Source organism: Falco peregrinus, chromosome 7 (genome assembly GCF_023634155.1).
Source record: "Falco peregrinus isolate bFalPer1 chromosome 7, bFalPer1.pri, whole genome shotgun sequence".
Classification (NCBI taxonomy): domain Eukaryota; kingdom Metazoa; phylum Chordata; class Aves; order Falconiformes; family Falconidae; genus Falco; species Falco peregrinus.
This window is the reverse complement of record NC_073727.1, coordinates 10,154,573-10,226,661: the sequence shown is the minus strand read 5'-3', so window position 1 is coordinate 10,226,661 and position 72,089 is coordinate 10,154,573. Positions and strand designations below refer to the sequence as shown.

General features: G+C 41.9%; 1 protein-coding gene and 1 long non-coding RNA gene across 3 annotated transcripts; one reads left to right on the top strand and one right to left on the bottom strand.

The window, feature by feature from the left end:
* Nucleotides 1–945: 945 nt before the first annotated feature.
* LOC129784903 (uncharacterized) lies at nt 946–15,740 on the bottom strand. Of its 2 annotated transcripts, XR_008748129.1 has the most exons (3): nt 6,544–15,737; nt 5,235–5,814; nt 946–2,567 (listed from the first exon to the last, which is right to left on the bottom strand). It is a non-coding gene; the product is annotated as an uncharacterized LOC129784903 (long non-coding RNA). The 2 variants fall into 2 exon arrangements; XR_008748128.1 differs by having other exon boundaries at nt 5,235–15,740.
* Nucleotides 15,741–25,372: 9,632 nt separating this feature from the next.
* Nucleotides 25,373–60,882, top strand: KCNK1 (potassium two pore domain channel subfamily K member 1). The gene is made up of 4 exons (XM_005239154.3): nt 25,373–25,511; nt 25,554–26,151; nt 54,974–55,369; nt 58,246–60,882. Exons 2-4 carry the CDS (start codon nt 25,797–25,799, stop codon nt 58,503–58,505), a joined length of 1,011 nt encoding a protein of 336 aa, XP_005239211.1. The 5' UTR covers nt 25,373–25,511; nt 25,554–25,796; the 3' UTR covers nt 58,506–60,882.
* Nucleotides 60,883–72,089: the final 11,207 nt, after the last annotated feature.

The window sequence follows — 72,089 nt, the reverse complement described above, 5'->3', positions numbered from 1 at the left end:
CACCAGTTCTCCATGAGGCCAATCACTTGAGTAACGTACAGCTGAACACAACAGCTACCTCTTGCAGGTAGCTTAAAATAACAATCCTGACGTTTCTGAAGTGTGATGACACATGAAGGCAGACATAAATTGGTCTTGAGCTTTCATCTGCTTGTTCCTTATGAGTGCAGAATGCATTTGCAAGTGTGGCTCAGGACAAACAAGTTTTACATGCACGGAACATGGGTGAAGCGATGACTCGGGCTGGGCGTTTGCAGGAAACAAATACTGACGTGGCAGCAATTTCTTAACTCCTCCCTTCCTTTCTGCTCACTTGGATACCCAAGGATATACCCCAAGGAAAAAAATGGGATATATCTCTGGCTCACCCCAAGCCCCATGGAGACATCTTCCATCTTGTACATGTGATGCTGCATTATGGAGCTGGTGACCTGTCCTCTCAACCTCTTTTTTTTTTTTCTTTTTCTTCCCCCTCCCATGTTTGTAGCATTAAAGATGTGTTGCATGGTATAATTACTGAAAAAAAAACAAGAAGGGAGGAAAGAATCAAAGCCAACATGTAGAATTAGGAAATGCATCTGTTGGGAAGTACGGTCTTAATCTCCAGCAGGTTGTGCCTGCATTGATGTTTGTTACCACAAAGTGTATGTTCTTCCATGCACCTGCGTGATTTCTGGTTGTTTTTATGTTATGTGTCTGTACAAAGACTGTTTTCCCTTCAGCAGTGTGCCCTGGGTAGGTCTGATCCTCTGACAAGGAGCAGAATTAGAGACAGTGGGGCTGCGTCAATACGGCAGCGGACGTGCTGAGGTGTAGGATTGTTATCAGCAGCTGCTCGTAATGCAGCAGGGCAGCTCATGGAAACACCTGCCGAGTGTCAGGCCCTGAGAAAACTGCTTCTAATATAACCTGAAGCAAGCAACAACATTTATTTTGGTCAGCCTGTGATTCTTGTAATGATAATGTAACAGATGATTCTCTAATTTTGGAAATCAGACATCCTCTTTATTAAAAAAAAACAACACCCACAACTGTTCACCAAATACACATAAAGGTGTAGAAACAGTGATGTGGAACAAAGTGTTGGAACATACAGCATCTCTATAGCCACCATTCCATCTGTTAACGATCACAAACTTCCATGTACTGAGAGGCAGGATTTCCTTGCTGTGCTTATTGCAGATCCAGCAGAAGGAGAAAAATAACATCTAGTGATTCACTGATCTGGTAAAAGTAGTACATTTTTTAGAAGAGAAAAAGAAGAAAAGAATGCCATTTATTGCATGCTAGAGCTGCAATGCAGAGACAGTAGATCCAGCACACATTATTTTATGTCTCTGTTTCTCATTTCCAACAGCTACACACGTATTAATAGTTTAACATTTGAGCTTTAATGAATTGCATCTGCAGTATCTCACCTTTAACAATTACCCACTAATTAGACCTTCCATTAAAATATGATCAAAACCTCAAGAACTCATATAAATTTAAAAAAAAACCCACAAAAAAACCCAACAAAAAACAAAACAGTAAAACAGATTTCACTTTCTGTTTATATTATTTCAAGCAAGTGTCAAAGGATAACTCAGTCACTGGATAGAGTCAGTTGCATCTCAATACAAAACGCCAAAAACCTGCTGTGATTTACCTACAGATGTGAGAGGGTAAACTGGGAAATCAGCCTCCCGTCTATTTTAAAGGCCCTGTGTAAAGATCCCCCCCGTCTGGTCCACGTCACAGTCACTGCACACTGGCATTCCTCTACAGAGCTGCTCCCACAGCACGGGCTTTTCTGACTTGTGTAGATTACACTAGTGAGTGGGTCAGTCCTATAAGCCATCGCTTAAGTGAACTAAGGCATCCCTTCCACTGCAGCTGAACCTCATGGTATGCTGGGAGGCTAAAGATCCTCCGTGAGTAGGTGGGACACCTCTATAGGCAGAGAGCATCTATACATCAGCCCTAAACCAGGCAGGGCAGAAGCTTTGAGGACTGCAGCCTTTCTTGCTGCCAGTTTTTGCAGCAGCGGCCACGGCACAGCACGCTGCAGGGGGGCACCGTGCAACTGCCTGGCCTCTCCCTCCCTGCCTTCCCACCCCAGTTCACCTCTCCCTATGTCCAGCTCAGCAAAGACCCCTCTTCTGGGGAGGTCACTGGGGCTGGTCCACTCAAGTAAGTGAAAGCAGAATCGAATCACCGGTTTTTCTAGGGGCTTCCCTACAAAAATGGCTTTCTTTATATCCAGCTGCTGCTTATGCTGAAAATGTATGCGCTGAAGAAGAGCCTTTCTCTGCAGCAAGCTCTGGCTGAGAATTTACTTTCTTCCTTTGCAGATCCCCCTGGATCTACTCCATTTCCTCCTGCTCATTGTGCAATTAAGAACTGAAATGGGAATGTGATCGTTCACCCCAACACCGAGGCCTCTGTGGACTGGCACTTCATTTCTCTCATATCTTTGTAATGGCAAGTCCCCACATCCATTCCCCCAGTGCTCCGCCGTACCGCACTGGTGAGACAGTCATTACCCTGCTCTGGGAATAGCTCGGTGGCATGCAGCTGTCAAAGGCCTGAAAAGACAAAGAGCTGTTACTTTTGAAACAAGAAAAAAAGAAATGGGAAAGCAATTTTTGGAAGCTGCAGCCGTTTTCTCAAGGACGGCTGTAAATGGCACTTACTGCATACAAATAGAAGCTGGCGATGATGACAAGAAAGCAACAAATAAACAAGTCAACAACAATGCCAACGAAAAAGTATTCTGCTGCCAAGAAAATACTTTATTTCTCATTAGCATAATTATTGCTTAGAGTTTCAACTCCAAATGCCACAAACAATTAAAAAGTTATGCTATGCTTAAATATTTTGTCATTTTTTGGCAAGAAGGCAGGTTTAGGCAGAGCAGAGCACAAATGCCATGGCTGCCTTGTTGTATCGTTATCTCCCTCATTTGAGGAATTACCCTCTTGCATAGACAGGCTGATGGCAGCTCCAGCCCTGACGGAAACCAACATGACCCCCCTGAAGCAGGAGCTGTGCCAAGTTGCAGAAGCAGCAGAAGCTTTTAGATTTTTAAGGTGCTGAAAATAGAACCAAGGATTTTCATCAAAGAGAATTTCATACTAAACTTTTCACTCCCAGGGAAATGCTGAGAGAGGCACAGAGCTAAGATCTGTCAAGGAAAATTCCTTAGACTGTTTTTCATGGATATTGCCTCATTTACTTCTTTCCTCCTTTCCACCTGACAGTGTACATACACACAACCTCGGGACTCGGATGGGTTGTGAGCTGAAGTTTGGTGTCGGCTTGGAAGGCAGCAAAAGGGCAAGGAGTTGGGACTCCCTCAAGCCAGAGAAAAGAGAAAGGATGGCATTTCCCAGACTTCCCAGTCCTCCTCGAGGCACTGCTTAGAAGTGTTAAAAATATCACATATCCCTTGAGATGTAACCTCAGATTTAGGCAGTGAAAAATCTACATGAAGGCACTAATTTTTACCGAGTCTGATCCATTCCCCTTAGCTAAGAAGATAGGCACTGGTGTTTTGAGAATCAACGACGTTCTTGAGACTCTTACTGAATAGCATGTTTCTGCCTAAATACTGCACTTGCTGCTCTTAAGGAAGGTCTACATCATTTCTAACATAAATTTCATGGAGCTTTGCTGGTAGCTTCCCTGGGATTAAAGCCCTGAAGTTGAGCAGGTCATGTATAATGGATCCACCTTCTGAGAAGTCCCATCAATTAAAAACAAGGTACGCTGGGAGGAAAGTGCTCTGGCAGCGACTCATCATCTGAAGGGCCTTTCGGAGTCAAGTCCACCCTTGTTTTACTGCAGGGGGCTGCTGGGGCATTACCTTTGAAAATCAATTCTTAGGCATGACAAATGCTTTCAGCTCGAAGAGCTGTGGAGTATGGCAGGCACTGAATTGCTGCAATGCTGCTGTGGCTTTTGTTGAGTCTGTTGATCGCTGGTGGCTATAATTAGCAGAGCCCTTTTTGCAGCTACCATGTCCCGGAGAGAAATCAATGCTGCAGCATTGTTTTAGTTTCCTTCCCTTCCCTAGTCTTCTGTAAATTGAAATGCAAACGCAGCCACTAACAGCAGGCTTTGAATCATATTTTATAGAGCTTCACTAATGTATTACAGTGTTTCAGCTGTTGTACAAGATGGTGGAGAATAAAGATGTACGCTCATATAATTGCCTGGGGAGACTTCAGGATTGGAAATCTTTAACGTATTAGACAGATGCTTATCAGGTATGAGACTGTATCATTTATCCAGTTGCTTGGTCTAGGAGCCCTCCAGAGGTCCCTGTTTTCCTTATTTTGCAATGATTCTGACCATGTGGGATGATCACGTTACCTATGAATAGTTTGGTAAACGGGAGCACCAATAAAGCTTAATTGGGCTCTTGAGTGGATTCCCTTACATCTAATAAAGGGGATGGTGCTTACAATTCTTTCAGAAGAAACATGTACAGAAAATTCTCCCTCCACATAGTTTTCTGTTGTCGTAAATCTTATAGGACCGGAATACTTCTGAGACCTCCAAAGATTTGATTGAAATTGGCTGTTTAGTACAATAGTTAGTTTAGTACAATAGAGCTGACCCACCTACATGCAGGCAAGCACAGGGAGTGCTTGTGCGAGCCTTATTACACTATGAAATTAGGTTGAAATGCAAAGCTGATGCAGCAACCTTATCTGGCAATTTAACAAATGACCACTCTGCAGGGGAAACAGGAAGATGTACATAAGGTTTTAATTATACTAATTATGGAGTGGATTTTTTAGTGCATTGCAGCCATGATTTTGTGATAATCAGGCAATGCAAAGCCATCAGAAGCTCTTCTTAACATTTTCTCATTTATTTTATGTCACAGGATTAGGGTAAAGGAACCTGAGGGTACCAGTGTATCTGGTTCCTTTATAGTAGGCATCACTGGTAAAACAACTAAGGATTGTAATATGCACTAAGCAGGATTAAAATAAAGCGTGGATTAGTAGCATGAATTTTATGTGAATTTTATTTTCATATGCATTAACACCACCTACACCTTAAGGCAGGATGAGCACTGCAGGTGATAAACTCACGCATGAGTTCAGTGTTGATGATTTCTACTTATAGACGGTAAAAGCCTTGGGCTTGTATTTGCCCTTCTGTGTAACAGTGCAAGAGTGTATCGACACTAATCTCCTGTCAGAAGATCACAGGAGAATGTACCAAGTAATGTTAGTTACCTGTGGCTTTTCATAAGATTCTTCTCAGTAGCAACAAGTAAATGGGGGAATTTGAGTGGGGAGGTTCTCTGAATCTCAGAGGTTGTTGCAGATGGTCATTATAAAGTGGGTCTGATCCCTGAGAATGCGGAAGAGGGACCACATCAGGGAGTAGCATCCTCGCTAGGGCAGAGCGCGATGCATTCCATGTCCTGGGGAGGAAGAAGCTGTGCCTCTTTTCCTGTATCTTCTGCTGAAACAAGAGGAAAAGCCAGTAAAGTCACAGGAATTACACTGAGACCAAGTTAGAGGAGTTAACGGAACACTGTGTGTACCTAAGTACAAGGTATTAAACCAAAACTGACCGAGAGGTTCCAGTTTGTCTTTCTGCTGTGGTCCTTGCTTTTCCCAGCTGGTGCACTGCTTGCTTTCTCAGTGCACATTTGTACAGTTTGTGCAAATTTATCCCAAGGTTTCTGAACAAGAAACATGTAGATGAGCAGCCGGTGTTCATGGCAGAATTAGATGGAAATATTTTGTTCCACTATCTTTCATTTGCCTGCAGTAGGTCTTCCCTTCTGACCAAATACCAAAATACTGCCTGTAAAATAACAAGTGGGATGTACACAGGAGTTCAAGGCTGCAAACAGGCTAAGGAAAAAATGTGCTACTGATGGCTGCCACGGATTTTTTTAGAGGGGCTAAAGCTGTTAAAACTGCCACTCAAGCTTCTCCTGCCTTCCTCTGCATGCATGCATTAGGAGGAACCCACCAGGGGAAGCCACTGGGATTTGATGTTCCTAGCCTGATTCCAGCTGATTTAATGGGTGGGGTGGAGGCCAGTGGGAGCAGGCCTCAGAAGCAGACATTTATAAAGATCATTTTCCCATTCAGTGGCCTGGGGTCTTCTGTTGTCCCATCTTGCCCACTGACAGCTTTTGCTGATCTCTGAGAAGGAAGGTGATGAGGCTCTACGCCTGTTGCTAGACCGAACTGGGAACTTGAGATCTCTACCCTTATTCCAGTTCTAAATGGTGAAGGGAACGTGCTGCCAGCATGCTGCCCACTCCTCTGCCCTCCTCTGGGACGTTTCTGGGAAGCTGGAAGGGTGGACACTGGGTGCCGCTGGGAACAGCAGCACACAGCCAGCTCAGTCCCAGCTAGCCTGCTTAGGAGGGGCAGGGCAGCGAAGAAAAGACTTTCTCCTGTGGTTTTGGTATGCTTGTTTTCAACTAGCAGTCTGTAGGAAAAAAACTGTATGCAAAATACTTTCCCCCTTGCTTTCTTAAACTCCCTGGTGCCACCCGTTGATAGTGCATGATGTACTTACGCTGGATACGAGCCCACAGTAGCCAGGGTGGGCAGTGTTTTAATATTTCATACTCAGTCTGCTTGTCAGAGCTGTTTCCTCTCTTTTCACACCAGTACATGAGGGCTTTCCTTATGCGACGACTGGAACGCTGGAACGCTCCCTCCATGCTACCCTGTGTACAGTCACTCTGCGCTGCTTTCAGAGCCCAGGCAGCAGATGCAGATGATGAAGGATGCATAAATCTTCAGCACTGAGTGAAGAAGGCAAGGCTCGTACGCAATGGAAGGGTGAACCACTGGTCTCTCGACATATTATTGTCTCGTCCTCCCACAGGCTGCTTCAGCAGATTAATTCTGTCTCAGGGGCTCTTTGAAGTACACCAACTCTACAGTTCTCTGCTCGTTCCTGTTAACAGAACAGATTCTTGCCAGGGATCATTTCTGATTAAAAGATTAAGGCACAAGAATGAAACTGAGAGGGAATCACTTTTGATTTCCTAGTCTTTAGATGTATGACAGATGTTTTCTGAGCTCCGGAGTCAGGAAAACCGTATCTGTGCTGATATGTGTTATGTTTGCTTCATCCAGCTGCTGAAGAAAAGAGGCTTCACTCTCTTTGAAGTTTACTCTTCTGAGCTTAGTGCTGGTACAAGCAACTGAAGTGGCAGCTTTGCCCTTTGAAGATGCCTCATTTCTGTCTCAGAGTTTCCTTCATTTTTTCCTTTGGAAGCTGATGGAGTCAAGGGAATACAGAGCCAGTGTGAACTCAGCATCAGTAAGGCTCTAATGTCCTGGTAATAACAACGCTGTAATAACCTGAGTCAAGCAGTAGCAGCAGCAGCAGCAGGTTTCATCACATCCATCTCTGATGGAAAACACTTTATTTCCCCTGGTGTCTCCACAGAGTGTTGCAGTGTGAAACTAAGGGGGGAATTTCACATCACCTGAATTGAGGCACCAGTTCAGATGCCCAGGTGAATGGGTTGGCTCCCCTCAGAGACTCCTGGATCTTCATTTATACTGTTGTCTTTTGAGGGTGACTTCCTCACTGTGACTACAGAGGGCTGAGTCTTGTAACTTAGCACTGCCATTAAGCACATAAAGCCAGATGTTGCAAACACCCTATAGCACCCCGTCACATCCATTCAGACTCCACAACTCTTCTAGATCCTTTGAGATATGTATTGCTGGAGCCATTACATCATATATTTCACATTTTCCAATTACTCTTTCTGTGTTCCTAATCAGCAATTAATTTTACAGCATCATTCTGACTTCCTGATTATTCAAAGTTCTTTTCTTTATTTAATACATTATAAAAAGATGTAAAAAAAAATAATTAAAAAATCAACCTCTCCCAGCCACTTTGACTCATCATTAATTTTATCCATTTCATATTTTTAATTGCCCTGTTATCTCTCTAGCTCCATTCTAACTCCAATATATTAAGGCGAAAAAGAAACAAACCAACATTCTGGTTTCTCCTAGCCCCTTTGGCTAACAGTAACTCATGCTGGGGTTTTAATTGCACTTTTAATTAAGGCTGCTACAACCCTATTGGCTCCGAGCCTTTCATCATGCACAGTATTTTTTAGCACGCGACGCAGTGCACACTGGTCGGCAGGGAGAGCCTCTCACAGAGGCTGTAGGGACGGAGCGGAGCACGTAACACCATCTGCTTTAAGAACCTGGGCAGGGAATAAGGAGATGTTAGTTAATTTCTCAGCTGTCTCACACGTTTAGGTTTAATTTAGTCACTTCATCGCGGTCTCAGTTCTCTGCCTGTAAAACAGCCTCTCTTTCTTCTCAGCTAGTTGCCTGTTTTACCAAAAATACTCAGCCTCCTCATGCCCCGGTTTGACCAGCCTACCATTTATCAGCGGGTTCGCTGGCATGTGCCCTCACACCGGCACCAAACCACCCTCCCCTGCCCCAGCATTAGAACCGGCATTTGCTGGATGCCAGCATGGCTCGCTTCTCTGGCAACATGCCACCAACCCACGCCAGCCTCTACCTGAGCCCTTATCTGCTGCACGGAGCCTGAGAGCGGGTGCAGTGATGCAGCTGCCTGGCTGCACCCAAACCTTCCCCTTCCTCTACACATGTTTGCACATCCTTCGTGTGGCCCAGGACAGGAGTGCATGCTCTGTGCTGTGAACAGAGAGAAACCCCATCCTGTCTTCACGGAGCACTGCACTTGTACCAGCTTAAGCAGAGCAGTCGTACCCCATTAATGTCTAGCAAGTCTAGAGGCCCCCTATTATGGGTAGGTTCGGTGATTCACTATTACTTCACTGTATATAACTCACCTCTCTGACCCTGTGTTAACATGAAGTCCAGATATATGTTAACAGGAGTTGTGCTTAAACAGTTGTAAGCGAACACCCTTGACACTGCAGTCATTAAAAATGGCATAATTTAATTTCCAAGAGAGCGCAGGTTTTAGCTTTCATATCCTAGCCAAATTCTAACTTCAGTATTTATTTTTTGCATCTCAGAATGGTTTCTGTCATTTTCACTGGCAGCTACAGTTTCACTTCCTACCCTAAAGCCTACTGGGTTGCTGTATATAGTGCCACATCGAATGGAGCTTGCAGTGTATTTGTATATTTGGAAAACATTTTGAGAAGAAAAGACAGTGTATAATGTTCAAATGTAAGAATAGGTCTTATTAGTAATTTATACACTCATCCAACTCTTCTGAGAGGTACCGGTGTTTATAAAATGCTCTTTCTCTGATGAAATGTGAGCTGTAAAAGCAGTCCCTGCTTTTAAACACAAATGAACCTGAGGTGTCATAATTACCCTGGTTCCCAATTCGACAGATTTCACAATGCATTAGAAAAGCATAACCAGCTATATGACTGCAGGGTAATTAGTTCAGTGAAAGCAAGATGGACTTCTTGTAAAACAAGCTAATATACTTCATTTATTTCAGCTGGTTCAGGAAAGTCTCTTCAGGAGGAAATTCATTACTTAAGTTTCTCGCTGGCAGCCAGGAGCTTCTGACAACCACTGAGCCAGGAGCTGGCAAGCGCAGCGCTCAGGGCACTGGTACTGGATCAGCCCTTCCCAAAGGGAACCCCCTGGCCGGGCTCTCAGGAAGAGCTGGTCAATAGCTGGAGCCCATAGGTTCCCAATGGGGACAAACCCCTTGACAAGAAACAGAGCAGCTGCACAGAATGACTCTAGGAATAATTCATAAAATAGCTTTCAAAAATTATTAGCATTTCAAAGTTGTTTTCTAGAGAAGACCTACCCACTCTGATATGGCACCCAGCAAGGTTTATTCCCGTGAGTCTAGCTCTCAGAAGATGTTTACCCAACGAAAGTGTCAGGAATTCGACAAGCCCAAATACCAACTTTTTAGTGGCTGTTATTATCCCCTGGAGCCATTCATTTTCACAGGTGTTCCCATGAATAAAGGGACATTTTTCTCCAAGAAAAAAATAATTGCAGGCTAATGTACAAATAACTGTAGTATCAGTTCTTTTTCCCTTAAGTGTATACAGGATCATATAGACAGAGTTTCAAAGCCCAAACAGACTTACTTCCAGGCAGCAAAATACCAGCACACAAAATGTGAGGCTTATCCATTCATCACAGCTAGTTTTTCTCAGATTGTGTAGACAGCAAGCATTTTATCATACCTTAAACAATCATGCTTTGTAAGAACTTACTGAAGCTACCACCAAGCTGCCCAGGTTCCTCACTGGGAATCACTACCGAAGTACAACGCTTAAACTTTCCTTACCAAGAAGAAAACCAAAAAGATGCTCTGGGAAAGGATAAAGAATACATAATTATAGGCAAGCTGCCATCTTACCAGAAAGTAAGTTTAGTTCTACGCTGAACCATGAGTAAAGCTCAGTGATTATAAAGCAACAGATGTTCACAGTGTTTTGGCTCATCAGACTTGGTGCTGCAGAGCAGAAACACACACGTTGAGCTGGTTTCACAGGGAGACTTAATATCTAACAGTGCACTTGCAGGTCTTACCAGCTCCGGCACAAAGCCATCTCAAAGTTACGACGTGGCTTCTACACGCAAGCTTAACATTTGCATACATGCTGTTCAGCAGGAATCACAAATCAGCAGGAATCACAAAACAATCCTTGTGATATTGTCCAAGATGGAAAATCCAGAAGACATACAAAGAGCTTTAGTTCTGGTTGTAAAGAATATTTCTGCCTTCTGAGCTGCTGGGACAGATAGAAAACAGCAGTATTTGTAAATACAGGTTTTGGTTTCCGTAGTTTTGGGAGGTAATTGAGACAGCAAGGTTTAGCGATATCTCTTAGAACTTCACCAAGCCACTTTTAAAAGCTTTTAATGTGTAGTTATTTGTAGACCTCTGTTGGCAATTCATTAATGTTATTTATTTGTTTCTTTGTCAATTCTTGAGTTTCACAATATTCACACTTATGGATACATGCATACTAAATTTTTTCTTCTGTCTCCTTTCTACTTTTTCTTGATAGTGAAAACTTTGCTTTCCAAATTTTTTTTCTTTTTTTTCTTTTCACTATTTTTTTTCTTTTAAAGAGCATTTTAAAAGAACCGCTCAATACAACAATATTTGTTAGAAAATGATAACCCTTGCAGGCTTTCAAAGCACACTGTGGAATTTAAAGGAGAGTTGCATCTTCTCCTTTAGAATGTTACAGGAAGTCCCACAACTCTCACCACAGGATATCCGTAACAGTTCAGAGGTTTCAGTCGTGATTTTCTGTAGAACCTTTTGCATGTGTCTCTAATTCTATCATAGATTTATTAAGGCCTCTTGGGAAAATCTTAGCTCACCCTATTTGTTGACAGATCTGTTGTGCTCCATTTCCTTCAGAGTTTGTGGTCTGAAGGCTAGATTGCTACATGTCCCAGTCCCTTCCCTTTACCTTCTTTGGGCAATATTAATGGGTCTTGGCATGAGCACATAGGTAAAAAGGGAAATTAGATACTGTCTGTGTTTGCAAAGACACACAGAAGAGATACAAAGTCAAGGGAAGGAACCACTTCTTTGGTTTCAGTGAGTATTAAGCCAGGCTGTTTCTGGAAGGAGAAGTATGTTTTCAGTTTTTCCACCTTTGAGCCATCTCTGTAAACCTCTCCTGGCTGCTTCCTGTCCTTTGCGTTTTCTGTGTTATCTATTTTTAAATAACCAGACAGACACACTATTATAGTTCAATTTGTTCTTCAATATTGATTTTTTAGGCTGACACATGATTTGTTCCCATGGCTCTTTGCAGTGACAGATCTTTGGAGCCAGGAGTTCTCAATAAAAGGAATTGCATTGTTTCATCCAGCCACATTGTCTGGAAGCCAGGAGGGCCAGGCAGGCCGGGTCACCTGAGCTGCTCACACTGGAAACGATGGCTTTACTCATGTGAAAATTTAGTGAAGGTCCACTCTATATGTCCTAATTAGATTTGAAATATCTGAACCCACCATTGCATGGTACAAAATGTGCTACAATGGGAGATGCTGCCTTGCCTATCTAATGTAAAACATGTTCTTTTTTCCTTGCTATGCCACAGTTTGAAGTTAACAGTTTAATTAGGTGAAAGTTTCACGGACAGTCAGAACTCATTTGAGCTAAGGTATGATTTTTAGAGTTTATTCCTGGATAACAAAGACAACTGTTTCTTCTGGAAATTGGAGGTTCTGAAGGGAAAATATTTCTGCTGCATTACATTTTGATTGGTTTAAACACAAATCCAGCAGTGGCTGAACAGCTGAGAATGAGCAGTACGTGGTGTTGGGGTGGGGTGGGTGTGCAGCTCTGCTCTCAGATATGCAGGCACCCACATCTAACCTGCAGGTGGGATAAGCCACCTATGCCGGTGTTGTTTACTCTGATCAATGCTGGCTCATGATCTGATCTTACACGTCTGTACTCCCCATTCACTCCACTCCCTGTCACCGCTCACAGGCTGATTTGGGGGCCATACCTGAGCTGATCAAGTGTTAGAAGCGGACTGGAAGATGAGGAGGAAAGGATCACGGAGGCTTCCCAGCACTGCAGCTGCTGCTACAGGAGTGCACATCACCAGGACACATGGCAGAGAGCCGAGGTGGTCGGGGATACAACAGTTCCCCCCGGTCCCTCCCCAGCTATCCACCCTGTTCACAGACTATGCACTGTAGGTGTACCCAGAAGGCATTAAAGCACAGCAATGTCTTGATAACTAGATGAAATCCCAATATCACGTCAACCGTTTCTTTATAAGTCAGCTTTTACTCTTCAGTTTCTTTTCCAAAAAACAAGCCTTAATTTGGAAAAAGCCATCACAAGTGGACAAGTAAAACCCTAACTTTGTAAGTGATGGCATTATTGTGGTATTACAGACAATGAAAAAACCCAACAACACCTGGTCTGCTAGCATCTTTTCTACAAAAGCACAGCCATATAAATCTCTCTCATACTAATAACCTTTTTTCATTTATTTATGCAGTAAGACCACAGAATAAAAGAAAATATTAAACCTGCTGAAATTCCACTATTGTTTGTATTGAGTAAATAGCACTTCATATATGCAAACATCACTTGTAAAATATGAAATAGAGACATTTATAGTAAAATTATGTACTATCCTTAGCTACAGGTGAAATATTTTCCTCCCTAACATACAGCACTCAACAATACATAGAGAAAAGAAAATGATAACACATTATGCTACAGGAATGAGAGGAAACTAGTCAACAACTGCATCAACTATTAGATTATCTTTTATAGCTAGTATAAAGACATACTCTCCTGAAAGCATGCCACAGGGTCATAATTTTCATAAAAGGAAGGCTATACTCTGAAACTATATACTTCATAAGGACTACAGTCTGCAGAAATGCTAAAATGCACTGAAAAGAGTGATATTTAAGTCTAATTACAGACAGATTTTCAAACTCAGCAGACAATCTAATTTCCTCTGTAGTTTAGTGAGGCTATTTAAAATAGTTTTCTTGATTATTCTACTTTCATAACCAAAACCACTTCAATACAAAATGATGAGGTGAAAATTTGGTTTTCTGCTTTAACATGAAGCAGAAGAAATACGTCTTAGGGAGTTCATTTGGGGGGCTGGAGGGGAGATCTTTTGCTGCTGCAAAGCATCATGCCATTTGTCAACAACTTAAACATATAAAAGAAGTGCCTTGGGAGCAAAGTCACAAAAGTATATTGCACAACTGCACGTAAAATGCTGTGATAAATATTTTTCATAAATATTTAATGCTTTAGGATAGTTACATCCAGCTTTTCTTTCAATCTGAACTTCCCAGAAGACAGGCAGGATTTATAGAATCCTGTGGTAATAGGACATTTTGTTCTCCCTAAATAATGTCTGTCTATCTATCACAGAATATGAATGGGAATGTCTAAGCAGACAGAAGCCTGTGGCTAAAAGCTCTGGAGTGCCTACCTTCAAGTTTCTAAATTGGTGTTTAGGGAACTAACCACAAGCCACTTGGCTTTCCTAAGCTGTTACAGGTCCTTTTGTGTCATTCTCCTTTGGGTCTGTCGTCCCCTTGCTTGTGGAAAGTGATACACAGGCCACATATAGCCGTACGGGAGGAGGCAGCGTGCCAGCAGCCTGGGTGTCCCCAGCGGATATCGCACGCTTCCACCACAGCCAGGACACCACGGTAAGCCACTAAGGCCAGCTCTGCCAGAAGTGTTATGTGGGAGGGTAAGAACTGCACGCCAAAAGGAGTTTTCATTCGTTGATATTTAAACTGAAAACAACTGCTGTTTCTTAGCGGGGCATGATGGTGGGAGACACTGCAGCATTAGCAGGGCAGGGTGTCATGTAGAAAGGGCCAACGGTGACTGGCAATAGAGCAGCTGGGACATGGATGGGGTTTGGACACGCCTGCATGCATACAAACATCCAGAAAAGTCTGCAAGTAGTACTGACAGACAGAGAATGGCCCAGAAAAGGGGCAAGGTAAGACCCCACCAGACAAGACTTGCTGCCAGAGACCAACTTGGGAATTGGACAGCCCATCCACATGCTGTAGAAAAATACACTTTGCCTGTGCTTTGTACACAGACTTATTTGCTGGCAGCAAACACCTGATTCCATCATCATTCTCTCCTCCAAGCAGTGATTTCTGTTACTGGGGATTAGAGGTTTCGGAGGCAGACAAGTCCTTAATGAGATTGCAAAAAAGTACTGCTAGGAACTGTATGTGTCAACTTCCTAATGATTTCAGTAGGGTTTTGCTGGCACTCTTGACTATGTTATTAAATGCCTGTGCACATCTCATGGTGACCAGGGTTCAAAAAGCGATCTTCCATTTCTATGACTCCATTTTGCAGGTATAAAATGAGGAAAACAGAACTTTCTCACTCAAAGGATGTTGGCAGATTAAAAGTGCTGAAACTTTCTTTCTTCAGTGCTCAAAATCATTAAGCTGCTCAGTAATTATGGCATGATATCATATAACAACTTAGACAAATTTGGTGGCTGGATAGGTTTGATAATAGGATGAGGATATAATTACGCAATAACATACTGAGCATAAAGTTCTTTGCAACCCTGGACCTAATTGCTATGGTTTTGTGTGGTGGGAACAACCACCATCATTTTCATCATCACAATCCCTTCCAGTCTCACCTATTCTGCGATTCTCATCATTATTATCAGGTGACAAGTAGCACTGCTCTTCTAGGCGCCTTGAACAGTTGAAGGCAACTCCACAAGATCCTTTCTCTGGTTTTGGCTAGGGGAGACTTGTCTTTACCGGTACCCTGACGGGAGAGCATTCAGCCTCTAGCTGCTGGATGTATGTATTTCCTGTCTTCTCGTGCTTCTTTCCTTTGTGCGAGTGGACTGAGAATCCTTTGAGGACTGAGGACTCAGCACTAACCTAAATGCTTAATATTGGTGAAGCTTAATGTTTAACATATGTCATCATGCGTCATTCTAAAAATCTTGCTGAAACTTTCTCTTATTGCAGTCTGATTCTTCCCTATTTTGGCTAGTTGAAACATACTGTGCCTTGTTTCATTATTGAAATCAAACCTCAAATTAACTGAAGAAGGGTATACAGCCCATGAGCTACTTCTATACACAATACTTTCCCTTTCAATTCAGTAATGGATTTTGAATGTACTGAATTTCATCAGCAGGTTCACTTTTGCTCACTGATGCTGGTTTGCAGTGCTGCAGGTAAATTGTACTCTTTTAATTTCATGTGGTGTAGCAGCTGCGCAGCATATGAAAGCCTTTGTATTTCATAGTCAAACTAGGCATGGTAGTGAAATAGAAGACATCAATACAATGTGCAAACAATTTATTTGTCCCTATTGACTAGTAATATTACAAGTTATTCTAATACCCAATAATACTGGGAAGTTCTCCCTCCTCTTTCCTTCTCTGCACCGCCTAGAAAAATATCACCCTTTACTTAGTAAACACAAATTGTGGCAATATATCTGACTACTATTAATTATAACTTTTAATATTATTAATATTTTGATTGTTTTATGTTGATGAGGGATCTGATGTTGACTTGAGGAGAAAATAGAGGTCCATCTAAAGCATAGATCTAAAGCATCTCTCAGGAAGATTGCTCCAAACACTAAGTTGTATATGTACTTTCCCAAAATTAATTCTGCATCAATTCAGTTTCACTGAAAAATCTATGCTAATGGTCAGTTCTGCAGCCTGGTTTAACATTTTAGCATTAGTTATTTGTACTGAGGTTATGCTTAAGGCTTCATTAATGAAAGGACAGCTTGAAATATATATATAGTGTAAATTTTATTTGATTTCATTTCCCTGTTTATGAAAACATAGTCCTAAATTCACTTTATGGGGTGTGTAGAAGAGGACTTTTGCTAGGAGCAAGAACAGGTACAAGTATTATTAGTTTAAACAAAGAAGTGGGGGAGGTAGAGGAAATAATAACGCATCATAAAATCAAAATCCATACTTGGCAATGTTCAAGAGGGTTGCAAATGTTTGCAACCTCATCTTCTCAAAGAATCTGTCTTAAAATTAGGTGTGAGAGATCAGGGGAGAAATGGTCACACTGTGAGAAATGTTTTTTCCCTGGAATGTGGGGTTTTCAATCTTTATTCTTTATTCCTGGCAAGGTTAAAGACTTGTTTGAAGGATGGCAGGCTGGATTCTGGGAAAAAGGTTTCAAGAAGAAGGAAGAAATTATTTTCTACTAGCTTATGTTGTAATTGTTTCCCATGTATGTCTCATGGGCCAGACAGTATAGGATCGGGTGACTGATATTTGTTTTACCATAACAGTAAGAAAAGCAGATTTTGGTGGTGAGAGGTGGTGTTGTTTTTTAATTGCTTCATGCATTACTTTAGTACAGGGGAAAAAACCTGTCATGTTTTTAACTGAGGTTCTTCTGGATAGACCTACATTTTAAGCCATTTCTTTAACAGACTGTAGGCCAGACAGTTTTTCTATTTCTTTCTCAGCACACATTCCCTCATGAACATCTGGTAAGTGTTACAAGAGTGTACAGTGTGCTCTGACACAAGTGGATAAAAAAATCATACTATTGTACTATATTAAAAATTAATCAACCCAATAGCATAAAATATCATATTAAAGTTGTCTTACTTCACAGAACTTTTAACCTTGTCCTGTGATGTTCTTTCTATCTAAGTGTATATTTTCAGGGGAAAGTGTAGAATTATTGAAACTGTAATTTTCTTATACCTTATAATATCTCACATGACTCAAGATTTGCAAAGGTATCTTGGGCTGAGTGACAGAATTGTCCTTTTGTACTTCTGATAGGTTTGTTAGGTTGATTGAAAGTCAGTGGGTGATAATAGGATTCAAATTCAATTTTGATTGATGAGTCAGATGACACAGTTGAGAAAAAGTAGGACACTGCAGCTTGTGTTCCCTCTAAGTGGATAAAAATAAAGGACTAAATTTTCAAAAGATTCAGGTCACTTGAAGTAGGCTTTGGTATTCATTATAGCAGGTGCATGTGGCAATAGTACCCATGGGCTGTTCCAGACATTGGTTCAGCGAGGCTGAATTGCACTTATTAAAATTTAACTCTGCTGAGGCAGAAGGGTTGCCTGGAAAATGAACCCGTACAAATAGCGTGGCTAGGCGGGAGTATCGCAAATCAGTTGGTTTTGCTTGCGTTTCCTCGACTGTGAATAGGATCTCCCACTTGCTTCTCTGCGGTAACGTGGGCCTTCGACGATAAGGAATAAATGCTACAGCTGGGGGTTTCTCATACAGCTGGTTGGTTTGTGCTATTGTTTGTGCTTCACCTCCCAGTGAAGAGGTATTGGGCCTCGGAGCTGTCGGGGATGTCCACAGAAAGTGATGGATTTGCTCTGCAGGAATGACGAAGGAAGGGTGCCTGCTTCAACGCTCACCCCCACCCTGTGCTGGCTGTACAGCGTGTGCCCAAAGAAGAGGGTTGCCTGGGTTCTCCATCCCACTAGGGCAGTTGTAGGAAAGTATTGGAGCTTGTGCCAGCCTACAGATAAACATTAAGCTCCTTCAAACTGTAGGATCCATCCAGCACAGGAAACATCCGAGGTCAGGCACACAGGTTGTTTTCAGGTATGGCTGAGGATCTGGGTTAGAGTGTCTGAAATATTAGAGATTGGCAATGATCTGTAAGATGGATCTCTCTTTAGAATTTAAATTCTCTAGGAGTCTAGGGTCCTGAAAAGCCAAGTCACTGTTCATCCTAGCTATTAGCTATGACTGTAGGGGGAAAGAGAGATCCTTCTATAGAGCTGCAACCCTACTTCTTCCAGAGTACCTTACTTCTTGGGCTGCATCTAGGCAGCATCTGAAAGTCATCCTCAGCACCTGCCTTGTGGTCTTTGTATGATCTACACACAGGCAGCCACATCCAGCACTGGACTTCCCTACTTCAGCAATGTAACTTGGCCTGGAGGTGATATGTAGTTACCACAAGGTATCCTATGGGCCAGGACGGCTGCAGGCGTCCAAATGACAACACCTTCAAAAACATCTCTAGCCACCTGAGCCCAACTGCCCAAGGCAGAGTCACAAAGCAGTCGGTGTCAGGACCAGGTGTCAACGCACCGACTTGAGTGCATGAAGTCCAAGTGCGCACGCTGTTCAGCCTGCACTAATTACCCAGGTCAGGGAGGCCTCGGAGAGCAGCGCTGTGCTGCATGCACACACCGGGGCCCAGGGAAACAGAGTCAAACAGAGCTGAAGCTGAAAGCTATTTTGACAGGTTAATGTGACCTTTCCACGAATGGGCGAGAGGGTGTGTTAGCTGTCAGCGAAAACGTCACCACTGCTGGGTCCGGGTTTACTTCTACGTATCCCACTGTGTAACGCAAGTGCAACTCAGCCTGTTGCATAAAATTGATTATAGGAGTACACAGATTCTAATGCAATGCAGACTGAATTAAAACAGCCACACTCCCCAATGGCAGCACTAAACTGAGAAACTGGGACTGGGCCTCAATTAACCAAAACCAGAAATAATGTAAATATGGCCTAAGTACCAAAAAAAGTAATTACAGACAGGCCATTTAGTGTGTGTCCCTTTCTGGGGTTGTGTGTTTTGGAAGTGGCCCAGAGAAAGCTGGTAGGCTTCACTGGCACCATCGTTTCCTGGGTGCCCAAGAACCAGCGCAATGCCTGTGAGACAAACCCAAGATCGGTTCGAGAAGTGGTAAGATCAGGAGGGAAGCTTGGACACCCACAGCTATTTGAGTCCACATCAGCTACTGCATTCTTTTATTTCCCTCTATAACCATGTTTAAGGCCAGGCTGCCAAGAAGGGGGATGAAATACTAAAAATTCTACAGAGTAGAGGGAAGAGCTAGAAAGTATTTTGTGAACTCTTATTTTCAGTACAAAGTATTAAGTATCTTAACTGGTTTTCCTCTTTTCAGCATCTTGAACAAGAGGTTAAAAAGACTGATTCTGCTGGCTGACTGCCACAGGACTTATGAGGGCAAGGTCACTTTATTTAAAACACTGAATTTTATTTAATGTAATGCTGTAATAAGGTCATGTTGACATCCTGAATTCTCTGAGCTATTACATTCCTTCAGTGTTAACACAATCCTACAAATCACGGGTAATTACTTTTCTACCAAGATATGGCACAACTTAAGAATATAACAGTGAAAAGTTTGAGGAACACACACACTATATACAATTATATAAAACATGTAGGTATATATATATATGAATGCATGTATTTATGTATGTTTATGCAGCCCTTATCCCAAATGGACCTATACCCTCTTGGAATGACCAAGCTCCTTTTTGGATAATGCCATTAGGTAAACCTAACAGCAAGTATACATGAAATTACTTTTTCCATGACATAAAATGCTTATCTTATTAAACCAGTTATCTATCAGTTATTCCACTCAGACATGGAGATCGTTGGTTAAATACGAATATATTGCAACTCTAAGGAAAATTACATTTACGCTGAACAAGGCATGACTCACTTGAGAAAGAAATTGTGCCTGACCATGCATATAAATTTCTTGATTCCAAATACTGCTACTCCGTGACGTAAACCTTCCCCTAAATATAGCCCCCAAACCAGGCACATTCATTCTTTTGCTACCACAGATCAGTGGTCTTAACCTTTGTGGATGGTGTTGCACCATTAAGTTAACGACATGAAATGATTTTTTTTGAGGAAGCCACTAAATCTCAGCTTTTCTCCTCTCACTCTCAAGTAGAAGGCAGCCAGGCAGGCTACTGGAAATGGCATGGACAGAGACTTGACTGACTCTTGTTCTTCCACAGCAATATTTCTACTGTCACCAGCTTGCTTGGTGATAAATTTTAGAGACCTAAATATGTCTGTACTCTCCTACCGTGAGTCCGTCTTCCTGCCACATTAAGATGGGAATGAATCCCCTCTTCAAAGGTTACTTTTTTTCCATAAATTCAGGCTGTGTTGTTACAATTTTTGTAAGATTCACATTAATTGACCCAAATCTAGATTATTTCCTTTAGCCAAAATAGAACACCTTACCCATCGGAAACAGAACACACGGCAACCCATCTGACTGCTTCTCAGCTTACCTGTGTTTCTGTTGGTGCTGTGAGGATGTGATTCTTTTAACTCCACATCCTGCCTGCCCACGAGGGCATGACATTCAGTCAGAGCCACTAGACAACTTCATATCAACTTCCGCAAAAGCCCACAAATTGAGTGTTCAGAAACAATCGTTCGGATACATTTTCTTCTAAAACAGGAAATGTATTATGTTCCAGCCTTCATTTAACAGATACAGCAAATTATGAAGGATTCTACTTCTCAGTTTCATTAAAATAAATAAATAAAATTCGTGGGAATGGTTAAATGTGGCAGAACCCTTAATGCAAGTGAATTCAGAGAACCTCACTTTTATGACTATCTTACTTCATGTACACATAATTTAGGACAGACCAATCAGACTTTGGACTTGCTATAACCACTGAATTTATACTCATGCCAAATCTGAAGAAAAATCCTGAAGGACAAACCAGTTCCCTATGCTATTCAGCTGTCAGGGTGACACAGCTTTGAGACTATTTCATGTTCTCCACACGTAACTGTTTACTGGCTCCCACACAGTCCTGGTTCATCCCACTCCCACCACCTCCTCTGTTCATGGTACTGTGAACTCATGCTATAGGTATGCCAGGGCAGAACAGGTTTGTCAGGACAAGTATTGCCTAGTAACTGGTTTTATTTACCCTGCTTCTCAGGACTTAAGGTTCTTCTGTGTAACTATTTATACTTTTTTTGAGAGGATCTAGGACAAATGTTTGTGATTTTGCCATGCGACTCCTCTTCTGGAAAAAAAACAACCAAAAACCCAACCCTTCCAGTCAGCTTGAAACTTTCGGTGTAGTTGAGTCATTTTCAGTTATTTCTTTTTGGTGATGAAAATACTTTAGTTTTGACATTAGTAACAGTGCCACACGTGGGTGTTCCCCTTTCCCCAGACTCATTCCCCGCTCAAGGTCTAGATTATGCTCATGATTAGAGCAGCAGAGCCCCAGCGTAAAATCTCCTCTTTGCCATATGCCGTTCAGCACAGGGCAGTCTCTGGGCACTGGAGCACTGCTGTGAGCTATTCTTGCATTTCACTGAAGCTACTATTTTTGTCTAATGTAATTTACATTCACTGGACAAAAGATAGAGTACAGTGGTCCCCCTCTCTGGTCACTGTCTGCCACCAGGCTGTCATCTCCAGGCTGCTACCACCTCCTTGTCTTCCAGTGTTGGAGCATTTTGCATTTCGTTGGAAATGTGTCAGTAATAAAAGATTTTAGTTAACCAGAAAGCTCAGAGAAAAATGGGCTGCCATTCACACAAAACCTCTTTCTTTCAATTTCACCTCTCCTAACAGAAAATATCAACGATTCACACAGCTCTGAGAGGGCTTTCCATTTCTTATATACGAGCGAGGATTTTCTCAGCCTCTAGACTACATGAGAGAAGCTGCCAGCCCTGTGATGTGATAGGGGAGCCGTCCTGTCCCCCCAGACAGCAGCGTTAGAGACTGCTGACTTTCTCTATGGTTTTCTAGCACCCCAGGACACAAACATGGTTTCTGTCTCAGTTCTACGGGTGAATTAGTATCTGTCTTCTCTTTGACCCTTGCACACAGGCAGCTTGTACTTGCATTTTCTGTAGCTCAGGGGGGAGTTTGGTGCAATAGAGCACCAGTATCTACCAATAGTGGGTTTCTTCACTTTACTAGCAGCTGGGCTTCTCCAGCAGTAGGGAAGTCAGTCATCACTCAGCGTAGCTAGTGGATGAACGATGTGATGATGTGGTATGCTTTATTAACCAGATTCATGTTTTATTAAGAGGGATGATCACAGCAGAATGAAACTTCTGCTGGAAAAAGACTGTTCTGTAACAGCCTGCTCCAGAATTTCAGTCACTCCTCGCTGAAGCATGTTGTGACTTTCTGTTACACAGTACATAATACTGGATTCAGTACACCGAATCCTTGACTAGCTTGATCCTTGATGAGCAAAACAATGTGAAAATGGACATAGCATACTCTGGAATGAAAGTGGAATAACATAATTGCATTCACGTATAATATTATCATGGTAAATACAACTATCTGAAGTCAGAAAACTGAACATTATGACACCTTTCTGTACATCTATCCCAATGGAATCTGTAACTAAATTATCAAGTATGTTAAATTCTTTGAGTTAAAACATGAACATAAACAGTGGTGGCTAAAACTCAAGACTGTCCAGACATTTGCATTGGAAGCAAGAACGTGAAAGCTTCAGTGACACACTGGTGCTGCTCTGCCATAGTTCCCCCCGGCCCATGCTTCCAAAAACCTGTGTGTGTGTGTGTGAAATTGAGTTACAAAAGCAGTGCAGGTTCTGTTCAGCAGACAGTCCTCCTTTTCTTTCTATTTCAGCAAGCCTCCAAGTGTGAGAGACTGCTAAAAATGGAGAACGAATGATTCATAAAAATGGAAAACTGAAGGAGGCCAGTAAATAAAACTGTTCAGCTACCCAGCCACAGTTTCCTATCACCACTGAAGAGAGGTGTGTTCTTAGGCAAACATTTCTAACCATTAAATAAATATTTGGCTTGAAAGCTGGGAAAATACTGTTTTATAGCGAAGACATTTCCTATCACGAATGGAACTGTACCTACCAGATGTTGCCATAAATTACGTATTATGAAACCTACTGTATCTGGCAAACTGAGGACATTTGATCAAAATGGAGCCCAGTATGTCACATAAACTGTTTTAAATGGCTTTTCTATTATACATGGAGGTACTCCGTCATTTGGAATTTGAGGGAAAAAGTGATTAAGTAACTGGATGGAGTTAGCCAAGCATACCAAATTGGTCAATGAGGTTACTTGACCTCTTGTTCTGTAATCATGCCTAAATGCATGCTTAGTGCAATGCAATGAAATATTTGTTTGGAATACTCCCTTCAAAAGCCTGTCTGCATTACATTCTTGCAAACAGTATCCATTATTAATTGTCATTGCTAATGATTTAGATCGCCTTTTTCCTACACATCACTGTTTTACAGCAAAAAAATACATTTTAAAGAAACATTGATACTGGCGAAAGGTGCTGAAGTGGTGGTGTAGGGACATGACATCTCTGCCTTTGTCTGTCCTGTCAATTAACTTCTGGATATACAGCATAGATTTTCTTCCGTTGCTTATTTCAAGCCCCTCCCCTCATTTAATTGTTCCGTACCTCTGTTAGGTGCTACAATTTATACATACGAGTACTTTGGAACCATGTACCTTGCAACACTTCAGGAGTTCAGCCATGGGGGAAAGTTTATCTTCCTACCAAAACCCAAGTGCCCACAGTGACCACTCCCTGGTTGTATGACTGAATGTGCATGCAAAAGCTGCACATGCACACACATGACAGACGCACATTTGTAGGCCAGAACATGTGTGCACTCCTGGGACGGCATCGAGAGTCTATGTGTGCAGCCTGTCTCACATGCACCTACCACATCCCCCAAGCATTCAAGCAGCTGCTTTTTGCACACATGAACACATTTACATTTTGATCATGAAACAAGAGGGAGGGTTTAAGCCTCTGGAACAACTCGGCTGTAGCTGGCAGTGTGGAAATGGGCCAGGAACTGGGTGAGCTGTTCTGCCGGGACGGATTCATCCCACAGCCTAGTGTAGCTATCATATAAAAGGAAACATTGACACAGTGTTTTAAGTTTCTAGCATGAAAAATTGTTTTGCGCCTTTCATTTTTCTATTCTTTTCCCATTTTAGTCCTTACAGCTTAAAGGGGTATACCTCACGTCTTAAGATAGGTTGCTGGATTTGATTTCCTCTGTCTGAACTCACTGTCCCTGCCCCAGTAAGTTTCTAACTTATAGGCTACTACTTCCCCTCTCTGTGACTGTACAAGTTGCCATCGGCTGAGACATGGAAGTGGCAGAGTCCTGCAGGATGCAACCAGCAAATTGCCTCTCTCACCTTTACAGGAATCTGCCTTTAGTCACCTTAAGGGACACTTTGGGAAGCTACAATTTTCACTGCTCCTCTTCATGTGGTGTGAAACTCCTTTGCAGGTTAACTGTAGGACTGCTGGCCAGAGTTAGAGATGGATGAAGAAAGACGCATTTGAAGTTAAACCTGAGATTGCTGGTTTGGACCAGACAGAGGGCTGCCTGGACAGTGCATTTATATTCATCGTGGATGCTGCTCAGAGCACTAGGCGGGTACGTCTTGGCATTAAAAAGTAAGTCTCTCCAGGAGCTCAGCACAGTAGCAAAAACTCTGTTTAGCTTGGATGGGGTTTCTGGAGGTCGCCTGGTTCAAATGCGCCCCCAGACAGGCCCCATTTTGAAGCTGTGTCCTAGTGGGCCTGAGGGAGGGCAGCTCGGATGGGGTTTCTGGAGATCGCCTGGTTCAAATGCGCCCCCAGACAGGCCCCATTTTGAAGCTGTGTCCTAGTGGGCCTGAGGGAGGGCAGCTCGGATGGGGTTTCTGGAGATCGCCTGGTTCAAATGCACCCCCAGACAGGCCCCATTTTGAAGCTGTGTCCTAGTGGGCCTGAGGGAGGACACTGATGCTTGCTGTCAGGGTCCCTCCTCACATCCCCGAAACAAAAACTGGGCCTCCTGCTTCACACCGCCACAGACCTGCCATGACCTGCTGCCGCCTGGCCCGGTGAATGTGGAAAAACAAACAAACAAACAAACAAACAAACAAACAAACACACACCCCGACCCCAAAACCCGTGGAAGGAAGTGCAGTTCTGGGGGGGTCCTCACTGTATGGGAGAGGGGGGAGCAGCGAGGCAAGGAAATCTCCAGACACTTTTGTGTGAAAAGGGGGAGGAACCTCGGCGAGGCGCCCGGCCCGCAGGCCACCCCGCCGGGCGGGCTGTCGGCTTCACAGACCGCCGGCTGGGGCCCCTCGCGTTACTCGGCGACGAGAAAAGAGAAAGAAAAAGAGGGAAGGCGCCGTTCAGCACCGGCGGCGGGGCCGAGGCGGGAGGCGGCGGGGCCGAGGCGGGAGGCGGCGGGGCCGAGGCGGGAGGCGGCGGGGCCGGGCCGGGCGGGCGGCAGCAGGCCGTCCCTCAGCCGCGGTACCTGCGCCGCGCGGCCACGTGAGTGCCACATCAGCGCCGCTCCGCGCCTTCAAAGTCAGCGGCCACAGGGAGGGCAGCGCCGGCCCCACCGGCCGCCTCCCCCCCCTTCCCCATCCTCCCTGCCCCGCCGCTCCTCGGCCCTCGCTCCCCCCCTCCGCGGCCCGGGGTGCAGCCGACCCCGGCTCGGGAAGATGCTGCAGTCGTTGGCGGGTAGTTCCTGCGTGCGGCTGGTGGAGCAGCACCGCTCGGCTTGGTGCTTCGCCTTGCTGGTGCTGGGTTACCTGCTGTACCTGGTGTTCGGCGCTGTGGTTTTCTCCTCGGTGGAGCTGCCCTACGAGGACCTGCTGCGCCAGGAGCTGGGCAAGCTGAAGCAGCGCTTCCTGGAGGAGCACGCCTGCCTCTCGGAGCAGCAGCTGGAGCAGTTCTTGATGCGGGTGCTGGAGGCCAGCAACTACGGCGTCTCGGTGCTCAGCAACGCCTCGGGGAACTGGAACTGGGACTTCACCTCTTCCCTCTTTTTCGCCAGTACCGTTCTCTCCACCACGGGTAAGGAGAACACAGGATCGACCCGGCCCCGGAGGCCTTCCGGGGAGGCCTGGACCCCCTCAGGGACGCTGAGGGGCTGGCCTGGGGGAAGCCGGGCCTGCGGGCGGGGGGCCGGGGCCTGCCGCCCCCCTCACCCCCAGGGCCACGGGGCTGCTGCGGGGCCGGCGGCCGCCGGCCCCGCAGCAGCCCCGCGGCCCTGGGGGTGAGGGGGGCGGTGGTGGTTGGGCTCCGGAGGAATCGTTACTTCCCAAACTCTCTCGTGTGAGAGGAATACTTGATGTGAGGTGCATCGCCCAGATTTTAAAACCACCCGATTCAGCACTAAAGAGCCAGAGATCCAACTACACATCCCGCCCCCAGCCCCCCTCCCTTAAAAACGTTGGTGCTATTGAGAAACCGGCGAGGTGCCCGTCTCTTTGAAGTTTTAAATGCTTTTTAGGGGTGTTCTCCTTAAGCTCCCCGTCTCCTTTGCGTTTCTTCCAGTCTGATTTGGGGAGGGGGGGGGGGGAGCTGCTAACCTGGGTGCCAGAATTAAGTTAAATTTCGGTTTCGTGTTTTACCGCCCATTTCGGTTTAATGTTTGCATGTCAGAGACTGAAAGGTTATGCTTAGCTCGCTTCCAAATAGCAGTTTTCCATTGGTATTTCGAAAAGCTTGAGGAAACGTTCCTTTGGCCGTAGTTTTTTATAAGCACTTATTTTTACAGCAGCCGCGTTTCACATAGGGTTGTAGCGGGCAGCCCTCTCGTAAAGGAGTGCAGGCATTTGTGCTGGGCTGTGGGGATTTGAATGTGGCTCACCGAAATAAATAACAAAGGCTTGTCGAATAAGAAAAGCTTTAAAAGAATCACCCTAAAATTAGGCCAAACAGAGGGCTTTGAGTCTTGGCAGTTACATTGATACTGCTATAAAAGGTGCAGTGCTTTTTTTTTTTTTTTTTTTTTTTTTGCCTCCCCCCCAACCCCTTTTGCCCCCAGGTGAGCACTCCTTCCATTATGGGAAATACAGTCAGCTGATATCAATAATGACTTTTAATAATTTACTTACTTGATCTTATTTTGGTGCTTCCTGACTGATTTCAAACAGGCAATGCTTGTCCTAAAAATAGTTGTCATTGAGTATACAGATCAGGTTGTCTGCTTGTTATAAGGAGGTTGGTTTTGTTTTGTTGTTTTTTTTTAAGTAGTAAAAAAAGGTTATGGGTGTCCTCTTAACACCTTCTCCCCCATCTTAATAACTAGAGTTCAAGTTTGTAAGAAGAAAGTGGCGTGCTTGTGACAGGTAAATGCTTTCAGTGAACAAATTTCTAAGCATTAATAATGTATAGTAATACTATTGGTGAGAAAAGCATGGAATTGTGATAGTACTGAACCATTTAATATTTTTTTTTTTAGTAAAACTATAGAGGACTTTAAACTTAAGGTGTCAAATTGACCTTATGATGCCTGTTCCTATTCCTAATCAACTACACTGTCTACTATTACAAAACATAAATTATTTTGTCCAAGAGCTATTTTTGTATTCAAATTATTTTTTCTGTAAAATAATAATGTTTAAAAAGAAAAAAGATACTTTTAAAAGTGCTGATTTTCTGTTTGTTCTTACACAGTATAGTATATGTAGCTTTTTTTTTAATGAGACAAAAATCTAATCCACTGTCCCTGAAATTTATTATTTTTAAATCTGGCATTGTTTATTTCAGAGATGAATCAATCAAAAAATGTCCAAAACCAGGACAGTGGGCATGGGATTGAGTTGGTAACACTTCAATACTGCCTGTTAAGGCACAGCTACAGGATGTTTGGATTCAGTAGTACAGTTGAGGCAGAGTTCTCTCTTTCCCGTTGCACATCTGCTTAAGGGCAAGGCACAGCCTGGCCCTGCATGTTTAGCTGGTTTGATCATAGAGGACCAACAAGGAACATATTGAAAACACAAGGTACCGTTGTCCAAATTGAAAACCTTTTAGAACACTGTACTTAAATGTACACTGTACACGTTATTGTTGTTTCTGTGAAGTTCATCTAGTCATCATTTATGTAATAGTCCAGGCATCAATAATTCATTCTACGTCCAATAGTCCTTTGGGTTGGGCCCCTTTTAACAAAATCCATCTGTTTCTTGTTTTATGGAGTGGCTTTACTTCTTTCCTATTTAACATAAATAAGAACTTTTGCAAGTAGACAAGTATAAATCCAGAAAAATATAGTATGTCCAACACTTGCTCCAATTCTTCCCAGAGCATACGGATTTCTGGTGAGGTGCATCCCTGCACAGCACACACACACACACACACCCTGCAATTTACTCTGCAACTGTGCAAGGAATCTTTCAAGTCTTTTGAAATTGTCACTAAAATGAAAGACAAGAAAGAAGCAGAACCTGCCTGGTCATCGCAAACAGCTGTTCTTCTGGAAATGTTTAAACATTCAAAAAATGATGTATTATTACAAACTGTGCACCAGGAATGCCCTTGCTTTGCTGAGTACAGTAAGGACAAATGCAGGAAAAGAGAATCCTGGTTCTGATGGTACCAACTGATGGTTGCTTCTGTGCATAAGTGAAATTGCAGGCAGCACTGGGATATTCCTTATATTCAGCTGACTGAATTTGTCATTCATCTTGTAAATAAATGCGTACCTACCCCTTGTAGGTGGGACAAGGCTTATTTCATAGCCTTTTGGTATTCTAGGAAAAGCATTTAATTTTAGCAGCCCCAACTCCACTTCTTGTTCCCTCCCATCTTTATTACATTCTTTGACTTCTTACTCACTAGAGAAAATAGTTGAAGAAAATGATAAAGGCAGTTAAGAATTTGGAAAAAATTCTTAAATGGAGGGAATTTGCAGAATAAACACAGCGAGGCAAATTGTTATGTGAAAGCAATTTATATTGCTGCACATACGGACTGTCACAAGCTGCCTGAAGGACGGGCAAACAAAGGGCAGTGAAATGGACTGGGGGTGAGTCTCCAGCAGATTATAGCAGTGACTGGCAGCAGGTTTCTCTTCTAACAACTTTATTCCTCCCTGTGCAACTTAAGCAGTCATGCAGAGTGCCATATGAGCAGTGTGCAAGAGGAAGTAATTTGGTCATTAATCATTGACAACATAGCACTAAGAATATACGATCATGTGCATTTAAATAGCATCTGTCTTGGAAACTCTCTGTAATTACGACCTTATGCACATCTATGGTCATCACTTGTCTCAGTGCTAGATATTATGAATGATCTTGCTGAAGCAGTTGTTTCTGGCCGGCTTTGTTGTAGGACCATCTGTACGCATACATGTTTTATTTCTCACAATAAAAGTGAAGTAATGCTTTGCGCTTACCCTCCCGGGTAGTGTGTTTTCACTGTTCTTGGCATGCTGTTAAGCTCTAAGATCTTATCCCATATTGGTACAATATGGGAATACTGCACTGCATGAATTGTAGGCAGAATGGAGTAAAGAAAGAAATTGGTATTGACTGTTGCAAGATACAGAGAGTAAAGTGGCTTCTGTTTGTTGATGGAAAACGGGGAAGGAAAGGAAATTTAGGAACTTAAGGCCTGTATTTTTACATCTGTTTTTGGAAAGCATCTTTGCAGTGTAAGGATATCCCACAGTATTTTATGCAAAAGGACCATAAATCTTACTCTGGGGGTCCAGCTTTGAGTAATTTTACCTGTCACAAACATGACTGTAGATTTCATTTAAAATTTGAATACCAGAGGGATGCTGAGAAAGAGCTGCTTTGGATCCTTCTCTGCTGTGATAGGGTTGGTGAGATACACATTACAAGGAAGCTAGGATAGCCTTGTCCTCACGTAGGGATTTGCAGAGGAAGGGTGAGGAGAAGTTGTATGTATATTCCATGATGGCAATGCACGTTTTTCATATTTTGGTTAAGATCGGGCTGGACTCTCATCTGAGCCACAGGAGTCAAGACAGTGACAGAAGGTAGGAGAGGGCTGTTGGTATTCAACCGCTCCTGAAGGCTGCAATATGGCTGTCTGCAAGGTTGTTAGTGCATATCAGCATCTTCTCCAGAATTTATCCTGTGCCAGTTTCAGTGCTGGCACTGAGGATGGCCGTCTTACACTGCATTGCAAGGAATGCCACCCAGGGTCCATGATGTACTGAACTCACGTTTCCGCTTGCATATATGCATATAACATTTGATGTTCTCTGTTAGGTCTGATTCTCATAAGCATTGCTACTGATGACTTGCAAGAGAAACAGAACTATACCTTTATTTAGGAAAGGTGACAGGCTGGGAGATTGTGCTGGGGCCAGTGGATATACTGCAAAAGAAGGTACAGTATGTATGAAGAGACCAGGGAGAGAGAAACCTCAGTCTCCATTTTCTCCATGTTCTTCTGTCAAAAAGTGGCCTTCCTTGCTTTCTTCCCTCTCAGGGGAACAGATGCCACATCCAGTGCATATTTAGTGTCCGTTACAGTTCTTAAGAAATCCTTGGAAGATTAGGGAATGCCATGAAAACACAGTGATGTCTTTGTAATGCTCCATCGTAAGATTCCTATGCTCATACAGTAGAGTCCTCGGGTGGGAGAGGCTACTTGGGTCTTTCATACCTTGTGGAAGAATGTGACTTTAACTTAATTAGAAAGAGGGTAGTTCACAGAGGCTTTAGGGAAAGCAGAATTTTTTGTCCCATACTTGAATTCAATGTAAAAATGCGTATTTTATCTTGCTGGCATCAGGACATGTGGCCTGTGTCCCTGAGGATGCCTGTATTAGCTCGTTAGTATACACCAAATAAATACATTTTATAATTCATACCAAATGTATGCCTAGAGACCTGTCATAAGATTCCCTGTTGCCTCTTGTATGAAAATGTACAAACTTTGTGATGGTTTTACACTCGGATCTGTCTCACTAGTAGTCACCTCTGACTCCAGCAGAAAACTGAAGCTTCATTGTCCTACTGCTCTGACTGGAGCACTCGGCCCATTTAAATACGTGTGATGAATTGCAGCTATTCACCAGGGTGGGGATGCCAAACTTTGAGAAGGAACTCGTTTCTCTTTTAAGAGTTGTTTGTTGCCTAGCAACGACATCTACAGGAAAAGGTAATTTGCTGGGGATGATCTGGGAGACAAAGCGAGACTGTGTGGTGCTCTGCAACAGAGACCACTCTGGAGTGCTTCTAAGGGAAGCAAAGGAACTGAAGAGGTAGGTTGAGAGAGCCGCCAGAGGAGAGGGATTGCTTTCAATAGGCCAGCTGTCTGGGCACAGATTTAGGATGTGAGAAACCACATTCTTTGCCTTCCTTTGCCTGGAGGGATTTGAAGCCTCACCCCAGCAGAGTGGTTGAATGCTGCAGGGTGTTCTGGTAGTCATAGTTACTTTCCCTGAGGTTGTCCCCTTCCTGATAGATCAGTAGACTCTCCTGTAACCACGTGTCTCGCCTCTCAGATTAAGTGGTATAAACACAAAGCGAAAGAGTCATTCTGTCTGCTTTCCTCTCAGGGAAAGTTCTTGTATTTTATACATCATTGAGCAGCTCCAGACTTGCTGCTGTCATATTCTAGTCTGGTCCCAGGGTTAAGATGCTGTCTCCTGGGATGTGGGAGGTTTCAGTTGAGTTCTGATTAATGCCATTCTCAGGACAAGGACTTGAACTAAGATTTTCTAGCTGTCTTTAGGAACAAGAGACAAAAAGAACACCAACTAGGGAAGCTGTAAGAGGATGTGAGATCAAAATTTATAGACTAATACTGGGAAAGTAGATTGGGTGCTTCTGGTTTCCCTGTCTCACAACACAAAAACATGGGAACATTCAACAAAATTTTAAAAAATAATAAAATTTAAAAGAATTTGCAAGAAAAGAAGGGTCTTAAGTTAAAAAAGCAAACAAACCACCAGCCCCCCCCCCCCCAAATAAAACACAAAACCAAATCCTAAGCAAACCCACCAAAAACCCCACAGGCCAAAACCCTCTTGTGTGAATATCTCTAAAATACCTGTATTTGTCAAAATTATTAATGATAAACTTCTTACAAAGTGTATTAGACTCTGGGCTTCAGGACACAAGCCACTCTTCTGTTACCAGAGATGACAGTCACAGCCAACAGACGGTCACATTATCTCTTGTGTGTCCAGGACAAAGGGACAAAGTTCTTGTTTTCTCTACTGAAGTAGGCGGTAGTGGAGGGGAAATACGGGTCTGTCCTCTCTTGTCTTCCAGGCAGGGTGACAGTTCCTGGTTTCTCATGAGAGTACAGCAATCAGCTGTGCCAAACTCCTGCTTGTACTTGCTGAAACACAGGGTGGCAAGAGTAGCTCTAATCCAATGTTTATGCTTTACAGGCCAATGAGTAGTAAAACCCATCTCCTGGCAGAAATCTGAGAAGCCATGGAGCTGCATGACTGTATTATTGTTTGGAGAAGTGCTGGCTGCAGATGGATATAATCTCTCTCTTACAAGCTCTGTCCTGTCTTCTGTGTCCTGCTATTCCACCTGCCTTGCTAAATTCCGTGATGAGGAGCCAGCCCAGCACTCTCCACAGGTGAAGGACTGCAATTTCTGCCTCTGTAGTCCTTTCATGTCAGGTCTAGGGTCATTCCTCCTCTGCAGAAATAATAAGAATAAAAAAACCAAACCATAAAACAAGTCCATTGAACTTAGTATGATACACAGAGTGTAACGGGTCAGGACTGGGTTACTGGTGTTCTGCCCCAGGCTTATTAATTGACTCATTTTTTTGTAAATGTTTCCTTTGCTATTTCTCTGGTTTTACCTAATTTAGCCATCTTAAAATTGTTTGCCGGTTTTCATAGACAGATTACATGGCCTCCTGTTGCTCTATTATTATTTCTAATTATTACTCTGGCTTTATTTTGTTCTGTGATATTTACATCTTTATTGAAAGGAAGAGCTTAATCTCCTCCAAAATTGCCTTCCATTAAAAAGTTTCTATTTGTAATCCTTTTGCAAAGCTGGATTTTTTTTTTTTACCTTTCTACAGACATCTCCAAATCAAATTCTAAGCTAAAGTTATGTACACTTTCAGAGCAAGACTTCTAAAATTTAACAATAAAATCCTGCAGTTCCTTACTGTTGCAGAGTAAGGCATTCACATAGAAGTGAAAATAATTTAAAATAAGTCTTCTCAAATCTGTAGTTTCTTCTGTTTTTATTTGTTGGCTGGGTTTTGTTCTTTATTTGTTTCACTTTGGCCCACTGCATCATCATTTTAATAATCATGGGGGTTTTTGATAGAAGAACATCATAATCTATGGAGAAATGTCTACTTTAGCCACTGCCCCAGGTTAATTATGAAGTAGGCCACAAGCTGCTAAACCATATGAAGACCAGGATATTTCCTGGTACGTGCAGAAGTGAAATTTTAGCAATTTACCTATGAGTTTTGATGCCTTCAGGATTAAAGAATAGCAATAAAAAGTTTCTCAGGAATTGGCTACTTGAATTCTTACTGTCTTTCTGTATCTGACTTCAGCTGCTTAAAAGTTATGACATTTGTATAAAATTCAGCTGAAGTCCTAGAGTAGTTATTGTTGGTGACCCAGAAGACTGTAGGAGAAATGTCTTGATTTGCTTTTTCCCTTAAGAGCTTCGCTGAAACCTTGAAGAGATTGTGTTTCTTATGAGGACAAAAGAGTGATGTGGTCCTGGTTAAGACCAGGACTGAGAGGAATGAATGGAGCAAAGCTTTTCGAGATGCTGTGCTTCAGAAAAGTGTCATAGTGGGTTTTGCAAGAACATATGGATTTTTCTCTCCCCTGGAAAGAAAAAGGTACACATTCATCTCTGAAAACAGAGTATGAAAACTTCCTTGTTGGAAAAGCACACATGAATCTAAGTGGTACACCAGCTGTCACCAGACCCCAAACTTTTACTAACTGATGCTTCCTAGGTATTACCATAATCTGTACTCTACACTGAGTCTGTGCCAGTAGCTTAAGCAGCTTCAGAAGGTATCACAGCATCTTTGAGGAACTGAGGGAATGCAGATGTGGTAGCAAGGAGATCACTTAGGCTTGGTGACAGCTGAGGGAGGAGGTGGGGCTGGGAAACAGGTTTTGCCAGCGGAACAAGCCAGCTGAGTAGTCTTCTGAGTACAGCTCTGCTTGTGTGAGAGAAAGTGAGGCTGTGCCCTCTGACAAAATTCCATACTATTTAGCAGTAGAAACTTCAACAGCAGTTTTCCATCTTTCTCCTGAAAACCTTGAGTTCAGACTGTTATGCTACCAGGGAGTAGAGGCTTTCTGCATCTTTTTACTGTCCTCTACTACAAAGAAAAAACTTCTGGAGTAACCAGAACTTCTATACAGAATGTCTTCAAGCATAATTTAATACCGTTGCAAATGCAGCTTTTGAGAGAACTGGTACCATAAGAACGGGGTTTTCTCATCTCTTTTGCTCCTCGTGCATTTCGTGTCCCACACGCTGTGAATGTATTTTCTGAAGACTTTAAAAATAACTCCAGAAGCTAAACTGAAAAGGTTAAAATGTAACTATGAAGTTCATCCTACATGTGATACCTGAGTACCACCTTCTGTGTCTTTCAATTATTTAAAGAATTTTTAAATCGAATCTGCTAAATAACCTTAAATTCTTTAACAGTAGCTACTTCACAAATGGTTTCTAAGAGTAGATATACAAGTTGGCTTGAGAAGGGGAAAGGGGGAACCAACCAGGATTCGATACTGAATTGGTAGGGTTAACACATACATTGTACCATTATTACATATTTTATATATATATAAGCAGAAGCTTAATTCTAATGATAGGTGAATTTAGCTTCAAAATTCTGCCTTTCACAAAAGAAAAAGCAGACAGCACTTAGATTTTTGGGGACTTGGTTTCTTTGTACTGACTATATGATATTGCTAGTACTATGCCAAAGCGACTGTAAAAGGAATCCTTTTCCCAACTTGACTGAAAATATTTTATTTAGAGGTTAAATATTCTTCATTCAGTGTTTACAGTAAAGACACTGCATTTAGTTGATATGACTATATGCCGTTAAAATAGTAAATAAGTTACACATTTGTTTCAATGTGTTCCCTGTAATGCTGGTAAAAGCTGTGTACCAGGCTTTTCATATAGAAGTACACAAACATGTGGTCTGTTGGGTGAAAGAAAAATAGTCTGCCCTACAGAAAATTATACAACTACAAAACCTGCTGGGAATTCTGCCATGAGTGCGCATCTGCTTTGGCATCCTCTTTTCTGTAGTTAAGTGCCTAAAGGCAACACATGAGTGTCCTGAAGCTAAGCTGAACACAGAATTGCAGGGAGAAGGTCTCCTGCATCAAGGAAAAAAAAAAAAAGAGACAGCCAGCTCAACAAGGATTGTAAAACTGACTATAATTTCAGAAAGTTTTTCTTCATTTTTGTTGCGTGTAATGGTTAAATACATACTAAAACTACATTATTTCAAAATGTGAGATTTCTCAGCATTAAGAGGCAAAAGTAAATGCTTCAGAAGATCTCAAATGATGGCAGCACTGGTTGGAATGGACCTTAAGCATGTTTTTATTTTAAAGCTTGTACTGAAATGTCTCTAGCATGACACTTGGCCTTTTACTTTGTTATCTTAAACCTACCTGCTACACTGAACACATACTTTGCTTGGTTGAGCTTGTAAAATGTGATTGGCAGGCTTAGACATTGCAACATGGAGCGTTAGTGCCAGTGTCCAGAGACAAGCCAGAATAGGTATCCTCCTTTGTCTATAATACAGTTTGAAAAGGGGTGGGTTACTTCAGAGTCACTAAATGCAGAGGCAGGGCAAAGATTCTGATTTCACCTCCTCCGCAATAGGTTGGGATCATATATACATGGCTTTAAAGAAAGCTGTAGTGAAAAAAAAATCCCAAAACCCTTGTCTTCAGAAAGTAGCAAGGTGTTCAGCGGTCTGCTAAAAAATCAAGTAGCTTGAATGTTTAACTCTTGGGGAGTTCATTGTACAATCCTATACATCTCACTTAATGAAAGGGGGAAAAGAGCTCTAAAATTTGCTTGTTATATTTAAGATCAATGTGAGAAGGCCATGAAATCACTGTATATTATTTAAGCAGCTATTTACTCAACTGTGTGCTGTACAAGAATGGCATAGACCTTTCCCTTTGAAGCCTACAGCCTAAAGTAAATGAGAAAACTCTAAAGCAAACCAGGGAACTTGCATCTCTTGTAGAGTTTTGGAAGCTGTAGGTGGTATGATTTACTAATGGGCAATTAAATTTTAAACACTTCACATCATGACTTGTGACTTATTTTCATGGCTGTATTTTTATTTAGCATTGGAATGCTGACTCAGCAGTATAGCAAAAATTAGTAAGGCTCAAAGACATATTGTGGTGTTTCTGTTTGAAAGTCCTAGCTACTATAAACTATGAGTGATGCACAGAAATGAATGTAAAACACTGTAAATCATTTGAATGGTTAATAGCAATGAAGCTCTCTTATTTGAGGGCAGGAGATTGTTTAATTTACCTGTGTGCATTTGCACATCTGTTGAGAAGTCCTGGCCCCCAACGTAGCTTCTGGTGCACTGCTGCAGCTCCAGGTGGGCAAGCAAAGAACCGTGAATGCTACGTGATGTTGCGTTGCATGAATCAACAATTCATGTTGGTAAGAAAAGAGTAAATCTTTTCTAAGGGCAAACTCCTGCCTTAGTTAATTATTGGAGTTGTTATGCATTTACGTCCTGCCTATCTATAGTGCAAAGAAAAATCTTTTATCTTTCAGTCATATCTTCTAGTGCAGCTATTTGTATAAAGTGAAGCCAGCTTAATGTTCAGCTTATACTGTCTGGGGGTAATTGCCACCTGACAGAATTTTGTATGCTGCTTCAAGGAAAATGTCATCGACACTTGAAGTTATTACTAGCCATGAATCTCAAACAAACAAAAGATAGAAACTCTCTCAACATCTCAAACAGAAGTTTGAGTTCCAGATTTTAGCTTGGCATTGCATCATTTCCTTAGATGCCATGAGGGAGATGGCGATAATCTTTCACATTTGTGAACCACCCTTTATCCGTAGATCTTGAAGCATGCGCGTAGCAGGAACTGCTGTACTAATTAGAGCACTTTTATTATATTCTGTATCTTGTGAAATTAAAGTGATATTTCTGTATGTATTTCACAAAAGGATGAACTAAGAAAAGGGGGGAAAACAGCTGTGAAAGATCGTGTAAGAGCCATTAGTATGGTCAAGAATAGGAGCCTGTGAATTTTGTCTTGCAGTTCTCTGTTCCTGCTGCTAAGCAGTGTTCCCATATGGTATGCTGATTTCCCATCCTGTGGATGCACTTCACCGTTTTCTTGTATTGGATATCCTTTTTTTTTTGCTTTAGTAATATTTTTTTCTGCTCAGTAATCTTAGAGGAAATTGCAGTACTTGAATAGGGGCTTACAGAAGCCTTACCGAAGTGTGCAGTACACATTTCTGTATCTTTCCTTCAGTGGAGACTCCAGAAATATTGCCACTCCCTTCTAGGAAATTGTTTGGTTGTGTACAGGAGTTAATACAGCCCACATAACTTGCCAAATGTGTGAATAGCCTTTGTGGGAAGGCAGCAGTGTTAGCTCTGTTTTAGCATGCTGGTTGTCTGTCCTTATGCCTAGTAAAATGTTTGCTTACAGTGGTTTAAAACAAAATGGGCTGAGCCCATAGAGAAAAGTATCTTCTTTCTTAGCAATAACTCTGGGATTAGGTTAGGCATTTCATGTAACAACTTGGTGAAAGAGTGGAAAGAATCAAAAATGCACAGCCAAATTAACAACAGATGTAAGAAGGGAGCTGGCAACCTAAGAACATGTTTCTTGTAATGACAATGTATCTGACAGTCATCTGACAGTCGCTGCCTGGCCCTTGTAAAGTAACATTATTTCAAGCAGTATTAAAATGACAGCAAAACTGAACGAACTTAACAGGATTCCTCATTGTTAATACAGATGCCACCACTGAAATATTTCTGTCTGGTACACCTTAGGTACATGCATCTCGAGGGGGACTTTTATCTTTTCCCCCTGGGGTAACTAGTGTTCTGTGATAAATTGCATCATTTTTGAAACTAGTAAGGAAGTAATGCAGTCAAACCGGTGTGTTTAGTTACTGTAACTAGTTTACAAATTCTGATCGTTGACAATTACAAGAAACTGGATGTGTTCATAGGGCCAGACACTTGCAAAGAAATTCCTCCCTTGAAAAGATGAGTTAAGTATTAATTTACACATTGCTGCCCAGGCTCTTCAATACTAGGCCTTAATTTTGGAATTACCAACAATTTTGCAATCCCCCTCCCTTTGTATTGAGGTCTGAGAGATGCCACTTGACAGGGTCCCACTTTCCTTAGAAGCACAGGTTGCATCAATCCAGCCCTTCACATGCTGGCCATGGTTTGAAAATGCAAGCACTGGCAAGAGGGTGCTTACCATGCGAAGCCTTGCTATGATTCAGTCTTCAGCCTGGATAGTTGTTTAGCATTTCTGATGTGTGTGCTGCCTTAATGTAATGAGAATTAAGGAAATGGGACTCAGAGTCATTGGTCAGTGTTGACTGACATGGTGGGTCCAGGATTGTGATGGGGCAGATGGAGCATTTTTGGTAAATTGTCTTACTGATTTATGTTTCCTGTTTCATTATATACAGGGCTATCTTATTCTGTCCCTGTGAGGTTAGAATGATCTGTTTTCACTAGGAAAATCATCCTATGGTGTAAGAATTTCCAGAAACATCAAATATCCCACCCAGAGACATTTCTCTAACAAACTGAAGAGAGGTTCACTGGTTAAAAATAAATTGCCATTAATCTAAGCAGACAGCAAAGCGTTTGAAAACCACACAGTATTTAAGTGACTCTGTGTGTATCTTTACACTGCTGGCTAAATGTCTTGTATCTGTAGCTTGCCTTTCTAAATGTTACGTCACTGTTTCTGAATAACTTATTCTAGGTAAGCAAAACCATCTACATTTCATCCTCTTATGAACATCAATAGTATGTGCAACTACAATGCTGGTTTTTTCCCTCTATTTATTGGTAGGACATACAGTTGTGACTATCCTGATTCCAGTGTAACTACTCAAATTTATGGTTCCCACAATTAGTGTTTGCTGTGCAAGATGTCCTAAACATGTGAATGATTTGATAGGACTAGTGTATCTATAAAATTTGCTTATGGTTCAGTAAGCTAGTTCTCACAATAGCTGAAATATTTCCCCATTGGGCCTTGCAAATTAATGTTCTATTTTGAGCATGAAACGGTATATTCAACTAGGTTATATTCAGATGGCAAAGTACTACCAAGCGTCATATTTAGGACTGTGATTTAGAGTTTTAGAATAAGCCATCTGATCTGAAAAAGTATCTCACTTTGGCCCTTATTTAAATATTGTTTTTTAATTTCTCTTAATTATTATTTAACAATAACTTGAAAGTTAGAAATGAATATTTCAGATGCAATATGCAGCATGTAAAAGTGGAGACTAAAGCACCCTGATCTGTGAGGTTTTGTTAGTTGTTTTAGTGATATTTTTTTTTTTTGCTATTTGTGTTGAATTGATTTGCTTCTCTTTTGCTTTATGTGCTGTTGAATCCTTCATATTTCTGAGAAATAGCTATTAAAACAGAAGACAGAAATAAGATTTATATTTATGCAAATGTATTATGTCTGGTTGATTTACGTATGAAAACTGAAATATCTTGCAAAGATAGGTAAGGACTATGTGTCTTCCTCTGCCAAACAAGGGAGCTGATGATAGTAATTTCCCTGAGTTCCACATGTTAAATCAATAACAGGATTAGAAGCATAAATTCCTATTCCCCTGCTGTATCTAGTAGATAACACTTTCTTCCATGTGAGGTTGCATTTTAATGCAAAGATGCTGCTTACAGATTTGATTTTTAACTCCACAGCATGAAATGGCCTAATTTTTTAATGTTGTGTGATAATTCCTTACTACCCACAATACAAGTTTCATTCAGTGCTTTCATGTTCTGTTTTTTCTGATGGTGCAATAAAGCAATTTTTGTTTCAGAAGTGAAGGTGGGAAGCATACTAATTTGCAGCTGGTTGTTCCTTTTTATTCCCGGATGGTAGAAAGAACAACTGTGGCTCGTTTCAGTGAAAGAAATGATAAACCTAGCAAGATGAGATAGGTATTCTTCACTAATTGGATATGTGATTAAACACTGCAGTTAATGCCACTGCAACACATTCAAAGCTCCTGACGCATCCCAGGGTGCGTTTGGGATGGTAACAGGTGCCAAATTATCAATTTTTAGAAACCTCTTCCCAGTGAACTGCACCAGGCTTCAAGCGGAGTACCATACTGCACAGGTGCAGGGCTCAGCAGCTGCAGCTGGCACATCCCTGTGGTACACCATGCATAAACAAGGTCTTTCAAGTGGTGGAAGGCTGAAGTAATTGATAGAATTTTAAAACCTGTTACAGGAAAACTGGAGGGGATGGGGAAAGGGAAAGTTGCAGTATGAAATGAAACCATGGTTCCAGACCTTTTCTGGAAAGAAGCAGCTACATTTTCTGCCAGTCTGTTCAGAAAGTGTGTATCCTCTCAGCTTCACTGCCAGTTAGATGCTAAATGTGTCTTAGCTGCTAAAATGAGTTTTTCTGTAGGTGCAGGCTGCCATATCTAAAGACAAAATATGGAAGTATTCCTGTTGTGTAAGACATACCAACTTTATGCTGTAGTCAAGGTGAGAGTCTCATCAGGCTTTTTACAAAATTACTGTGAGAAATGAGAAGATCGCTATCATGGGCAAGCTGCTGGCTAAATCTAGTTGATAATGTTGTTTTCTCTTCTGTGGTGTCTCTGCCAAAACATTGTCCATTTTAAGATTATTTTTTTCCTACTTTGAATATTTCTCCTATGAAGAGCTGCAGAAAGACTTTTACCCCTTTCAGTACCATGAAGTTGGTGTTGAAGTTCTTATAGAAAAAAATTTAATGAACTTGTTTCTTTGATTGTGTGTTAATCTTGGTGATTTAAAAAATCATAATTGTGGAAATGCTGCTGCACACATGTTGCCAAACGGAACAGGGCAAAAACACTTAACAAAAGACCAGCACAAAACCTTGTCTTGTTTTCTAACATTTCTGCGGGCTACAAGTAAAGCTTTCCTAATAAAGCTCATTTGTATTTCTTATTTATCAAATTTAAGTTTCTCAGGTTTAGAGTTTGTTCTATCGGGAAGCATTCATAATAAAGTAGTTTGTTGGTGGCGCCCCTACTTCGATACAGATTTTTGACCATCTGTTGCCTAGCGGGCAAGTAAACCAATAAAGGAATAATTGGAATTTTCCTGGCTGAATTCTCAGAGGAGCCCTCGGGAAGTCTCACCTTGCTATTGGCCTGTTGGTTGGGTTCTATTCAGCAGACTTTTTGTAATTTTATTTTTTTTTGTTCCTTCATTGAGAAATGACTCTGAGATAACAGGGAAAAGAACTGTTGAAACAAGATACAGGTTTCTTTACTTATGCTAAATCTTTGCTAGAGGCAGATCTAAAGATGTGATGTTCATGTTTTGGATAAATATTTCTAGAAATGTGCTGTTATTGAGAGGTCTGTGGGGGGAAAAATGTCCCCAACACCAGATGGATCCTGGTTTTATTGCAGTTTAACCCTTAGAGGGTCTTAAATCCAGGGTAACACTAAAAGGAACCAATTTCTAGTATAAAGACTAATGTTTAAAAAAAAAAATATGTGCTGTTAACTTTAAGAAAGCAACAAAACAAACCCGAACAGCAAACCCAGAAATGCTTGTATATCTCTTGGCTATCATCTGTGATAGAAGTAAAGCCTGAATGCTTTGCCACAGAGGTTTAGCAGACCTCTGTCTGCTGAAGGCACTCATATTTAGTCTTTGCTGTTGCCTTCAGCACTGTGTGGAGCACATGGAGGGCACAAAGTCTTCAATGGCATGTCACTTCAAAAAAACATGACTGAAGTTGCCAGGGCTTTGTGGGAGCAGAGGTCCAGCCCACACAAACCTCACGTCGGGCTGAACATTTAGCACGTAAGGAGTTTGTCAGCGAACAGTTTGATAGGAGCTGTGTGGCTTACAGCTAAGGTATGAAAAACCTGCTCTTGCAGGGTAAGTGAGAAAAGCTTTGCCGGCTGGGTGTCTGGAGAACGCAAGCTCCTCCTGCAGAGAGCATGTCCTTTCCAAAGGCATGTATACTAGCCCTGGAATGGAGACTGTTCCTCACCTGGAGTCCTGCCACCCTTGTCTCACATATAGTAGGTCCCTCTTTGGTAGTGAGCAATGTGTGCTTTGATGTAGACTTGTTGCTGGAAGGATCTAACAGTTCCCTTGGTTTGATAATGTCTGCTTTACTCATACATAATGAATCTAGGCAGGATTAGCAATATCCAGTGTCAAGCAGTGGCATGAAAGGATGCTATCGTTTTCCACTTAAAGTTATTATCTTTTGAGTTGTGTTTCTGTATGATGCTCTTGTTGAGAAGAGATAGTATTGCACCAAACACTTGCTAGTAATTACCTCCGATGCGGGAGGGACATACTAATTTCTATACTTACTCTTTGGTTCCTGTGCAGTAGATTCCATCTACTGTAGTGCTGCTCTACTACAACACATCCTTCTACCCTGCAGTATCTATACGGAGCACTTCCTTATAACCTCCACCATATGGATTTTAACTGCTGGTATGGGAATGACTTCGTCATTAGCATCACTGCTAAACAGTTGTAATGTTTTTCACTTCATTAAACAGTAACTACGGGCAACTCCTGTGTAGAATGGCAGTCCCTGTAAATGGTCAGAATGTTAGTGTTTGCTAGCCATCCAGTATGTCCCATTAGACTGTAGTCTTTGCATCTGGCATGCATTGCCTTGCGTGGTGGTGTGAGCAAGACACGGATTAACTTTCTGATGAAAGGAAGCACAGAATATCTGGGTCAGAATCAGAAAGTATTAGCATTTGTTTGGTTTGGCCCAGAGTTATATTGTTTCCCTTCAGTTCATGGAGTATCCTGGTATGTTCTCAGGTGACCTGTGGTTCCGGTAGACTCACAGACTATTAATGCTGTCATCGTTCATCTTATTAAGTTGAGGTATTTAAAAGACATGTAGATGTGGCACTTAGGGACATGGTTTATTGGTGGGCTTGGCAGTGCTAGGATAATGGTTGGGCTTGATGATCCTAAAGGTCTTTTCCAACCTGTATGATTCTATGATGGCAATTCAGAAACTATAAGTGAAAGTCTCTCCTACAGAAAATCTGGAGCCTGTTGGAGAAGTGGAAACACTTCAGGCATGGGGAACTGTGCTTTTAAGGCACCCTGGCACAGCCCTGCTGAACATGAGTGCAGGAGTTGATGCTAGAGAAGAACTATTAGCTTCAATTTGAAACTGAAGACAGCTGAAGTCTGCCAGATTTCTCGGCCCTGCCGTAGTGTCTTGGTTCAGATCAAGTGCACTGCTGAAACAAATCTCCAGATCATTCCCACTTTTAGTTGACACTTGTGGAGCAGTTCTGGAGTGTGCAGCCTGGAGTTCTTTTCAATTGAGCAACCTGAAACAGGCGCTCTTGGAGAGCAGTGACACACACCTCTGCTATTGCTGGGCATCTAGTCTTTACAAATGGAGCAGAGGAAATCTGAAGTAAACCCTGGCTTCCCTAAATATGATGATGAATTTAGGTCCATGCTACAAAATATTCCACTCTATGGATACTCATTTACTGTGCTTTAATACTAATGTAAACAAGGTGGCTAAGCAAGTCTTTTTTTTTTTTTTTTTTTCCTCCCCATTTATTTTTTCAGTTGCTATACCTTACATTCCGATAGTCAAAATAATTGTTCTAGGCAGGAATTGGCACATACTTGAGCCTTTAAGTAATATGATCAAATGTTGCCTTTTTTGCTTTTTTCATTACATTCAGATGAGATTTTTAGAATAAGGTCTCAGCTCCTGTTGCAACCAAACTGTTTTCATGTTTTAAAGGACTAGTTTTGCTGACAAGCCTAATGAAACAAAAATATTTTCTTCATTGTGACATTTTGTAATTTCCCCTACTGTCTCTGTGGGACATGAAGAGTATCAAAAATGATCATGTTTTTTTATATGGAAAATTACCATCTATAAATATATAATTTCCAGGGGTCCCCTTGCACCGACTGCATCTTTTCTCTTGCTTATTGAAATGACAACAGGGTACTTGTTCTGCGTTATGTTTTGTCACTTGAATTTGGTTGAAAAATATTTTCACATGCATTTTTATATTGGTGTTTGTGGATCATGAGAGCAGCTAACTCACAGGTGGAGCAGAGGAAAGTTACATTTCATCAGTCTTCAAGAATGTGGGTTTTTTCCTAGTTTGAAAAGACATGTCTATATTTTAATCTCTGCATGAGAGAAAATATTTATAATAATTCATATGAAAGTATGTCAGAATTTTAAGAAAGAAATAAAAGGTTGTTTGTGCTTTACTGTCATTTGCCCTGAATATTTAAGGTGACAACAGTTCTTCCTGCTGCGTAATTGGTGCAGAAGGAAAATGGAATTGGAAAGATGTGCCCAGGCCACAACATCAATATTCCCACCTTCTATATCTCATGTGAACAGCAACCTTAATAGATTTCTCCTTGAACTGACAGCTCTCCAGCACCAGCAGCGAGATTGGAACAAAGACAACAACCATCTTAACACATTTCCTAGCTGGAAAGAGAAAGGATATTCCTTGGAGATCATAGAAATGGGTTAATGGTAGACTTGAATGACGTAAGGATTTCCGTGCCATAATTTTGGATTTATAAAATGTTTTTTGGAACTTGGGAGTTCCCAGGTCTGCTAAGCTGTAGAAGGGGACAGCATATATCGCTGGAGAAAATCGTAAGTGCACTTGTAATAGCAAAAAAGATACAGGAGTTCTTGTTATAAACAAATGGTACTGTAATTTTTCAATAGTTAAGAAAATAAATAGGTACACAACATATGGTTTTATTCTGGTTCTGATTGTTAAACTCCTCTCAAAAGACCTAATGAACTTTCAATTTTCCTTGCACAATTAATGGCTGAAGAAGAGCCAACAACGTGCCCAGGTGACAAAGAGGGCTAATGGTATCTTGGGCTGCAATTAGAAGTGTAGCTAGCAGGTCAAGGGAGGTGATCCTTCCCATCCACTTAGCACTGGTGAGGCCACACCTGGAGTGCTGGGTCCAGTTCTGAGCTCCCCAGTACAGAAAAGATATGGAGCTACTGGAGAGGGTCTAGCAAAGGGCCACTAAGATGATGAAGGGACTGGAGCATCTCTCCTGTGAGGAGCGGGACGGTTCAGCCTGGAGAAGAGAGGGCTCAGCGGGGAGCTCATCAATGTGTATAAATACTGGAAAGGGCAGGTTAAGTACTGGTGGTGCATGGATGCTGTTGTGCTGCACACTGCCCAGTATCATCTCATTCTTTTTCACCTTTCCATTTGTGTTCACTGGCTGCCTTATATTTTATACTGAAGCTGTTACATTTTGAGGGCAAGGAAATATTTTATTCTGTTTTGTTAGCACAATAAGTATGCAGTAACTGAAAAGAATATAAACAGGAGTAATATTTATTGTGGGATATATGAAATACTTTCATATGAGTTTAGTTTTAAATACTTACGCAGTAAGTTCTAAATGCTTATTACCTTGATTTTAAAAGAATATATACACAAGTTATTTCTTAAATACCGAATTTTTATTTTTTAGGAGTAATTATTTATTTTATTTCTGTAGAAGTGACTTTACTGCCAGAGTGCCACCCTGTGCATAGGTCCAGGTCAACAAGAGCTTTTGCTGTCTCTTCATGTGGGACTCCCAGAAAAGGCGTGGAGTTTGGGTTTGGCTTATTGCAGGAAAGGGGATGACTTTTCGGAGGGCTAACAGCATACTCAGTAGGAAATTGGAATCATTACTCCCTCTGCTCCTGGTGTGAGGCATTTGGTTGTTTTCTTTATTTATTATTTTTATTTATTTTTAATTAACAGTTGCCATGCTTTCTGAATGCAGATGTCTTGCATGTCGATTTGTAGCTATATCCACTGGCACACCAGTTATTTAGGCTGACCCAGATCATGTTAGTGTGAACAGGAATTAACCATCTGTGTTTTGCCAGCACTGGTAAAAATCCTTGAGCAGTTTAAACAATACCAAATATAAGACCATAAAACAAGCTGTTTATATCAATGTATGCACAGAAATAGTATCCCTTGTCCTGATAAATTTCCCCCTGTTTCATTCATCAGCATCCCCTTTTTCCAGCATCTGGGGGTGCCACTTCTAGGTTGGTTTCTTTGGGCAGGTGAATGTTGCTTCCTGTGCAGGAGCAGATGCAGCAGACTTTTTATGCTTTGCAATATATAAATGTTCTGACACACAGATGTTCTGGTAGAAATTGGTTTTGAAACTGGCTTTGAACATAGAAGCCAATATATCCATGCTATTGGCTTTGTTCTTGGGTTCAGATGTTGGTGCCAGCCAGCCAAATTATTTCTATAACCTTATTACCCAACTGATAAAGTTCAAAGTCATTTCAGCCTTTCTTGGTGCAGCAGGTGACACTTCTGAGCTGATTATATGAACCTGGTCCTAGCTGGCAGGACAGTGATGCTGAGGAAGTGGCAGTCTTCTAATGGCAGCAAAGGACAATCTCAGAAGGAATTGAAACAATTATGTACCATAGTAGGTATGTAGTGAACCAGCTTGCAGATACATGATCAGTAGGAAGGTTAGTCTGTTATTACCTTGAAATGCAGACAAAATATGTGAATATCTGTAGTGAAGAAGAGGAGAGAGTCTGAAAGACGGAGGATGTGTTACAGTTGGTGGAACATGGCCTGGGGAGAAGGGACAGTCAAGTTGGGGCATAGCAGATAAGCTCAAGGAGAACCAAGTGGGTAGTGAGACCAAACAGAAAATTACTTTAACTATGTGTGGGCTGCTCTAATTAGCATACTTGAGCAGAGAGAGCCCCTTAATCACAAAGCCCCCTCCCAACAGAACATGGATGATGACAAAAAAGAACACTACCTTTAAATGGAGTTGAGGCTCATAAGGACTAGTGAGGATTAAGTAGGACTAAATGTAATTGTAAACAATTGCTCAAGGTGTATAAAGGGGTTTACCATCTGTTAAGAGGGGTGCTAGCTTTGTGGATAACTGCCTAGCACCCATCTCTGCACAAACATGCAATAAATGATATCTCAGTTTTGTGTGTGAGATTGGCGCTTTCCACAGCAGGTGAAGAACTCCATTTGTGAGACAACAGGCGCACGCAAATCAGTGTGGTGGAATCTTGGTGGGTGTTTTGTTTGTTGTGAGTTTGTGTTTTGGGGGGGTGGTTTGGTTTTGGTTTTGGTTGTTGTTTTTTTTTTAAGGGGTCCCTTGACTCTAGAAATTGGCAAAAGAAAACAATTCTATTCAGAGAAGTGATTAGGCAAGAAATCATTATGGAGAAGATCTAATGCTCATGCTTAATTTGGTTGTTTAAATATATTTTTACCACTTTCATTTTAGTGAGCTATTATTATTGAAGGGAGCTGGAATAGCACCATACTAAATCACCTCAGCTGGAAGCTTAAGTCACCCTTGCTGGTGCTGTGCGAGGATGAGCCTGATGAATATTTTCTTTAGTGGCAGAACTGGTTTAAGAGGTTTCTGCCACACCCTTTGTCACCTCCCTAATTACGCCAGTGCAAGTCTTTGATGGCTGCTCCATAAGCTTTTATTAGTGAAATGAACTGGGTTTCAAACAAATCTCCTCCTCCTCCTCCCTTTCTCTCCCTTTTTTTTTTTTTTTTTTTTTTTTTTCTCCAAACCCAGGCAATTTCATCAATTCAGTTTACAGCACCTTTTCCTTCTCCATTGCGCACAAAATCAGTTCCATTAGCTCAACAGAGGAGGTAGCAAAATTAACATCCAAAAGGATTTCCACTGTGCAAAAAATGCCTATGATAGTGGAATTTTTCCTCCTTTCTACCATACCGGGTAGCTTATCTCAGCCTGGCGGGAAATCAAGGTGCTCAGGTTTGTTTAACAAAACTGTGTTGGCTAACTCTTGATTTGTATCCCCTTTTAACATACAACTGTTTTAATGGTATTGCTGTGTCTCAACCCCCTGACTAGGAGTTCTTAAAAAGTCTTTTCTAGCAGTTTTGCTACTGTTTCACACATTTTTAGCTATGAACCAGTTTTCCTCTCTGTTCAGTGCTTTACATTCTTTTTTCTATCTGTATTGCAGGGAAGTGTGATGGTGTGCTAAAAGGCTGGTGAGCTACCTGCCTTATCAGCCACCTTTAAAGCTGGTCCCTCCCAGTGCACATCCTATAGAAAAAGCAAAATACCTTTTCTGAAATAATTTCATTCTGAGCAGATGCTTTAGCAGGTGTAGATAAGCTCTGTAATATAACAGCTTTTTCTGATTTCTTTCATTCTGTACGGTAGATGACCTTTTGCTGGCAAATGCATGGCCCACTCAGTTGCTGTGCTGTATGTGAATTTCCTAATCAATTATTTCAATCGTAATATTGTGGGTTTGAACTCTGTGCAAGTTTCTGATCACTTTCATTGCTGCTGTGCTCTTCCTTGCAATAGGAAAAAATACTGAAGATTTACTTGTGATCTCTTCCATCACATGGATCTACCATCACCTGACACTTCCTTTTTATCTTAGAAGATAATAGACCAGTTATGAAGAAGGATGTGGAAACACAGTGGAAAATGTCAAAGGCTTACAAAAATAAGTGTAGAAATCATGCAATATTATTGACCTTCATCATCATCATATTCCAGTGAGTCATGTTGCGCTTGGAACGAATGAAAGATCCTTGCATAACTTTAATACATAGCTCGAGATTTACTTCATTTATGGGGGCATTTTGAGATTATGAGCAGATGTTAAGAGCTGACCTCTCTTCAGGGACAGTGACTCAAACCAGCAAAGGGATAAGCACATTTATTGTGTTGTGCTGCCCTGTTGGGTTTGCGCATTATGACTCTGCCATCTGAATGGGTGTGTTGCAGGGACACTGGATGTGCAGAAGAAAACCCCTTCCCTGCCCTGAGAAGCTCGGTGGTGCCGAGTAGGGCTGGTGGTGTTGCAACAGGGTCAGGGCCTAAGGGGACCTGAGGGAGCAGTGCTTAACAAAACCTGTGGTAGGAAAGAGGGAGAGGGGCACCTGGTGGGAGAAAACAGACAACACAAAAGCGTTGACTGTTTAATTTGTGAAGGGGGAGGAATGAGCTTTAATGCTGTGGATGGTGGTCCCCATCCATAGGACCAGCCCATGAAAGCAATCGTGGACAGCTGGTGTCTTGGGGAGTGCGTACCAGCGGGGCAAGAGATAGAGCCAGTGCTGCAGCCTGCATACACACCTTCCAGGCTTGTCACCATAGCCTGGGAGAGGCTGTCTGGGGAACCTTTCCAAGGGCTGTGGCACTTCTGTTTGCCTATTGCTTGCCTCACCTGATATCAGATCAATTTACAACATGCAAACATCCAACCTTTGGGGCAGCCTCTGGAGACTTCCTTCCAGGCTGAGTTACCACAACACAATTGCAGCACCTCTGCACTCTGGCACTAAATGCTCAGTTCGACGTCCTGAAAAACCTGTAAGGTGGCCACAGTTTCTGACCAGAGAGAAAACCAGTTAATGAACAGGAAGGACTGAACTATGAAGAGAACTGCTTAGATTGGTTAAAGCAGCATCTGAAAAGGAGAAAACACCCAGTGCCAGCAAGTGCCAGGCTAACACAGGGTGGAAGAGCAATATGAAATGCTTGTATGCAGTGCTGGGTTTGACATAGGCTGTTATGAGCTGGACGTTGTTCTAAGGTACCTAGAGACTCTGGAAAACAGAGTGTGATGGTATATAAAAGTGGAGGGAGAAAATATCTTACCTGGAATACAATGACTAATTCTGTGTATTTCTCTACAAAGTGATCTGGCAGGAACAATTAGACACAGATAAGATAGAAGAGTGAATAACTAAAAGAAGAAATTACACAAGAGGGATACAAACCACTGAAAAGCATAGAAAGGTGATGATCAAGCCTTTTTAGAAAGGTATGAGAGCAAAAGACTAACTTGAAAGCAAATTGAAGAGTAAATGTTTTATTGAACGCATAATTGGCCTATATAACTCACAGCACTGAGATCAATGTAAAAAGATTTGAGCATTTAAAATGATTTTTAAAAATAAGCACTTTTGTAGACTACGATGACATTCGAAATTACATCAGAAGATAAAGACATTTTATGTATTTATGTAAGCGTCTAACAGTAGAAGTCCTCCAAGTCATAAGAGTGAATGACATTTAAAGAAAAAAGAAACCCTTATCTGAACAGAACTGAGACACAACTGTCTACATCTTGTGGGGTTTTGTTCTTTGTATGATCAATCAAATATGGTCTGTCTCAAAACACTGAGCTAGATGGAGCATTGATCTTACATAATTTGGTAAATCCTGATTACCTTGCACACATATTTTTTTTTTCCTGTGAGCTTTTTTTGAAGGAATGGTCCCTCCAAGGTATGAATAGACAATAGAAGGGATTATACATGAGTAATATTTTTTTTCTCTCTTGTGTTACTTCATCTCTGAGTTTGGGTGGATCATCTGAGGGTTTGGTTTTTCAAAGGTCAGTGCTTTTAAATGGGTGATTGTTGTCTGATATTTGCATTAGACATATGAAAATACGGCATTCGAGAAATCTTGTCTGTCTTCATAATCACTAAGAGAGTTATCAGATACGCTACATGGACAAGTTAATTCTAGTCATCCATAGCAATTCTCCTTGATAGAGTAAAGAGATGTCTTCATAAGTAGCCCCCTTTTTGTGAGCATCCTTTTCTCATAACAAAAAGAATATCTTAGGATTGAAATTGTAACTTATGAACATGGCAGTTTCCACTGAAGAAGGCAAATCAACATACATTTTATTATCCATTATTTATGTAGAACTAGCGTGTGCTAGTCCCACACACAGAGGGATTATAGGAGGGAATTTCCCTGAAGAGGTTACAGCACAAAGAAGCTACAAACAGGTGCAAGCGCAGAGATGGGAGGCAATAGAGCACAAGTGTCTGAAAGCAGACATGGAGTATCTTCTACCTCAGATCTGTAATTTCCTGTCTCTTAATGTATGGCTGTTGGGGTGGGGTTTTTAATGACTTTTGTACAGTGATAACTAGGATTATATGCATTGTTAGGAAAAGTCACATAAAAGCAATTTCATACTGAGGAAAAACACAAATCCTTTTCTTTCCCACTTGCCGTAGCCTCATAAATTGTGAGTGTTTTAGCTCAAGTTTCTCAATATAATGATTCCCAGGCAGTGACTGTATCCTGAGTAGCAAGCAAACGCTGATCACCCATCCATTGCTTTTGGAAGACATCATCCTCTTACTGCTGCTGGTTGAGTGGAATGTATATTCTAACCTCAGTCTGAAACTGCTCTTTAGGGTTATAATTCCTGTAATTGTTAGCAGTTGAGGAGCAGATACACAAATCCCCTCGGCTATACCTTAAAGGATGTGACAATCTCACCAGAATGGCAGAGCAGACCTTAGAAGGTAGCATCTGCTTCAGGCACCTCAACTAATTTGTGAAATGGGGAAAGAACTTTCCTGTAGTAAAGTCTTTCTCATTCTACACTTTACTTTGAGTCTGGGTGCATATTATGTAGCACCTGGAAGGATAATGTCTGTCCTTCAGAAGGAATTATGAGAGAAGTATTGGAGAGGTAACAGAACCCTTCCTTACCAAGAAATGAGATGATTGCTGTCTGGGTCAGCACATAGACTGGAATTAAATCACCATCAACCTGCTCTGTGCGTGATGAACTGACAAATGTGTTGGAGGTTTAGGGGTTTTTTTGTATGCAAGATACAGATGTTTGGAATTCAAATTAATGAAAGCTTGGATTAATTGTACAGTGCAAACACATATTAATTTAGGAACCTGGAGCTTGCAAGGGGTTTTCTATGTCTGCAAGCTCAATTTCTACTTGTAATGTGTAGCCTCATGATATTGCACCAAAAATAAAGTTACCAAGCTTCACTAGGCTCCATTTTAAACGTAACTGGGTTCTTTCCCCAGTACTAAAAGTGGATGGCTGCTCCAAAAATATTCTCTAAAGTTTAAAAACCTTTTTCTAATTTCTAGACTAAATTTATTCATGTTACATCAAAGCTATTTGTTTGTGTGGCGATATTATTCTTCATCTAAAGCATTTCTTTTCCCTTGATAGTACTTGTATGCTGATGTATTAACAGGGAGATGCTGTATCACTTTTCAGCCTCCATTGAGCAGTGCTGAGGAAGCCAACCACTTTTATCTTCCTCTCATAAAATAGTCTCTGTTCCCCTGATGGTTTCAGTAACGTTTCTCTGCTTTTCTTCTAGCATGAATTCATTTTTTAAGTGTAGATATACAGAATGAGGTAATTAGTCCAAATGAGGTCTGATCTGTGTCTTACTCAAGTAACACACCTCTAGTTCTGCTTTACTGAAGGCACCTTGATGTGATGGAACGACACAATTGCCTTTTTTGTGTTTGTGTCACATGGGTCAGTTCTGGATGCCCTATGATCTTCTCCAAACACACATCTTTCTTCTCTTCCAAACTTTGAGTTGATTGTCACAAAGTGCTTTCAGAAAAACTAAGCAGCTGGGGCTGGTCATCATATGATGTGAGATAGGGAAAGATAACAGAGTAGGAGAAAATGGGTAGTTGTTGAAGCAGGAGAATATCACAAGGGTTGTTCCTTGAAGGCCTCTGTTGGAGCTTGTAGTGTTCAACATGTTCATAAATGACCTGGAAGAGGGAGGTAAAAAAGTTTAGCAAAGACACAAAATTATTTAAGGCAGTAAGGAGGATGCAAGAGCCACAGGGCAGCTGCACAATAAAATGGCATGTTGAAATGAGTGTGGATAAAATGTGAAGTCATGCTCACTGCAAAACCAGTCATAGTTTTACATATGAAGTGATGGGATCTGCATTGGTGGCTCTCTGGATACCTCTGAGGGGCAAGATTCTGGGGTTTTGATAGACAGGGCCAAGAAAGCATCAGTTCAGTGGTAGTCAGAAATGCCAGTCAAATGTCCAGCTTTTTTAGGAATGAAGTAGGACACAAGGTGAGAAACCTCTGCAAGCTTCATAAATCTGATTCAGCTGTGTCTGCTGTGCAGTTATGATCGGTTATCTTAGAGCAGATAAAGCAAACAGAAGGTGAGCAAGAAAAAAAGCCATTAATTAATACCATTTTCTGGAGTTCAAAAGACTGAGCTTTGGTAAATTATTCATAGTGCCATTAAAATTCAAAAACAACTGAAGTTTCCTATTGGGTTAGCTAACATAGAGAAACTACACCTCGTGTTTCTTCTCTAAGACATTGTACGTTGTAATGGTAAGATGTTTTGCCTGCCTTTCATTGTCTGGAGGTGTCTCTATGCATCTTAAATAAAAGAAAAATTTCCTTTTCTTACTCTGCTGGAAAACTTAAGAGCAATGTTTTTACTGTTAAATTCATTATGGCAGAGGGGAGATCTCTGGTGTTCATATAAAACCTGCAGGGGCTGGTAGAGCAGGGGACCAGGCAGGGGGTTCCCAGGAGCCCTCAGGGTATGTCTGCCCAGCCCAGTGTTGCACCGGGCAAGCTGGGCAAGTGCAGAGTGAGCCCAGTGCAGAGATCAGAACCAGCATAACCCTGTATGCACTGGGCTCTGCCTGGGCTCCTCAAGATAGCTAGCTGCAGCAGCTCTGGAAAATGCCTTGTGCAGCACTAACGTAACCTGAATGAGCTGGCAGATTTGGGGCTGCAGAATTACTAGGGTCTGTCTGCACTTGCTTGGCTTGGTATCGCCTTAGATTGCCCGAACCAAATTTCAAGAGATTTCCTCTTCCTTGCAGCAGTGAAAACAAAATGCTCATTTTTTGGTTGGCAAACAGAAGAAAGCATTCCTGGTTTATGCTGGATTTACTGTTCTGTGCCTATGATTTACGTTTGGAACCAGGCTGTCTGGCGGAGTGTGCTTTGGCAGCATAGCTGCTTGCGCTGGGTACCAGTGTAATTGCACACGTTTGTGGAATTTAGATTGCTGGCCGTGATCAGCCTTACACCAGCGGATGCATTCCTGCACTCCGCGCTTATCGTTGTTGATAACTTCTAGCGTTATCTGCCTAGGCAAAAATCCAGCCACGGTGGTTAGATTCCAGGACTTTTGCTGTGAAATTGTTTGATCTGCTTTTAGATATCCTCTGATGGATTATCGTCTAAACAACTTGCGGAAGCATGGAAGTATATGGCATGGAATGCTGATGATAATTACAATACTTCTGTGTAATTAAAATGATTTTCACAGAAGGTCTTGGAGTGTGTTACAAGTAGATATAGGAGCATTTTTCTGTAGTGTGGATTATTGCACTTGACAAGGCAGGTAAAGGAAGTTACCTCACTTTTTAAATCTGAACAAATAATTCAGCAGGAAAACCCAGCATAAAACAGAGATTTCCTGGCATAGGTTTCCCACTCCTGACTAGGCATTACTTCCTTCTCCAAAAAAAGCATTTATACAGTTACATTCACAATTTTGAAATACAAAATATTTTTTCAAAATATTTACTTGCTTATTGCTAGTACTTAGGCTTTGTTTGCCTGCTTAAAACAGACCTTTCAACAGCATTTTTCAAGAATAGCAGAATTCAGAATTAGCAATAGCGAAGCATTTACTTTTTTTTTTCCTTCATACAACATAGCCAATATCAAATTGGTACATGGGCTCTCAGCTTTAGCTCAACCTATGCCTCCTCTGCTTTATTCCAGGTTATGGACACACAGTGCCTTTATCTGATGGAGGAAAGGCCTTCTGCATCATCTACTCAGTCATCGGGATCCCATTTACACTGCTTTTCCTGACAGCAGTGGTACAGCGCATCATTGTATATGTCACCAGGCGGCCTGTGCTGTATTTCCACATTCGCTGGGGCTTCTCCAAGCAGGTTGTTGCAATCATCCATGCTATAGCCCTTGGGTTCATCACTGTCTCATGCTTCTTCTTAATCCCAGCAGCAATATTCTCTGTTTTGGAAGATGACTGGAATTTTTTGGAATCTTTTTACTTTTGTTTCATTTCGCTGAGCACCATTGGCCTCGGAGACTATGTGCCAGGAGAAGGCTACAATCAAAAATTCAGAGAGCTGTATAAAATTGGGATTACATGTAAGTTTCAAACTAACCAGCTAAATAAAAGACATTTTATAAAAAAAATAAGAAAAAAGAACCACAGCAAAAGAAAACCCAAAAAACCAGACTTTCCCTCTCCATTTTGTGGATGGTGATTGTTCTGGGAGGTGTTGGCTAGCAAACTGAGCATTGTAGGTAGCTGTACAAAGAGGAAACCTTTAAATAAAGTCAGTTTTCTCAGTTAAGAAAGAAAAACCTAAAACCAAAATTCCATTGTGCTAGTACATAGCTACTTACTCTTATTAATAGTAGAAAAAAATGCTCACATTACTGTTCTGGAAATGGTTATGAGCATCTTGGGCTAAGATTTCAGTGCATCAAAGAGCCAGGAGGATGGTTCTTGTAACCTAAGGTCACCTCATAAGGGGAGATGACTGGCGGGCAAAGGCGAATCAAGGAGCAATGGGAAACGAGACAGAACAGTGAAGTTTCTGACTTCACCGTTGTAACAGATGGGAGCTGAAGCTGGCAGTGGTACATACCGGCTGTCAAAGAGACAAGTAGACTGAGATGATAGCAAAGCAAGACCACGAATGTTTAAATATAATTGTTTCATTATGTTTGACACAGAAGAGGCGATCAAACTTTGTGTTGGCATTCTGAATGAATGTATGCCGAGGGCAATATTCTCCAGTGACAGTGTTTTGAAGCATCCTGGTTTCTGATAGGGCTTTAGTCTGCACAGTCCTAGGTCATCAGACACACCAGTTAAACGATCTAAATGGCCAAAACAAACCTTTCCTGTCAGGTCCATTTTTTTAGGCTGGTATGTGTTTATCTGTACTCCTGTGCATGATCCAGCAATCTTAATGTAGGCAAAGGGTCCACTAACTTGCTTTTGTGTTTCACCTGAAGAAAGACTGGGCCTTACATTTTCATTCCTTGAAGCAGGGCATGAACTAGCCAGCAGAACACTTAATTTTATTCTCCTGCCAGGCCTGTTGTCATTGCAGACTTTACCACTCTACCCGTCGTGTTTATTTTACCAGCAGTAGCTTTTAATTATTACTCTGCTGATCTGCAGAGCTGACTTGGGGATGCTAAATGGTGAAGTGAATGGAGAAAGTGATGCCTCGTAAAGGCCTTGTAAAAATTCTAGCTGTTCTGAAAACTCAAAATCAGAAGAAAACATTATGGCTCAGATTATCCTTTGTCAAACTTTAGAACACTTAGAAAGCTGCTGAAAATACTAAAAGGAAAAAGTAGCTTTTAGGCAAAGTTATGACTCTAGAATATTTAATTTCAGCAGTTTTTAAGGTCATAACTTTTAAAATATTCTTTTTATTCTTCATGTGAACAATTCAAGGAACCAAACAGGGTGTATAAAATGCTTTCTCTTGCTGAACCTAAATTTTCTTCAACAAAAGTTTTGGAGTTCTACATCAGAAAATACAGGAGTGCTACAGGCTTTTCAAGGATTTCTAGGAGAACACAAGTCCTTTTCTAAATCAAGCGCTGATCAGCTGACTGAGTTTGAGATAATTACAAAATTCGCACTGCAGATTTATAGATGTCTTTTAGTTGGCATAGCTTTGTCACTTCTTCCTTGTGTTAATGCATAGCTCCCATTTGATGTCATGAGGTGAAGCTTAAAAACAATTCATAAATTTTAGCTGTAGTGCTGTTTTAGATCAGTACATGATATTGCAAGATTGATTTAATGGTACTCCTGGAAGGAGGAGGAGTGTGTTATTGTCAGTGAATGATCTGTAACTACAGGTGAAATATTTATGCCTTTAGGTAACAGAACAGTGACCATATGTAGATTATAATAATTAATCTGTGCTGATCTTTCAGCACATTTAATGTTCAGCCTTTGGATAAGCATGTTGTACTAATAATTACATGCTTAGCTTGTGCTTGATTTACTCATTGAAATCATAAAACATTCAAGTAGTCATGCTCTTCATTAAATTGTAATGATCAGTAGAAGGGGTCTGATGAAACATTGTGATTAAGAAATGCTCACTTTTAACACCTTCCCTCAAATTCTAGATGCATATGTTTGGATAGGGGGAAGAAAAAAAAAAAAGCAGTAGGCTGTTAAACATGCAAAACTCCATTTCCAAAAGTCTCAGTCTATAAGAGCTGACTAATACCTTTAAAAAAGTCAGTATACCACCAAAGTCATCAGTAATATCATTTAAGTAATGTTTCCAGGTTTGGATAGTTTATGTATGTTAGTAAAGCATTGCAAATAATCTTCAGGGTGTCATCAGACAACTTTGTCAGGTTTTTAAAATACCAGCAGTAATTTTACAGTAATTTTTTATTTTTATTTTGTTGGGTTTGTACATATTTCTAGCTGCTTTGTTTTCCACTCATTGCAGGGTGTCAGATATCTTGCTATAACTTTAAAGGAAAATAATTCAAAAGTTTTCATGAAATCTTAAGTGGTGTCCTGCTAAACTGGCACAAACAACAAATAACCATAATTAGCAGCCATATTTTTACTTCTATTTGTAACATGTAGGAATATTAAGGGGGAAAAAAAAAACCTTTTGAAGAGCACTTAATCAGGAAGGTTGTAAGTAAGTGGGGGAGCATGGATATAGTAAATTTTAGTATTCCGTTTCATTAAGACCTTTACATATTTTTCTCTTATACATTTGTAACAATTAAAGCCCCTAGAGGGTCTTGTTGATTGTAGAACGTAAAAGGAAGAAAAGGACTGGACAGTCCGAAGTGGGTTACAGAGCTCTGAAACTGCGTCATAAAGAAAATTAACATACAGTTCAGAGGTGTTGGGTGGGAAAAGTTACAGAGTTAAAATTGTTCCAACTACACTTAATTTGCTAATAATTAAAATACTTTGGTTTTGGTGTTTTGTTTTGGGTTTTTTTTGCACCTAGGTTATCTGTTGCTGGGCCTTATCGCAATGTTGGTGGTTCTGGAGACTTTCTGTGAACTCCATGAGCTCAAAAAGTTTAGGAAGTTGTTTTATGTGAAGAAGGACAAGGAAGAGGACCAAGTGCATATTATGGAACATGACCAGCTCTCCTTCTCTTCCATCTCAGACCAAGCAGCTTCCATGAAGGACGATCAGAAGGCAAACGAACCTTTTGTGACTTCCCAGTCCCCAACTTCCAATGACAGCTCTCTAAACAATTAATACAGGCGTATCCATACCGTTGTTTTGGTGCATTTATGCTATTTACCATAAGAAGTAGAATGCCCCCCTCCCCCCTTTTTTTTTTTTTTTCCTAAAAATATAAAAGCTGGAAGACTGTGCTACTTTGACAAAGATTCATGGCTTCTGATATAGAAAAGACTTCTGGGGAAAAATGTGGGAGCCACCCTGGGATCAGGGAAAAAACAATGTAGGATGTGGCTGGGAACATGAAGCCCTTTTGCTCGAGGGATAAGGAGTTAGGTGTACCACTTTCAGAGGTGCCAGAGGGAAAGGCTTGCACAAGCAGCTTCATCCAACATGGTTAGGTAGGCCTTCGCTGACATCCAACTCGTTTAGTTGCACACCGAATCTTATGGCTGGGTGACACAGCAGATTGTGGGATGTGCACTTTTGATTGTCAGAAATGTAGTCACATATTTAATCCAAACACACCAAATATCTTAATCTGGAAAACATTTCCAGAGCAATATCTATAGGTATGCTGGAGGAGAGAGTATCTAAATCATCCCTCTATTACCCAGTAACTTGTAAGTGCAAATAATGATTCTAGGAATTAAAAAGCAAGGCTCCAGTCACTCCTTTGCCCATGCCATTTACATTTGTATTTCCTATTTCCTTAAAAGGTCCCCTAATAACAAGAAAAATGTTGTCCTGAAGAGAGTGTGCCTTGAGTCTTCCATGCTGTTTGTATGAAATACTTTTGTAACCTCGAGAGATAGCAAGACCAATTCAAAGTGCTGAGTGAGATGGGATTGTAGGCAAGGGAGACAGCTGCATTTCAGTCCTCTGCCCTCTGGAATGGGCAGCAGGGTTTTTTGGCTATGTGGAATGGAAGGAAAAAGAGTAAGCATACGGCACAATTGGCATAGTCATGTGCTTATGGCATTCTCCTAGTAGATGGCTGAAGTCTGTTCAGTAGAAGGACTCGATGCTGTTCCTTCCACAGTCCAACCCTGTGTATGCTCTCTGCTGAGCAGGTATGTGAGCGGAGGAATGGAAATAGTGTCACGTTTGACCATAGCCCCTTTTTTTTTTGCTTTTCTAACTAGTACTCAGAGCACTTTGGAGGAGAAGGGAATGTTTCAGGGCAAAACAATTTTTCAGTTTTTCATACGGCAAGAAAAAAGGAAAAATGTCACATTTGGTTCAGATGGAACCGAAATTTTTTCCCCTTGGGAAAAGTCACTACAAAGTCAAGATCTTGCTCAACTTCTGAAGCTGGAACCTCTTTGGCTCTAACAGGAGAGGTGTTTTAGTCCAGCTACCAGTCACTGTGCTGAATGCAGGGACCTTAGAGTGAATTTCAGTGAGCAGGAGATGAGACTTAAGTGGTTGTAGTACTCTCTCTTCTGGCCTTAAGAATCTACGATATGGGAATCATGATAATGCTTTGCAATGAATAAAAGATCTGGAGCACAAATAGCCATATTAGGACAGCCTCCCTCCCACATAGGACTAGTGTAGAGGAGAGCCTTTTCCCTGCAGTGCAAGCATGCCAGATTGCCTGTAATTTGGCTTTTAGTGTATAGAGCTGAATAATATTTTACTGTAAAAGAAAAAAGATGCAGTGTGTCTAGATTTAGCGCACATGGGAAAAATACTTGAAAGTAAATAACCCAAAATATACTGTGTTTGAGCTTAATTATAGCTAGCTTCAAACAGGTTTTATATCTTTACTGGAAAAACTTACTTTAGGGTTAAATCAGCTGAAAATCTTCAATTAAAATTTATATTTATAGAAAACCAGAGCTAAAGGTTTTGGTTCTTTTGGGTTTTATAGATCAGGTGAGAGCATACTGCGTTTGCATGTTCCCAGGAAAGTGGCTATTTTTATACTGCTTAAGTTAACACAGTTCTATTTATAATGAATGTTAACCAATATATATGTACATATATACATAAATATATTTATATACTGTACATATACCATAAATCACCAGAGTTTAACAGATTTAAGAATGGCATTTTAGATAATTTTTTCCCTATGCTTCTCTTTATACACTCAGTTATCGAAAACTATCGCATTAAAATGACGCTGACATAAAACAATGAGTACTGTACTACAAGAAACATTTATACTGTTTTTTTGAGTGGAATTTTATTGATTGTTTTCAGTACCTTAAAATTCAAGATTTCTTTTAATTTCAGTGTAACATTAAGCTCTAAAGGACATGCACAGATGCTAAATGATATACAAAGTTAACTTTGCAGCGTGTACACAATTGCAAAATGTAGACACGTGAAATGAAAGCACAGAATTCAAAGCAGAAGCGATAAACTAAGCAGTATGCTGTGATGTGGGTGAGTATTTGTTATTTTAAACTTAAATAAAAAGTCTGGCTTTTGCCTGCCTGCACTACGAAGTGGGGAGTATTTTCTTTAGCAGTGTGTGTGCATGCCCATACTGTGTAAAACTCTTGTCTGCGCTTGTCAAGATCATACACCCTTTAATTAGCCTTCCTCAACTCAAGAAGGGACCGTTAATGCCAGAGTATGTGAGTGTGGTACCTAACTTTGATATTAATTGTAGCTTAGTAATGTTTTGATTATTCCTATAGAAAAAAAAGCATTCCAAAATGTGTGTGTTCCAGGTGCTGACTGATTATGGCGAGTAACAAATAGTGGCAGAACATTTATCTTGTCTTGATAATCTAACTACAATATTTGAGGAAATCCAAAAAACTGTCATGGCAGATTATCCATACCACTGATGCAAATAATGGCTTTAATTTGCTACAGCTTTTACATCTTCATGTGAAGCCAATGCACAAGATAAGAGTAGTTAAAACTGGAATCCAAATTAGAAGGAGAAAGATTATTGTGCAAGAACGTTAGTATAAAGTGCCTATCTTTCCTAGAGGCAAACTGCGAAGTGGGTGCATGCAAACCCAGATGGAGAGCATGGGTCATAAAAAAATAGTGCTGAAACAAAAGTTACAAGAGGGAGTTAGAAATGTGAGCAAATTACTTGTACACAGAAGAGAATCGCTTGGGTCCTGTCCTCACTCTCTGTCTTCAATTGATCGAGGCATATATCCCATTATTAGCTTTATTCCCGTGCTACAGCTGACATTTGCCATCTTCTCTTTGTCTTTCAGTCATTAAATATAAATGTGGTTTACTATTATTTCAAAGGAAAGAATTGGTGGGCTATTCAGTTGTGTTGGGGGAAAGAAAATCGAAGAACCCACTTGAGTTTTGATCTTGGAGTTGAATGTCAGCCACATTTGTCCCTTTGAGAGCATCTCCTCTTCCCTAAGAGCTTGTTCCCAAGGTTCACCAATGGCACCTGGTATGGCTGAACATAAGAGTTGCTGAAGGTTGAAATGAGTAATTTTCAAAGTAGGCAACTTCAGAGACTTGAGTGGTTTGCAGCTTTAATGCCAGCACTACAAAAGCTGTTTAGGGTGTTTATCTCAGAGTAATTGCATAAGAGCAGCAGTTCTGGATTATATCAAGCATGTCCAGTCCGGTATTTTATTTCTGGCGATGGCCAAGAGCAGACATGTGAGCTTATGTAAGGAGAGGGCTAGCATGTAGCAACAGTTCTGCAGAATATTCTTCCAGCTCCCAGCGATGTGCAGCTCTGTATCGATAATGTCTAGGAGGTATGGGAAGTCAGCGTAGGTGTGACACGTAGATGATGTGCTACTCTGATGCACCTGCTTTCTGTGTCGGTTGGTATGAGACTGTCCCTCACAGAATCAAATGAAGATTACCTGTTTCCCACAAAGCAGTTTCAAGTGCTTTGCAGTGACCAGGTGGGGTAGCACTAACACTGCATGAGATGATCTCTTGAAAAAGGGAAGAAAGGAAGGGGAAGGCTTTTTACGTGCCGTTACTTGGACATTGCTGTCTTCTTGGTAGGTAGAAATGTACACAGAACCTCTTTGCCAATGCTAGATCTTGCAGCTCCGCCTTACCATTTGCTTTCTAAATAGTAGTCAGAAATGTATAAGATGAGCCATGAGCTGCTGAAAACATCACTGCCCTAATGTTACTACATTATTACTCATTTTCTAGATTCTGCTTTCTACCAAAGCAAAATAAACTGGAAGCAGTGCTCTTCTACCTACGCACTGGTACAAAAGAATAGGGTTTCTCTTCTCTGCGCTGCTAATTGTCATTATTGTAGTGTGTATCAAGGCAGCCAAAACAAGTGTGTATCTTCATGTTGCTTGTTTCAAACAGAAATGGTAACTTTTGAAATCATGGTGACTAGCTCTGCAAATTCACATGCTCACTAATGCGTATTAGGCACTTGATGTGTGTCATTTTTAATGCCTACAGAGTTAGTCTCATCACTTCCTAAGTTACCATTCTACTTGCTTTTTATCATGGATTTCTCGTCCCAATTATCTTCAAAGGTCATCATGTTGCCACTGATTATGAGTGCTGGGATGCAGTTATTTTGCTGGTGATGATGCACGCTTGTCAGAGCTGTTGCCTCAGCTGACAACAGGACTACCTCATGTGTGGCAGTTGAGGCCAAATGATAGATTTAGATAATGAGGAGGGACAGTGTGGCTGGGAGCAGGTGCACGGGCTGACAGCCAATGTCAGGACAAAATCATCCTGGCAGACTGCTAAGTGACCACATAGTTTTCACCAGGCTTCATTGCCTGTCGCTAGGAATAAGAGGAAAATGCTTCCAGAGGAAGGAAGGAGGAAAGGACATTGCCAAAAGTTATCTGAAACAAAGTTCAGCAGAATTAGCTTTTTCACCATTTGTCTATAGTCTGCAGCTCTCTGTTACTTCAGTTGCACTGTATGTGTTACAAATCAGGAAAACGGTTTGGCATTTTCCCAGTGTAGATGGTCCCTGTGCTCCCTGAATAACATAAGTCATGCTTGTTATCTTAACAAGTTTTCCTGTATGAAATTCACTGAGTGCTCAGACCCGTGAGCAGGAGTGTAAGTCAGTGTCACTGCTGAAACGTTCCAGGGGCAAATGTGGCTCAGGGTGCTGCCTGGCCGTGGGGCTGCCTCCCTTTTTAGAGTCCAGGCTGTCTGGAACGAGAAAAGTGAACCCTCTGCCTTCAAAAGTGAGAAACCCACCCTCCTGGGAGGCTCAAAGCTCCCCCAACCTGTTCTGTGCTGATCCCAGAGGTCTTGTAGTTTTGAGCATATAGTATATATGTGCAAGTACCTGGAGTAGCACATAGAATTGCGACTCGGTTTCTCTATGCCTAATTTTTTTGAGACTGTTCAACCCACTCAGCCTTCTGAATTTATCTTCCCCGTTTAAGAATGTGACTCACAATAGCTGCTGGCTGTCCCTCAGGGCTCACCAGTGCCTAACTGGGCCACTTCAGCAAGCAGTGAGGTGAGATTAGAGGCGAGACCAGAAGGGACTCGTATGTCATCTGTCCTAAGGAGTGGTGATGGGAAAAGGTGAGGGGTAGTCACTGGGAAAGCCCCATCCTTGCCCGTAAGTATGTGTTAACTTTAGCTGCAGCCACCAGTAAATGTACTAGTTTATTTCTAAAACTAGTTCCAATGTCTTGCATGTAAAGACTTTATGATTCACCCGGCTGCACTCTACATCAGCCAGAGTTCATGCTGCTAGTAACGTAGGGACTATAAAAACTAATAGCTCATCTAGAAGAATTAAATTATTTTTCTTTTGAAGTACATTGTTTCTGTCCTTCTGGGCATTATTTAGACTTTGATTTTATTCTGACCTGCAATTCCAAGTTATCCTACAACTGTAAAGCATCTGTCTCAGCTGTGCATGGGCAGAAATCAGCACGCTTGCATAAACAGAAGACAGCAAACTGTAGTATCAGTTTAAATAGGAATTAGTGGATTCTAATTCTGCATTCCGGGGCTGGTTTCCTGCATATGGACAAAGATCTGTTAAATTTGTTTAGCAATTGGCAGCTGTGATTTGATGCATGCTTTCTGAACAGAGATGCAAAAAGTATTGATGTCCAGTAATAAAGTACAATTACCACCTTTGGGATTAAGTCTCCCAAATGTTTAGTTGGCTGCTTTTGGAGATTAATCCTATTTGCAGGAGGTAATAAGGCCTTGTTTGAAATTTAGTGTGCAAAAATTAAAATCCATAATCCATTTAACTCAAATTCCTACTGCATGTTCAGAGAAAAGAAACAATCAATACAGAACAGATGACCTTATTTCATACTCTACCTCCCAGGGAGCATGACCTGGTACTGCTGACCCATGCTCAGAGAAAAAAGAACTGGCTTTCCAGGGTCGTACGGAACATGGAGGCAGGCAGTCTTTGCCCCAGGAAGGCTTGCAAGCAACATCCCCGGCCCCAAAAAGATGGGGCTTCCCGGGGGAGAGCAGCCTTCATGGGATACAAGAGGAGAGACCACAGCTGCTCTCAGGCCAAAGGTAAATAGCAAAGACTGCCAAGAAAGGAGGGGACACGGTGGGATTTGGAGGGAGCAAGGGTGTACAGCCTGCCCCAGCCCCTGGGGAAGGATCTGCACCTGCTGCAATGTGAAGAAAGGAAGGAAATAATTTGATATCAGGGTTATCAAATTGGGGCGTGGGAGTGTTGTTTTTTGAAGTTACTTTTAATCTTCCACGCTGAGTTGAGGGAGGGGGCTTTGAAGTTTACTGCAAAGAGAAGTAGGAACTAATGAATCTGTAAAAATTAGATGTTCAGAGAAAAGATGCATTTCTGTGTTTTTAAAGGCAGAAGCAACCCTTGTGATGCTCGTCCCTGACCTCTTGCAGGACCCAAGACTTCGGCAGTAGCTGTGTTAGAACAGATGGGATTTCCAAGTCTGACAGAGACCCTGCCTCAGCTCTCATCCCCTGTCCCAGATGCTAATTACCTTCTCTGTTAACAATTTCCTGTTTCCTTTGTCTGGCTGCACGATTTTTAATGAATTGTTTCAAAAGCAGCATTTCTATAGGGCTTTGTTATGTTTTTGTCTGCTAAGTGACAGACCACATTAGCTATCAGCTTGCTCTGAGAAGATGAGCATCCCTCAATGTCCTCTTTAATAGGTGAGGCGGGCTGAGCTCCTCTGGGCGCTGAACACAAGCGTCTTGTCAAAAGCTCAGCTTGTTCCTGGGTCAGTTTTTTAACATCCATTTTTCAGTGCAGTGCTGAAGCCAGGGTGCCACGCTCCCGCCAGCACCCAGGGTGGTACCTCTGCGGAGGGGCTGGCCTGTGGCCATGGAGCAGAAAGGGGAGATGGCGTTAGCCACCATGCCACTGCCACCGTGCTTTCCATCTCCCTGGGGACCCCCAGGCTTGCCTTCATCCCTCTCCTCGCGCAGCCCTGAGGGGCCTGCCTGGTGCCACACCTGGGCCTGAGGCACAGGAGGTACTCATCCCTACCCCAGCTAACCCTGGGGAGATGCCCCGTGCCAGGGGAAGAGGCTGTGGCAGCACCAAGTCCTCTCTGCCCCAGATGGTCCAAAGTGTCTGAAACAGAGACCTTGATTTTAAACACAATCTGCTGTGCCCTATGAGAACCAGGAGCTCTGTAACCCCCTTCCAGCCCACCTGCCCAGCCTGCTGGCCAGGAGCTTTTTGCATCTTCTGTTGACCTTCAGGATGTGAGAGGTTGTCAGAGCTCAGAGAAACACAAGTTGACCTGCCAGAAGGAACAATTGCTCCTTTACTTCAGGCAGTCTCAGAGCACTGGTTTTAAGCTATAGGGATAACTCAGCAATCCTGCCCTCCTGGCTGCACCTCAGATATCAACAAGGTGCTGAGCACGCGTCTGAGAGCACAAATGTGCCCTTGGTTGGGAGTGAAGCACCTTGCAGGGAGGGCGTTGCGGGGAGGAGAGATGTATTTTTATTAATGTCAGAATACAGCTCAAAACAAGAAAAAAATCTCTTGCATTCACTGGAGCTGCTGTGGGGCTGTAACATGTCCCTGTGATGTGCACTGGGGACACTCATGCTGCGACCCCCTTAGTGAGGTCTGGCTTGTATTAAAATGCTCCTGAGGCTGGAATTTCCTTTTACAGATGAGGCAAGAGACCTAACTCCAGGATACCAGTGTGGGTGAGGCAATGTCCTGAGTCGAGCCAGGTACTGAGAACCTCCATATAAACAATCCAAAAACCTGTGAATATCTGCCAAGTTACTGATAATCTTGATGGTGCAGGTGTTGCTATCTCATCTTCTCACAAAGGAGACTAATAAGGTTCAAGGGTTTTTTTCTTCGCAAGTTACGCATTTGTGGTTGTGCATCTCGCCCCTTCCCTGGACCACTCAGTGATCTCAGGGATCCCCGTTAGGCCGTGGCCTCTGTGTAACCAGTCGGGCAGTTAAGCGCCCCTTGACCGCACCAGCAGCTCTCGCCTGGCTGAGGTGGAGCACGGCACTGACTGTACCAGAAACATTCCTTATCAGAACCACACCACCACCTGGCAGCCTTGGAGCGCTCCTTATCTGGAACCATAACATCCCTTAACAAGCCTAGCAACACTATCTGAATGCAAGTGGTACGATACCACCATATTTTTAAAAAATTCCAGTAATGAGTGACTTAGGTTGTGGCCAGGATGGAAATTTACCACTGGCTAAACCAAATCATCTCCAACCCTACAACAGTGGTCCTAAGTGAGACCCTTGGAGCTCTCCTGGGCTGTAGCGGGTGTGACCTGCATCTGTCTCTGAGGGGGATGCTGCTCAGAGCTCGCCAACTCCCAGGTCAGTGAAATCAGTGGTACCACTGCCGAAAGCTGGTGGGCCTGGGCTGATACCGCTGCTCCTTGAGGCTCAACCCTTCACCCGCTGAGAAATGCAAAGACATTTGAGGTGAGTATTTTGCTGAATTCAAGGGGAACTTTTAACAGGTATACTTTGGCACATTTATATCTATATCTGTATATACATCTCTTCCTTTTTGTCTGTGTGCATGTGTGTTTGAATTGATTTAGGTATCTCATAATAAGTATAGTATAAGTATTACCGTCTTGGATCTGTAATTAAGGTACTGTTGTGATTGTAGTAAATCCTATTTTATTCACTTTGTAGAAGTTAAATTAGTCAATGATTAAGTGCTGCTAAAATCCTGTGGTCAACCTTAAACTGTGAAGAAACCTTAATCATCCTTTAGACATAAACTGTTGTCCAAGTCTGAGACTAAGATTGACTCTAGCTGCAGCTGAGCTCTGTTAAGAGTTTAGACAGCAAGGGGGTCCACTCTGAACCTCATGATTCAACGGGAGGGTCTCCCTTACCCTTTCACGTCTTTAGTCACTTTAAGCACATCCAGCTTAATTTTAAATTTGATTCTTCTTTGTGTGATTTATCTATGTGATAGGTAATAAAGTGAATATCGCCATCGAGCTTTGTGAAGCAGCACTCCCACAAATGCCTGTTAAAACTATTTCGCTCATACCTTTGATGGTGATTCTTTAAATGACTTAACCTAAACCACTTATTCATGACAACACTGAAAGAAAAACTTATCTCAACAAGTCGATAGTTTTTTTTCGAAAGGTTTTAGTTCTGAATGCCCTCAAATGTGAGTTTGGTGGCTAAACAGAATGATGGAAGGCTGACACCGAATGCTTCAACAAAAATAGATTCACTGGGCAAATAGTCACGCAGGACTCTCTTCCCCAGCTGCAAAATGTAAGCCGGGGTGAAACTCCCAGAGATGATAGCCAGAGCAGAGAAGCAGGAATAAATGGGAAGTACACAAAATCCAGTTCAGCGAGACCACAGGAAGGTCAGTTTGCTGCATGCCAAGAAACAAGAGGATGTGTCTGCACCAAACTGACCCAGCAAGACCCAGCTAACAACCGCTTGCTATTTTTCTACCTTTTAATCATGGTTACGATTTGCAGTCATCCTGTAATCCAGGAGGTACCACCCTTCTTGAATGCAATCCAAGCTTATTTTTAAATGATTTTTAGAGGCATTGCATCAGCAAATTACGGTGTTCTAATGCCATCATGTTGGCAGCTCCTTGAGGCATTCCCTGAGGCCACGTGGTCAATCTGGCGTTTTAATAACCCCTAGCATCTCATGAGGTGTGAGATACAAAATCGGTAGAAAACCCATGTGTTGAATAATACAGGAATTACAGCTCCAAGTTCACCCAGTAGTTCTGCACTTCTCTCAAAAGGAACCAAGTTTATCTTGTTTACTGACTTTATAATCCCTGCTGTTGAGAGATTACAGCTCTATTACTCTCTAGAAATGCAGCCAGATCCTGTCCCCTTCCTCTTTCTGCTACTATTTTACCAGAGATGAAAGTATCAACACACAGAGTTTATCCGAGTCTCAGAAGTGTGTACGAGACCTGGACCTTCTCCTTCAACCCCAAGAGCCCAAATTCAGCTCCTCAATGACAAACTGGTCTCTGAAGGACTATGAAGAAGCAAAAACAGGCAGTGAGCTGGGATGTGAGTTTCTGTTCCTCTCTTGCCAGATTTAATTTATAATCTTGCCCCCATGCAGCAGCCATGGTACACTCCTGTGGGGGCTTAGCAATTTTAATGTAAATTTGACCTAGTCTGCATCCAAACTTTAATGTTGCGCACAAGCCATAGCATTAACAGCTCTTCATTTATATGATACTGTTTAATCTGAAGCCCAGCTAAATGGATTACAGGAAAATATTCGTGACAGCCTGGGAGGTGCTGGATAAATATTTGCCATCTAAAGGGGCAAACTCAAAACAAATAGGGACTGAGGGTTCATGTTGGCTGTAGGTGTGTTTTACAGCCACAGCAGAGCTGTATATGTTTTGAACAGGCTTAAGTCTTACTCAGTTATCAGTCCTGTGAGAGGTGCTGCAGTCAAATGGCTCGGTGTAAATACATCCAGTGTTTGTTTAATGGCTGGGCAAGGCTGGTGCTGAGGGAGGTTTTAGGCAACAGTACTCCCGTTGAGGAAAAAGACTTCATGCCCATTTACACTGCAGATTAATGGCTGGGAAATATTCCTGAGTAAAAAAAAAAAAATGCACTTTAAGTAAGAGGTCCTTTAGTTATGTTTAAATGGGTTGTTACCTCTTGGGGTATTTATATGCAATGTTTTCTCTTTGTTGTCAATAGGATTTGGTTCTTCTGTTCTGATAAAACAAGAAAGCCTGGATGAGCATTCAGCTTGGGAAATGTACAGGCTAAAAGCCCCACTTTAGAAATTCACGTGGTTTCTGTAGGTAAATTTCCCCCAAAATGAGGAGGTCTCTCCCAGGCCAGGTGTACTGGCTGTGTGGAAATGTTTGCAGGACTGGACTCAGTCCAGGTCAAAGGAAAAGTCCATCAGTTGCAAGGTCTTGGCAATTGCAGATGGCAATGCTTTGCTTCATCGTATTCCTTCCATCAGTTTCATGCTCTGTCAGCTGTCAAACATGAAAGCCATCAAATGCAACTTAAATTGTCATAGAATGGAGCAAGCAAAGTTGTCTTAGCTGACCTGGACCACGATGCGGTCAGGAGGGACACGCACTGGTGGGGTGCCTGAAAGTGATCTCTGTGCCACTGAGGCACCCATGCACTTGGACTAACACCTTGTTCTGCCTGCGACAGCTGTAGTGCCCTAAAGAATAAAAACGAAAATCAAAATTAACAGCAACAAGCAAGAAAGACAAAATCTGTCCTGGAGCCTGGGGCTAACCAGGGAATTGGCTTAGCATGGAATTGAACGGTTAAATCCAGTGTCACAAACACATGTGACTGAGTCTCCTTTCAACTGGAACTCTGAATAATACTAAAGGAATTGAAACTCCATATCTCACACCATCATTTTCAAAACTAAGAACCAGCCCTGTGCTCACACAATTTCTTCTGTAACCTAACCTGATGTTATCTTGCAACAGTCAAGATACCTTCTCCCAGTATCTGTATTCAAAGGTGGCTCCAGCACTTTATTTCTTAAAGTTAAATATCTTCTTCTTCTTCTTTCCCACCCGAATTCTTCCAGGGTCAGTGTACACCTGGCTGATCTTGTAGCAGGTTTTATCTGAACAGAAATAATTCCTCTCCTTTCCTGTATTTATTGCTGAAATGAAATCCAACCCTCTCTCAGTCTTCTGTTAGCACAGCTGCACAAGACAGGCTATTTAATCTACCCTTAAGAAATGTAGAAAATAATCTCTGGTTTCTGAGTAGCCCTTTTCCCATTTGTATGTTTAAAATCATCCTTTTGAAAGGTAGGTGATAAGTGCACACTGACAGCTTAATGAGGCTGCTGCAGCGCCTTAGCCAGCACCAGCTCCTTCCCTGCCACTGTGGAAAACACCTCACCTGGTACCTCCTGGATCTGCTGCCACGTCTCCCCGGCCGTCAAGCATCAAGTCCCAGAGGCTAAGCAGCAGCGTTGCATTTTGCAGTCACACCCAGATCACCCTCCTCCCCAGCATCCCTTGGTAACATCTCAGCATGTGGCAACAGACCTTCTTCTGTGACCCCAGGTGAATTATGCCACGCTTTTTTCCCCATAGCATTTCATACTTTTACTAGCCCCAGGGCTACCTAATTCTTCTTGTGAAATAATGCGGTCACCCGTTATAAACACAGGCCTTGTCTTGCACCATAGGCATGGAGGGAAAAGGGCTAATTTACGATCTATGTGCTAGTAACACCCCTGCCAATTAATCTTCTTACGCCGTCGTCTTCACCCGAGTCATTACGCCGTTTATAATTCTTGCAGTACATCCCAGCTTTACAAGCAAATCCTTGTGAGTCACTGTACTAAATTCTTCTGTAGAGATGAGGCCAACAAATCTATGCTATCGACTGGCATAACCTTTTTTGCAGCACTCTCCATCTGTTTGCATTTGTACATAATAACCAGCTATTTCTAGGATCACATTTTCTAATTCCTCTCAGCAAACACGATGGGGTTTGTTTTCTGCCTAACTTTACCCCTGCTCGTTGATAAAATGTAACAAAGGAGGTGAAAAATACTTCCCATGTGTGCTTGAAAGAAAAAGAAACGGCTTGATGGATACAGAAACACCGGCTTTAAGTGTCGTGGAATACAGGATCTGACATGGTTTAACCTACTGGGCATTCCTTCTTGTCATCCTCCCCTTTCTCGCAGTAAGAGGTGGCCATGCAGAGCCTGGACATGCCACTCCCAGGCAAATGGTGCTTTCGGTTCACATGACGGCTTCCAGCAGGTCCCCAAATCCAAATGCCAGTGCTCGAGAGCTAAATGAGCCCCCCTGTGTAAGAGAAGTGCAGATGAGCAGGTCTCACCTTCCCTTGCCTTTGAGGAGGGATGCTGTCCTGGGCCAGGGCTGGCTGGTGGCCGCGCGCCTCACCATCGCTTGGCAGGCGGCATCGCAGATGGTCCGGAAATCAAACCTCCTTCCACGCCAACCCATCTCCCTGCCATGATCATTAATAAAAGCACTTGTGCCAGTTTTCTCAGAAAGGTCAAGCATATGCTGGCTAACGGCTAACACGGATCCATTTTCCCCCAGTAATTTAGAGTTGCCACTTGCTGGCTTGCCGAGTCTGCTGGCTCACCGCGGGATTTGCTTCCCACAGAAGAAGGCTGCAGCTCCCTGTTCGTGCTGCTTTAAGCATTTCCTCCTTGGGGTGGGGGGTTGCTTGCTTGTTTGTTTGTTTGTTTGTTTGTTTAATCATCTCCTGC

Coding starts and splice junctions, on each gene's coding strand:
- KCNK1 (XM_005239154.3), top strand. CDS start 25,797: ATGCTGCAGTCGTTGGCGGGTAGTTCCTGCGTGCGGCTGGTGGAGCAG. Junction 26,152..54,973: donor TACCGTTCTCTCCACCACGG/GTAAGGAGAACA, acceptor GCTTTATTCCAG/GTTATGGACACACAGTGCCT. Junction 55,370..58,245: donor GTATAAAATTGGGATTACAT/GTAAGTTTCAAA, acceptor TTTTGCACCTAG/GTTATCTGTTGCTGGGCCTT.